Below are 72089 nucleotides of genomic sequence, written 5' to 3'. Positions count from 1 at the left end.
GATTTCCTTTTTTTTTAAAAAATAAATTTATTATTTTAATTGTAGGGTAATTACTTTACATTATTGTAATGATTTTGCCGTACATTAACATATGTCCACCACAGGTGTACACACGTTCCCTTTCCTGAACCCCTTCCCTTCTGCCAACCCGTACCATCCCTCTGGGTCGTCCCAGTGCACCAGCCCCAAGCATCCAGTATCATGCATTGAACCTGGGCTGGAGACCCATTTCATATATGATATTATACATGTTTCAATGCCATTCTCCCAAAACATCCCACCCTCTCACTCTCCCACAGAGTGCAAAAGACTGTTCTATACATCTGTGTCTCTTTTGCTATCTCGCATACAGGGTTATCGAAAACTCACATCAATAAATCTACTTTATTTCTGAAATAAAAGTGATTTATCATCCTTCTATGCACACATTCTTAATATTCAGTACTGTTACCCTAGCATACATGGTCTACTTGCTTCTGTGCAAACAAATTTATGAATTGACTGTGGGTTTCAGTGTGGAGGGGCGGGGGAAGTGCTTATTGTAGGACGAAGCAAGGTGTCTTAGCAGCTGGTGCTTCAAAGACACAAATCCCCAAATACTTTCAGGGGGACTATTTTAATGGCTGAGTGAGGGTGGAACATGGGGTCTGTGATCAATATTGGGACATTCTACTAATGGCCTATTAGTGACGATATTGGGAGTCCACATCATTGACCGTCTAGTTCCAACTATGCACTTACATTTCAGCCTGGTTTGGGCTTTAGCATCTCTAAAATTGTTCACAGGATATTGCTCCGAATGTCAGCGATGGTCCTTGCTGCTGCTGCTGGTAATTCGCTTCAGTCGTGTCCGACTCGGTGCGATCCCAAAGATGGCAGCCCACCAGGCTCCCCCATCCCTGGGATTCTCCAGGCAGAACACTGGAGTGGGTTGCCATTTCCTTCTCCACGCTGGCCCTTGAGGAGGGACTAAAGACCCTTGAGTTTGATTAGTGGCTAAATCATTATTATTGTCTATCACTTGATTGTTTTCCTTAGTTTCTGTCTTTTCTAGCTTCTCTGATTAAAATTCCTTTTGAACATGAGGAGGTCTACAATCTCCTACCTCTCTCTCTCGATTTCCAGGCTTTTCAATCTTAAGAAGGGACTGCTTAGTACAATAAAGGAAAACAAGTCTTGGACTTAGAGCTCGATCTTAAATATGACAGAAAATCTCAGTGCAGGTTCCGTTTCTTTTTCAGGTTTCCCAGCTCTTGGAGTGATTAAGTCAGCAACAACTTTGACTCTTTCCTGTTGAGATGGAGCATGGAGGTGGAAATAATTCTAAAATCTAGGCTTGCTATCAACAGTTTATGATATGAAAACATATCTCTATTTTATATATATTATATATATATATATGTCTATGTTAGTATTTTGTCATTAAACTGGACAAACATTTGAAAATTGGTCTATATTTATGAAAAGGAGAGAGGTGAGTGATATAAAAGAGTCCTCATATGTTACATGCAGCCAAGGAAACAGATTTTGAAGTATTTCAACTTACATAATATTCAACAATCGAGTAGAATTTGAATCATTCTACATTTGGGTTTTATTGTTTTCCCATTTCTATTACACCTAACATGAATTAAAAGCTAATGTTTATTACAATTCTCTTTCCGAAAGCTATGACTTGCACGTAATCTAGATGCACATCAGCAGATGAAAATATAAGGAAGTTGTGCTATATATTCAAATATAATATTACTTAGCTACAGAAAAACACATGTTTGTGTCACTTTTGGTAAGGCAGTTCAACCTGCAGCCTATTATTCAGAGCAAAAAAAAAAGTTAGAAAGAGAAAGGCAAATATTGTTTATTAATGCGTACAAATGGGATTTAGGAAGACAGTAACAATGATTCTGCATGAAGGCCAGTAAAAAAGATCCACATATAAAGAACAGACTCTGAGACTCAATGGGAGAGTTCAAGGATGGGATGATTGGAGAAATTAGCATTGAAACAGGTACATTACCATACATAAAAGAGATGACCAGTGCAAGTTCAATGCATGAAAGATGCATCCAACCCTTGTGCTGTGGACGAACCCAGAAGCGTGGGGTAATAAATGAGGTTTGAGTTGTGTTCAGGATAGGGGGACGCATGTATCCATGCGGCTGATTCATGTTGATGTATATGTCAAAAACTATCACAGTAATACACAATAATTCTATTCCAATTAAATCATTTTTTAAAAGAAATATGAAGAAATACAAAAAGAATGCATTCAGAAATAACAGGGACATGCTCCAGAATACAACCTCAACAGTTGTTTCATATCTCTTCCAGAAAGCGGGCTTAGGAGGGGCAGAACATGTGTGCTGGTATAAAAGCTGAAAGTCGAAGAAGGTAAGCTTGAGATTGCAACTATGCAGTTGCGGCATGACCTCAGTATCATAGTCTAAATAGTGAAAGACGCATGCGGCACAATGCAAGCTTAGTAGATCGGCATGACTACTGTGGAGCTTAGGCTGAGTAGGAGTTCAATGCATGCACTTGAGCATCCTTTCAGGAGTGACGGTACGTATGTTTCAGAGTGAAGATAAAGAGATGCAGCGAAAGTGCTCTAAAATGGTGGACAAATACTTGTAAGAAGGAAGGTTCAGAGTGGAAGCTCAGTATTTGCTATAGACTTAGACTTAAGTTGAAGACAGTAGGGAAGACCACTCGATGATTCAGGTTTGACCTAAATCAGATCCCTTATGATGGTACAGTGGACATGAGAAAATATTTAAGGGATTAGGCATAATATAGTGTTTGAAGAAGTACATTTGGAGGTTCATGACATTGTAGAGGAGGCAGTGATGAAGACCATCCCCAAGAACATGAATGCAAAAAGGCAAAATGGTTGTCTGAGGAGGCCTTACAAATAACTGAGAAAGGAATAGAAACAAAAGGCAAAGGAGAAAAGGGAAGATATACCCATATGAATAGAGTGCACCAAAGAATAGCAAAGAGCGATAAGAAAGCCTTCCTCGGTGATGAGTGCAAAAAATAGAGGAAAGCAACAGAATGGGAAAGAGTAGAGATCTCTTCAAGAAAATTAGAGATACCAAGGGAACATTTCATGCAAAGGTGGATACAGTAAAGGACAGAGATTGTATGGACTGAACAGAAGCAGAAGATATTAAGAAGAGGTAGCAAAAATCTATACCGCAAAGATTGAAGAACTAGGGAGAAAAGATCTCCATGATCCAGATAATCATCATGATCTAATCACTCACCTAGAGCCAAACATCCTGGAATGTGAGGTCAAGCGTGCCGCAAGAGGCATCAATAGAAAGAAAGCTAGCGGAGATAGAGAACTCCACTTGAGTGATTTCAAATCCTAATAGATAGTGAGTGTTTGAAAGTGCTGAACTCAATATGCAAGCAAATCTGGAAAACTCAGCAGTGGCTACAAGACTGGAAAAAATCAGTTGTTCCAGTATATGCATTTTAGAGCTTCTTCTCTGTAGTGGTGAAATGTGTTCCACACAGAGTTAGACAGGACTGAAGCAATCCTGTGCAAATAGTTGCACGATTTGTTTTTTTAACCAGTAGCAGCTTTTTTCCAATGAGAGTTAACTGTGAAAGTGGAGCAGCTGCTTGGCTTTGAGGGACACAGGTGGTGTCAAACGGGCAGGGTGCAGGGACACAGACTGACTACACCACAGGAGTTAGGGCCCTATCAGAGCCTTTTTTTTTCTTTTTTGAGCCCTTGTATCCGGTGATAAGAAGGCGTCTTTGGCCAGTCTTCTCCCTAGTTCCACCTATTCGGCCACTCAGAAGGCTTCCTTGCCTGGGATCCTTCTCTGTCGTTCAATGGGTCAGCACATAGAGCGAATTTCCTGGCTGGGGTCCTCCTGTGTAAATCAGTGCATCCGACACTTAAAGGAGCATCCTGAGTGGGATTCTACTCTAGTATGATGCATCAGGCACTTAATGGATGACCCTGCGTGGTGTCCTGCTCTGCATTTCAGTGTGTTCAGCATTTGAAGGGTCAGCCTCATTATTGTAGTAACTACTGATGCTAGCATGAGGGAGAGAGAGGCTATGGTGATTGCTCCACCCCCGACATGTGACTCGGTGTTATTGCCTCCTTTCATGGCTGCCTAGCTTTTCTCCACAGGCATACCCTACGACAGTGTCCTCCTTCAAAGCCCCTCTCTCGATTTCTCCCCAGGAAACAGCAGCCCTCCCCATGAATTGCCGCAAAGTCCCTAAACTGCAGCTGCCAGCCACGGGGCCTTTCAGGGGACGGATGTCGTTGTACGGGGTATGTACGGCTGCAGCAAGGACCCTCTGCTTCTCATTGCACCCAGCTTTCCACAGATCAGCTGTTTCACTCTCAGCTTTAAATGTCTATTCTACACTTCAGACGATTGACCCAATGTGGGATTGGACCTCAGCTTCAGTTCCTTCCCCCACTCAGGGCAGATCCAGTCCTACTAACACTCCTGATTTTTCCCCCAGTTCTTTCCCCCGACTGAGTTTTGCGTGGTTCTATATATTCTTTGCCACTTGTCAGGTACTCCTGTCTACTTTCCGGTAATGTTCTGATTACTCTTCTGTGTCTGAAGGTGTATGCCTGATATATCCATGGAGAGATGTACTCCACATCCACTTATAGCTCCACCATCTTGTTCTCTCATCTCACGAGAGTTTTAGAGCACAGAATCCACCGTGGTAGTAGGTGTGGCTATAAAATGTGAGTTCAGATATACTCTTGAGGGCAAGCTCAGTGATTTTAGCACAGCTGATCTAAAGCGTGGATTTAGTGTTGGCCAGACATATGCTTCAAATGTTAAGAAAATTATGTATGGTGTGCCAATTCTAGAGCACAAGGTCAGTGTTTGTGTACCCTTTCCTGTAGAATGCAAGTTCACTTGTGGAAAGAGGTATGCTCCGCAATGCAACTGAGCAGTTTTAGACATCTTGTGGTAGAGTACATGCTCAATAGTGGCAGGAACTGTGCTCTAGTGTGCATTCAGCAGTGGCTGCACGCATGTTGCCAGTGCCAATGGGATGGCTTCAGACAGCCTGCTCTACAGTGCAAGCACACTAGTGGCAGAACGTGTGCTGCGGATTGCGAGCTAAGCTGTTTCAGTACTTCCAGGCTAGAGCAGAGACGCAGTAGTGAGGCATGCAGGCTCCAAAGTGTCACACCCGCTCTAGAGCACAGATTTAGTAGTGGTGGGGAGAATCGGCAAAAGCACCATCGCAGGAGATGAAGCACGTGTTCTCGAAAGCCAAGATTCAGGATGTGAAGCATGCCTGCTCTAGATCATGGGTCTGTATTAAGAGGGGTATGCCTAAAGTGTGTTTCACTGTTGAGAGGCATGCTGAAGAGCTAAGTTCAGCAGATGTAGCATGCCTGCTCTACATATGCTTCAGAGTGTTGTCTCAGGAGTTGGTGCCCTTGCTCAAGAGTGCAGACTGCAGAGGGACATGTTCTCTTGAAAGCTGGGTTTTTATTTTTGGTTGCATATCCAGAGATCCAATTCAGAAAATGTGATATACCTGCTCTGCCACACAAGCTCAGTAGCGGGAAGACAAGCCCTCAACAGTGCAAGCGCAAGGGTTGTGGCATATGTGTATGGTGACGCACGATCAATTGACGCAGGACATATGAAGTATACACCAGGTCTGTAGTGGTGGCACGTCATCCACAGATATACAGGTACACTACTCACAGCTTGCACAGTCTAGAGTGCTGGGTGACTAGCAGCAAAATGGCTGGTATAAAATGTCACGGGGGTAATTGTTGCACACACCTTCTCGAGCAATACCTCAAGGAAGTTAAGATAACACTTCAGAATTCAAGGTCACTAGTGGTCACACAGTTGATCTAGAATGACGGTTCACTCGTGGAGACGATATGTGTTTTAGAAAGCAGCCTCCTGGAGTAGGTGCTCCAGAGTGCAGGAAGAAGCGTGGGGAACATATGCAACAGAGGGCAAGCCAAGTCATTGGCAATTTTCAGCTGCAGAGTGTAGGCTCACAGGTTTAAGCACTCAGGCCATCGAGCAAGATTAGTAGTAGTGGAACTCATGCTCTGTAACGCAGGCTCAGCAGTGATAAAGGAGTGTACCAGGGTGCAATATCAGTAGCTGAAGCATGAATATTTGGGGGCCTGGGCTTACAAGTGGCAAGACACAGGCTTCCGAGTCTGAAATTAGTAATGGCCACACATATGCTCTAGACCACATGCTCACTAGCTGTGCCATGCCTGCTTAGTGTAAGGACTCAGAAGTGACAAGTGTGCTGCAGTGCTAGGATTTATACTGCTGGGATGCATGATTCAGTGTGCAGTTGTGTAGTTCAGGCATTCTTACTCTACAGCACAGTCTCCGTAGTGTCAGAACATTGGCTCTTGAAGGCACACGCAGTCACGATGGAAGATATGCTTCTGAGTAAACCTCAGAAGCGCAAAACCCATGATGAAATGTGCTCACTCTGTATTCATGAGATCTGTACCCCCAGCTGCACGTTCAGTTACTTTGGCATGTGTGCAACTAGAGCATGTTCTCAGCAGAGCCCGGATGCCTGCACTTGAGCTCATGCTCAGGAGAGGCGTACCATGTCCTCCAGTGTTTAAAATCACTCTGTCTACAGGAGTTCTGGCTCAGTTGTGTCCAGAAGGAAACTTCAGAGTGCAAGTTCAGTAACTATTTAGGCACACCTGAACTACAGTGCAGGTTGAGTAGTGGCCTGACTTACCTATAAAGCAACAAGCTAATGATTGTGATGTTCATGCTTCAGAGTGAAAGTTCAGCCGGTGATGAACTCTTGTTCTGGAAGGCAATTTCAGTAGTGCAGGGATGCCGAATCCAGAGCGTAATACACCAAAAGTGTATGTGAGTTTACAACAGGCATGTTTTAGGGACAGGCTCAGTAGTGGTAGGCCATATCCTAAAGAACCCGGGTTTAGGAGTGATGGGATGTATGCTCTACTGTGCAGTCTCAGTGACAGCAATGCACTTGTTCTAAAGCTTGTTAATAGTCTCAATGGTTGCAGAAAAGGTGATCTAGATTGGAAACTAAGTAGCTCCTGCGAGCGTTCCCTAGATGGCGGCCTCAGTATCAACAAGCGCGTATTCCAGAGGGCAAGCTCAGTGTTTGTAGCATGTATGGTTTGACATAAGAGAAGGAAATGGCAACTCACCCCAATATTCTTGCCTGGAGAATCCCGTGGACAGAGGGGCGTCGTGGGCTACTGTCCATAGGTTCGCACGGAGTCGGATAAGACTAAAGCGACATTGCATGCATGCATGCATTGGAGAAGGAAGTGGCAACGCACTCCAGTATTCTTGCCCCAAGAATCCCAGGGACAGGGGAGCCTGGTGGGCTGGTAATCTATGTGGTCACACAGAGTCGGACACGACTGAAGTGACTTAGCAGCAGCAGCAGCAGTGGTTTCAAATCAGGGGTCAGTAACTGTGAAAAGTTTCTTGCATTTTCAGTCGTTGCCGCATGCCAGGTCCGGAGTGCAGACGCACGTGGTTGTGATCCTTATGCTCTAGAGTTGTAATGTATGTGCCAGAGTACAAGCTAAGTAGTGCACCTGTCCTAACTCAATTCTTAGTAAAAGCAGAATGCAAACTCGTGATTTCAACCTCAGTAGTTGCTGCATGCATCATCAGAAGTAGTGGTGCATACACTCATTTGATCTCTGGTTCCTCTGACTTGTCCAAAACCAGCTTGAACATCTGGAAGTTTATGGTTCGTGTATTGCTGAAGCTTGGCTTGGATATTTTTGTGCATTACTCTACTAGCGTGTGAGATGAGTGCAATTGTGCAGTAGTTTGAGCATTCTTTGGCATTGCCTTTGTTTGGGATTGGAATGAAAACTGACCTTTCCCAGTCCTGAGCCGCTGCTTAGTTTTTTAAATTTGCTGACATATTGAGTGAAGCACTTCCGCAGCATAATCGTTTAGGATTTCAAATAGCTCAACTGGAATTCTATCACTTCCACTCACTTTGTTCATAGTGATGCTTCTTAAGGCCCACTTGACTTCACATTCCAAGTATCTGGATGTAGGTGAGTGATCACATCGTCATGATTATTTGGGTTGTGAAGAACTTTGATGTACAGTTCTTCTGTGTGTTCTTTGCCACCTCGTCTTAATACCTATTGCTTCTGTTAGGTCCGTACCATTTATGTCCCTAATAGTGCCCATCTTTGCATGAAATGCCCCCTTGGTATCTCCGGTTTTCTTGAAGAAATCTTTAGTCTTCCCCATTCTATTGCTTTGCTTTATTGCTTTGTTTTATTTCTTGGCACTGATCACTGAGGAAGGGTTTCTTCTCTCTCCTTGGAACTCTGTGTTCAGATGGCTATATCTTTCCTCCTCTCCTTTGGCTTCATTTCTCTTCATTTCACAGCTAATTGTAAGGCCTCCTCCGGCAGCCATTTTGCCTTTTTGCGTGTCTTTTTTCTTGGGAATGGTCTTGATCCCTGTCTCCTGTACAATGTCATGAACCTCCGTCCATAGTTCATCAGGCATTCTATCAGATCTAGTCCCTTACATGTATTTCTCACTTACACTGTGTAATCATAAGGGATTTGAGATAGGTCATTCCTGAATGGTTTAGTGGTTTGTTCCTGCTTTCTTCAATTTAAGTCTGAATGTGGCAATACAGATTTCATGATCTGAGCTGCAGTCAGCCTCTGGTCTTGTTTTTTGCTATCTAGGAAGAGTAAGCGTCTTTTCATTTCATGGCTGCAGTCACTATCTTCAGTGATTTTGGAGCCTCCCCCCCCCAAAAAAAAAAAAAAAAACAAAACAGTCTGCCACCATTTCCACTGTTTTCCCATCTATTTGTCATGAACTGATGGGACAGGATGCCATCTCACGTTTCCTTATTTAGAGCTTTAAGCCTACTTCTTCACTTTCCTCTTTCACTTTCATCAAGAGACTCTTCAGTTCCTCTTTAGTTTCTGCCATAAGGGGGTGTCATCTACATATCTGAAGTTTTTGACATTTCTCCTCGCAGTCTTGATTCCCGTTTGCATTTCTTCCAACCACACATTTCTCTGCATAGAAGTTAAATAAGCAGAGTGACAATATATACCCTTGAGGTGCTGGTTTTCCTATTTGGAACCAGTCTGTTATTCAATGTCCAGTTCTAACTGTTGCTTCCTGAACTGTATACAGGCATCTCAAGAGGCAGATCTGGTAGTGTGGTACTACCGTCTCTTTCAGAATTTTCCACAGTTGATTTTGATCCGTACACTCAAAGGCTTTGGCATACTCAATAAGGCAGAACTAGATGTTTTTCTGGAACTTGCTTGCTTTTTTGTGAAGATCCAGCAGATGTTGGGAATTTGATCTTTGGTTCCTCTGTATTTTCTAAAACAAGATTGAATATCTGGAAGTTCATGGTTCACATATTGCTGAAGCCTGGCTTGGAGAATTTTGAGCATTTCTTTGTTAGCATGTGAGATGAGTAAAATTGCATGGTAGTTTGAGCATTCGTTGGCATTGCCTTTTTCGAGACTGGAATGACAACTGTCCATTTCCAACTGAGCCACAGCTGAGATTTGCAAATTTCTTGTCTTATTGAGTACATCACTTTCACAGCATCGTCTTCGAGGATTTGAAATAGCTCATCTGGAATCGAAGCCGTAATAGAGCCTTCTAAGTCCCTAATGGACACTGCATGGACTCTCAGAACAAGTGAGATCAACAGCCATCCTCTTTAACAACAACAACAGAAAGTTCTCTCAACAAGAAAACTTACACAAGCCACTGGTCCCACCACATTCACTTGGAGGAGACCACCCAATTAATAGCAATGATGGCCCTCCGGTGTGCAGAAAATAGACCTCGAAGACAGTCATCGAAACAACATGAAAAGGCAGAGACATATCCAGCAGATGAAGGAATACAATGAAAATCAACAAACCAGTGAAAGAGGAGGAGGTAGGAAGTCTACAGGAAAAACAGTTCAGCACAAAAATAGTCAATGTCTTGGAAACAAATGGATCGACAGATAAATAGACTTCAGGCATGGATTGAGAAGACGAAAGGGGTGTTTTAAATGGACCTGGAAGAAATCATGAGTAGTCAATCAATAATGAGCGATGACATAACTGAGATAGAAATCACTCTGGACAACAGGAACAGTACTCTAACTGAGGCAGAAGAAAGACTAAGTGAGCTGGAAGATCGGATATGGGAAATAAATGAAGCAAAGCAGGAAAAAAAAAAGCAAGAGAGAAATGAAGACAATCACAGAGACCTATGGGACAATGTTAAATGCCCCCATATTTAAATCATAGGTTTCTCAGAGAAAGAAGACAAAAGGAAAGGGCATGAGAAAATATTTGAGGAGGAAATAGTTAAAAACATCCCTGAAATGGGAAAAAAAAAAAAACAAAACAGACACCTAAGATGAAAAATCCCAGTGTGTCCCACAGGGGTAAAATCAAGACACAACATGTCAAAACACACATTAATCAAAATGAAAACAAACAAATAAATATACAGAATGAACAAATATTCAAGGTAACAAAGGAATCACAACAAATAACATAGAAGGGAATCCCCATAAGGATAACAGCTGATCTTACTATAGAAATTCTTCAGCTTAGAAGGGAATGGCAGGATGTACCTAAAGTGCTGAGAGGCAAAAGCCTAAAGCCAAAATTACTCTATCCAACAAGGATAGTATTCTCATTCAAAAGACAAAACAAGAGCTTTACAGACAAACAAAAGCAGTTAGTGTTCAGAACCACCAAACCAGCACTTCAGCAAATGCTGAAGGATCTTTTCTAGATAGGAAACAGAAAAGCTTATAAAAACAAAGCCACAAAATATATAGTACATGGTAAGACGATCATACTTATCAACAACTACCTTAAACAGAAATGGGCTAAATGCTCCAACGAAAAGGCAAAGACTGGGTGAATGCATACAAGAATATACTGTCTGCAAGAAAACCACCTCATACCTAGGGACACATGCAGCCTGAAAGTGATGGCCAGGAAAAAGCTATCTTGTGAAAATGGAGAGCAAAAGTGGGAGGAGCGATATTCATATCAGATAAATGGACTTTACCTAAAGACCACTATAGGAGACAAAGAAAGTTGCATTACAGAACATTCAAGGCATCAATCCAAGAAGAAGCTACATGCACCCAATGTAGGAGCACCTCAATACAAGAGGCAAATGCCAACAACTAGTAGAGCAGAAATAGACACTAACCAATAGTATTGGGTGATTTTAATACTTCACTCATAACATGAACAGATCATCCAGACAGAAAATGAAATAAGGGAAACTCAGGTTTTAGAAGATACATTAGACCAGTTTGAGCTAATTGATATCTAGAGGTCATCCCACCGCCAAAGAACAGATTTCACCTGTTTCTCCTTTTTTTCTCCTTTTTCTCACGTGCAAATGGAACATTATCTTAGGACAGATCACACCCAAGGTTAGATCACATCTAACCTTAATAAACTTCAAGATATTATACTATTTGCAAGCATAATTTCTGATCACAATGCTGTTCGATCAGATATCAACCACAGGAAAACGACGACAACAACAACAACTAGAGGAAACACAAAAAATTTGGAGGCTAAAACCCCCAAAATTCACATTTGAATTCAACAAAATCCAAAACTTTTATGAAAAAACAAACAAACAAGCAAACCTCTGCCAAAGTAGTCATAGGTGGAACATACCTCAACATAATGAAAGCCAAATATGACAAAACCATTGTAAACATTATTGTCAATAATGAAAAGCTGAAAACATTTCCTTAAAAGTCAGCACGAAGACAATGTGCCCACACTCATCAGTACTCGTTCTGGGAATTCTAGCCACAGTTTTCAAAGAAGAAAAAGATATGAACAGAATCCTCATTTGAAAAGAAGAGGTATAACTGTCTATTTGCACATGCTATTACCCTTTACAAAGAAAACCCAAGAGATGCCACCAGAAAATTCCTGGAGTTTATCAATGAATACAGTAAACGTGCAGGGTATAAAACTAATACACAGAAACCCTTATAGTCCTACACATTCACAATGAAAAATCAGAAAGAGAAATGAAGGAACAATCCTGTTCCCCATTGCAATGAAAGGAATAAAACAACTAGAAATAAGTTTGCATAAAGAGACAAAGGACGTCCCCGATGGCTCAATTGGTAAAGAAGCTGCCTGCAATGCAGGAGACTCCTGTTTGGTTCCTGGGTCACGAAGACCCCCTGAAGAAGGGATAGGCTAGCCACTATGGTGTTCTTGGGCTTCCCTTGTGGCCCCAGCTGGTGACAAATCCTCCTGCAATGTGTGAGACCTGCATTTGAGGACTGGGTTGGGAAGATCCTCTGGAGAAGGGAAAGCTACCCATTCCAGTATTCTGGCGTGGAGAATTTCAAATTCCATACACTGTATAGCCCATGGGATTGCTAAGAGTCAGACGTGACTGAGCAACTTTCACTTTCCCAGAAGGATGAAAGAAAGCACTGAGGAAAGAAATCAAAACATATATAGATGGAGACAGATATCATGTTCTTGGATTGGACTAACTGATAGAGTTAAAATCAATATACCAGCCAAAACAATCAATAGATTCAATACAATACCTCTCAAACTACCGACAGTATTTTTCATAAACTAGAACAAATTATTTTACGATTTGCATGGAAACACATAAGACCTCGAAGAGCCAAAGCAGTTTTGAGAAAGAAGAATGGAACGAGAGGAGTCAAATTTTCTAGCTTCAGACTACACTACGAAGATATCAAGAGAGTATGAAACTTGCACAAATATAGAAATATAGACCAATGGAAAACAAATATGAAGTCCAATGATAGATTCCTGCCCCCATTATCTTTGACGATGCAGGCAAAAATGCGCAACAGAAAAAGACATTTTCTTCAAAAAAGTGTTATGGGAAAAGTGGACAGCTCTGTGTAGGAGCTAGAACGCTATCTAACACCATGTTCAAAAATAAACTCAAAATGGATTACAGGTGGAAAAGTAAGACCAGAAAATATACCACCCTCAGAGTACAATATAGGTATAACCACCACAAAATAAGTCACAGCAAGGTCCTCTGTGGGCCATTGCCTAAAGGAAATAAAAATGTTTGAAAAAAGGAACCTAATTAAACTCTATAGCTTTTGTACATTGAAGGAAACTATAATTAAGGTGAATATGTAGCTTCAGAATTGGGAGAAAATAAGAGCAACTCTGAGTGAACTCCGGGAGTTGGCGATGGACAGGGAGGCCTGGGGTGCTGCCATTCACAGCGTCGCAAAGAGACGGACACGACTGAGCGACTGAACTGAACTGAACTGAATAGCAACTGAAAAGCTAACAAAAAAGTTGTCTCCAAAATATGCAAGGTGCTCACGCATCTCAATACTCAGCTACAAATACTACTCAGCAAAACAAACCACCAATCAAAACATAGGTAAAAGCCCTCTGCAAAGAAGATACACAGATTACTAAGAGACACAGAAACGTTGCTCAGCATCACTCATTATAAGAGAAATGCAAATCAAAACCACATTGAGGTATCATTTCACACTGGTCAGATTGGCCATCATTAAAATGTCTACAATATAACTGCTGGAGAGGGTGTGGAGAAAAGGGAACCTTTTTACACTGTGGATGGGAATGCAAACTGGTACAACCATTATGGAGACTCCTTAGAAAGTTGGAAAGAGAAATACCATATGACCCAGCGATCCCGCTCTTAGGCATGAACTTCAAGGAAACGAGAATGGTAAGAAACAGTACTCCAACGTTTATTGAAGCACTGTTTGCAATACCACGGATGTGAAAGTGACCACGAGGTCCATCAGCAGATGAATGGTTAAGGAAGTTTTGCTACATATACATATGAAGTATTACTCAGGTAAAAGAAGTCATGCATTTGAGTCAGTTCTAATGAGTGGGAAGAGCACGAAACCTATTACACAGAATGAAGGAACTAAGAAAGAGAGAGACAAAACTGTATATTAATGCACAGATGTGGAATTTAGAAAGATGGGCTCTACGCAGGCAAGGAGAAGAGACAAGGATCTCAAGAACAGACGTTTGACTAAGTGGGAGAAGGTGAAGCTGGGATGCCTTGAGAAAAGCGCACTTAAATGGGTACGGTACCATATGTAAAAAATAGAAGACCAGTGTGAGGTTTTACAACATGGGTGATATGGGATACCCATGTCACAACTTCTGAACTTGCAATCTAATGCACGCATCAGCCACCAAGGAGCCCTCATTCTAGTGCACGTCGTGCACATTCTGAGCTTGCCGCCTCCAGCTCTCCTTTTACCCCTTCTGACATCACGATCCAGGGTAGGCTGTGGTAACTGCTGAATTTGCACTTTAGGGGAGGCATCACAAACTTACTAAGCCCGCATTCTAGTGCAAGCATGCTGCGTCTTGAACCGGAACTCTGGAGCAGGCATCTTGCCACTGATAATACTGTTCATCATCAGCTAGTGTTTCGCTGTCATGACATGTTCCCATTGCTTCTTCATCTCTGGTCATCACTCTGTGTCGCTTACCACCATCCAGTGTTTCTCTCAGTTCTGTAACCTGTTTCGAGTGCTTGTTCAACTCACTCCGGGACAAACATATCTAGTATTCAGTGCTGTGACAGGTTCAGTGTTTCTTCATCCTCCCCTAGTTAAACACAACAGTAGGTTACCACCCTTAGTGTTTCATTTTGTGACGGGCTTCTATCCACTCCAGGTCTAACACACTCAGTAGATTATCATCATCCAATGTCTTAACTGCGGAACATCCCACAAGTCTTCTTAACGCACCCCATGTCAAACGTACCCAGTAGCTTATCACTATCCCATGTTTCAGTGCAGAGAGATGATTCAAGCGTTTCTTCATTTCCTCCAGGTAAAGCATACTCAGCAGTTTGTCACCAGTGTTTCACCTGAGACGTGATTCTTCTTCATTTATGTAGTTGGCTGTGCTGGGTCTCAGTTGTGTCACGTAAGATAGTCCTTGAGACAAGCCAACTCTAACCATGGCATGAAGTCTCGGGAGTGTGAGAACTTCAGTATTTGCAGCTATGCAGGTTTACTTACTCTGTAGCATATGGGATGTTCCTTTCCCAATCGGGGATTGAACCTTCATCCCCTACACTACAAGGTGGATGCTTAACCGCTGGACCACCAGGAGAGGCCCTGTGACATGCTCTAAGTGCCTGCTTTTACGCCTCATATGAAAGAGACACATTGCTTGATGGGAACATATCAGCATCCAGGGTTGCAAAGATTGGACATGCTTCAGGAACTTCTTCATCCACACTGGTCAAATACAAGCAGGTGTTTATCACAATGTAGTGCCATTCCATGTGCTTCTTCGTTGATTACTGGCTGAACGTGTCCAGTAGATTATCATCGTCTACTGTTTCAGTGCAGTGACACCTCGAGTTATTCTTCATGCACCCTGGGTCAAACACATCCTGTTGTGTATCTCCCTCCAGTGTTGCACTGCTGTGACATGCTTTCAGTGTTTCTCCATCCACCCCAGGTCAAACATACTAAGTCGCTTATTATCCACACTTCAGAGAGGAGGTTCAGCCACATCTTTCTCCACCCCAGGTAAAATAGCCTCACCAGCTTATCCCTTGCTGCTTTTCACTGCTGTCACAAGTTCAAGTGCATCTTTATCAAACACACCAGCAGTTTATCACCATCCAGCACTTCCAAGCTGTGACACAAACTGCTGTATCATCCAGACTGGAAAAATACATCCGGTACTTTACTAAAGTCAGTGTTTCAGTGCTATGACGTGATTCAAGTGCCTATTCATCCACTCTCTGCAAAAACACACTCTGTAGTTTATCACCATGCAGTGCTCAGTGCCTTGACAGAGGACATGCTCCGAATGCTTCTTTGTCCACCTGGTGTCAAATACTCAATAGTTTTCCAACATCTGTATCTCAGTACTGTGAATCACTGCGTATGCTCCTTTGTCAATCCTGGCCCGTCACTCCTTGGAGTTTACCACCCTTCAGTGCTTCAGTGCTGTAATATGCTTCATGTGCTTCATCTTCTCCTGAAAAACATACTCATTAGTGTATCATCATCCAATATTCAGTACAGTGATATGCTTCAAGTGCTTACTAGTCCACATCAGTTGAACATTCCCAGCATTTTATCATTAGCCAAGGTTTCAGGGCCGTAACTTGTGGCATTTAGTAGGTGCTTGTTTGATCCCCAGAGGTGAAACTCAACACCTGTTTTTTCGCCATTTATTCTATCAGTGCTGTGACATACTACAGTGCTTTCTTAACTGCTCTGGGTTAATACACACATCCGTTCTTTCAGTGCTGATTAATGCACAAGTGCTTCCGCAACTATCCTCTTTCAAATACATACAGTAGTTTTGGAACTCATGAAAATAAAACTCTTTCACAGTTTCCATTGTGTCCTGATTTATTTGCTATCAAGAGGTGGGACTGGATGACAGGCTCTGAATTTATTGCATGTAGAGGTGTAAGTCAACGTTTTAAATCTCCACTTTCATCTCAGCAAAGAGCTCTAATCCCTCGTCTGCGTTCTGTCATGGGCATGTCTGAGTTTATTTATGTTTCTCCCAGCAATTTCGATTCCACTTTGCGCTTCATCCAGTCTGACATTTTGCGTGATATACTGTGCATGTAAGTTAAATAAGTGGCGTGACAACAAGACAGCCTTGACCTACTCCGTTACCAATTCTGAACAACTCCATTGTTCCTGTCTGATTCTGTTACTTCGTGACCTGCATACAGGTTTCTCAGGAGCCAGGTAAAGTGGTCTAGTATACCCACCTCTTTAAGAATTTTCCGCAATTTCTGTGACCCCCACAGTCAAATGCTTTAGCATAGTGAATGAAGCAGAAGTAGGTCATTTTCTGGAACTCCCTGCTTTTTCTATGATCCAATGAATGTTGGCAATTTGATCTCTGGTTCCTCTGCCTTTCGTAATCCAATTTGTACATTTGAAAGTTCTCAGTTCACATACTGTTGAAACCTAGATGGAGGCATTTGGAGCATTACCCAGCCAGCATATGAAGTGAGAACGACTGGGCAGCAGTTTGAGCATGCCTTCACAATGCCCTTTTTTGGGATCAGAGTGAATCTGACCTTTCCCTGTCCTGTGGTCATTGATGAGTTTTCCAAATGTCCTGGCACATTGAGTGCAGCATTTTAACAGCATTATCTTTTACAATTTGAAATAGCTGAGCTTCAAGTCTATCATCTTGACTAGCATTGTTTGTGGTATTTCTGCCTAAGATCCACTTGCCTTCACACCCCAGGTTGTCTGCTCTACGTGAGTGATCACACCATTATGGTTATGTGGGTGATTAAGCAGAGAAGGTGATGGCACCCCACTCCAATATTCTTGCCTGGAAAATCCCATGGACAGAGGAGCCTGGTAGTGAGCTGTCCATGGGGTCATGAAGAGCTGGACACGAGAGAAGCGACATAGCAGCAGCAGCAGCAGCAGCAGCAGCGGCAGCAGGTGATTAAGACCTTGCTTTGGTACAGCTCTTCTCGTGTACTCTTGCCAGCACTCCATCACATTTTCTCCTTCTGCTAGGTTCATACCCCTTCTGTCCTGGATTGTGCCCATGTCTCATGAAATATTCCCTTGCAGTCTCTCAGTTTCTGGGCAAGATTTCTCGTCTTTCCTATTCTATTGTTCCCTCTATTTCTTACTGGCATTAAATACACACAATATTATATCCCCATCCAGTGTGTAACTTTAGATATGCTTCAAGGGGTTTTTAATCCACTCCAGAAGAAATTAATGTGACAGCTATCACCATCCATTTTTTCTGTATTGTGACATGTTTTGAGCCTCCTCCATCCCCTCCAGGTAAAACACACCCTGTACATTTTCATCATTCGTTGATGCTGCGCTATTACCGGCCTGAAGGGTCCCTTTGTCTCATTTAGTCAAACACTCCCTGTCGTTTACCACTATCCAGTGTTCCAGTACTGTGGCATGCCTCATGTACTCCTTTATCCTCTCCATATAAAATATGGTAGGTAGCTTATCACAATTCCTGTTTCGGTTCTGTGCTGAGTTTAAAGTCCTTCTTTAGGCCATTCTAGATAAAACGCATTCAGAAGTTTATGATGGTCCCATGTTTTCGTCTGTGCCATGCTTTCAGTTTCTCCTCATTCAACATGTATCAAACAAACCCCGTAGTTTATCATCATCCAGTGTTTCAAGGCTGTTTCCTGCTCAACTGCTTCGTCATTCTCTGCAGAAAATACATAACCAATAATTTATCACAATCCAGTGTGTTAATTCTGGCATATGCTTCAAAAGATCCTTTGTCCACTCAAGGTTGAGCACACTCTTAGTTTATCACCATCCATTGATTCAGGGCTAGTACATACTTTCATTGATTTTTCAACTACCACAGCTCATCATACACAATGATTTACCATGATCCAGTTTCAGGGTTGTGACAGGCTCCTTGTGCTTCTTTCTATATACAAGATCAAACACAGACCATCTGAAGTGTGAACATACAGTGTTTCAGTCATGAAACCCACTTCAAGGGGTTCTTCACTTACTCCACAACAAATACACCATATAGGTTATCGACATTCATTGTTTCAATGTTGTAGCACATACTAATGGCTGCTTCACTAACTCCAAGTCAAACACCTTCAGTGGTTTGCCACTATCTTGGGTTTCAGATCTGTGACATGCTTCAAGAGCTCCTGAAACTACTCACGGTCAAAGGCACTCTGTAGATTTGTTGTTGCTGGCTGTTATGGGTTGTTCAGTCATTCAGTCATCTCCAACTCTCCAAATCCCATGGACTGCAGTATGTCACGCCTTCTTGCCCTTGACCATCTCCCGGAGCTTGTTCAAACTCAAATCCACTGGGTCGGTGATGCCATCCAAGTATCTGGTCCTCCATCGTCCCCTTCTTCTGCTCCAATCTTTGGCGGCATCAGAGTCTTTGCCAACGAGTTGACTCTTCACATCAGATAGCCATAATATTGGAGCTTCTGCCTCAGCATCAGCCCCTCCAGTGAATTTTCAGGATTGATGTCCTTTACAGTTGACTGGATTGATTTCCTTGCAGCCCAAGGGACTCACAAGTGTCTTCTCCAAGACTGTGGTTCAAAAGTATCAATTTCTTAATGTTCAGCCTTCTTTATGGCCTAACTTACATTGTCACATGACTGCTTAAAAAAACACAAATATAGCTCTGACTATATGGACGCTTCTTGGCAAACGGATGCCTCTGCTCTTTAACATGCAGTCTAGGTTTGTCACTGCTTTTCTTCCAAGAAACAAGTGTCATTTAATTTCATAGCTGCAGTCATCACCTGCCATGATTTTGGAGTCCAAGGAAACAGAAGTCTCACTGTTACCATTGTTTTCCCATCTATTTGCCATGAAATAATAGGACACGATGCTAGGATCTTAGTGTTTTGAATGTTGCGTCTTAAGCCAGCTTTTTCACTCTCCTCTTTCACCTGCATCAAGAGGCTCTTTAGTTATTCTTTGCTTGATGCTATATCGGTGGTGTCATCTGCATATCTGAAGTTATTGATATTTCTATTTTTCTCTTAATTTCAGCTTGTGTTTCCTCCAGCCCCGCATTTTCCAAGATGTGATCTGCATATAAATTAAATCAACAGGGTGACACATGTAGTAGTTTGTTTGTTTGTTTGTTTGTTTTCCAATTTCAAACCATCTGTTCTTCTTTACCTGGTTCTCACTGGTTGTTTCTTGACCTGGATACAGGTCTCTCAGGAGGCATGTAGGTAGTCTGGTATTTCCATGTCTTTAAGAATTTTCTGCAGTTTGTTGTGATCCACACAGTGGATTTTTATCATACTCAATAAAGCAGAAATAGGTTTTTTTTTTTCAATAATATTCTTGCTTTTTCCATGATCCAATGGATGTTGCCAATTTGACCTCTGGTTTCTGTCTTTTCTAAATCCAGTTTGAACATTTGCAGCTTCTAGGTTAATGTGCTGTTAAAGTCTTGGCAGGAGAATTGTGAGCATGTCTTTGTTCGATTCACTTCAGCTGCTCAGTTGTGTATGACTGTTTGTGAGCCCATGGACTACAGCAAATCAGGCCTTCCTGTCCATCACCAACTCCCGCAGTTTACTGAAATTCATGTCCTTTGAGTCGGTGATACCAGCTAACTGTCTCATCCTCTGTCGTCTCCTTCTCCTCCTGCTTTCAATCTTGCCAAACATCAGGGTCTTTTCAAATGAGTCAGCTCTTCACATCAGTTGGCCAAAGTATTGGAGTTTCAGCTTTAACCTCAGTCCTTCTAATGAATATTCGTGATTGATCTCCTTTCGGATGGACTGGTTGGATCTCCTTGCAGTTCAAAGGACTCTCAAGAATCTCCTCCAACAACACAGTTCAAAAGCATCACTTCTTTGGTGCTCAGCTTTCTTTATAGTTCCACTGGTACATCCATACACGCCTACTGGAAAAATCATAATCTTAACTAGGTGGAGCTTTGTTGGCACATTAACATCTCTGCTTTTTAATATGCTGTCTCAGTTCAATTCAGTTCAGCCTGTCCGACTCTTTGCGCCCCCATGAATCGCCACAAGCCAAGCCTCCCTGTCCGTCACCAACTCTCTTAGTTCACTCAGACTCATGTCCATCGAGTCAGTGACGTCATCCAGCTATCTCAGTTGTTCATAAATTGTGTTCAAAGGAGTTAGTGCGTAAAATAATGGCCGTTGTGTGATATTTGGAACATCATGTGGTGTTGCCCTTCCTTGGATTTCAAACGAAAAACTGACCTTTTCCAGTCCTGCAGCCACTGCTGAGTTTCCCAAGTTTTCTGGCATACTGAGTGCAGCACTTCAACAATATCATCTTTTAAAATTTGAAATAGCTCAGCTGGTGTTCCATCACCTCCACTATCTTTGTTGGTAGTGATGCTTTCTAAGAGCCACTGGATTTCCCACTCCAAGATGTCTAGCTGTAGGCGAGTGATCACCCCATCATGGTTATCTAGGTCATCGGGAACTTTTTGGATAGTTCTTCTATGTAATCATGCCAGCACTCCTTAATATCTTCCACTTCTTTTAGGTTCACACATTTTCGGCCCTTTATTATACACATATGTGCATGAAATACTCCCTTGATACCACTTATTTTCCTGAAGAGATCTCTAGTCTTTCCCAGGCTCTCATTCCCACTCAGTAGTTTAGCAACATTTATTGTTTCATGGATGTGACATGCTTCCAGTGCTTCTTATTCCACTTGAATTCCTACACTCCCAGTAGTGTATCAGAATCCCTTGTGTCACCCCAGGGACCTGCTTTACCTGCTTCTTCGCAACCCCAGATCAAACACATTCAGTACTTTATCCCCGTAGAGTATTCAGTGCATTAACATGCGACACTTTCCGGTGTTTCCTTGTCACCTGGGACTAATCACCCAGTGGTATAAGTGCCATACTCTATTTTAGTGCCGTTACACAGGTCAAGTGCTTCATTTTCTGAGGCTAAAACACACTCCTCATCCAGTGTCTTAGTGCAGAGACATGCTTGAGGAGCGTCTTCATCCACCCAGTCAAACACTCCCAGGAGTTTTTCACCATCCAGTGTTCAAGTTCTGTGACATGCTTCAAGTGCTCCTTTGTGTACACGGGGTCAAAGACACCCAGTAGTGTGTCGTTATCCAATGTTTCAGTTATGCAACATGCTTCTGGGTTTCTTCATTCCCTCAGGTCATCACACCAAGTGGTTTCTCACTATCCAGTGTTTCAGGGTTACAGCATGCTTCCAGAGCTTCTTTTTCTCCCTGGGTCAAACATTCCAAGTCTCTTGCCCCGTCCACGTTTGAGTTCTGTGAAATGGATCATGTGCTTCCTGTCCACCCTGAATCAAGCACCCTCAACAGTTTGTCACCATCCAGTGTTTCATGTTGGTGACAAGGTTCAGATACTTCCCCATGCACTCTGGGTCATACACACCCTGTTGTTTATCACCTGTTTCAGGTTTTTGACATGCATCAATTGCTTCTTGCCCATCCTGGATCAAACACACCAGGAGTTTAGCATCATCCAATGTTTCCATACTGTAACATATTTCAAGAATTTTGCCACACACCACTGTTCAGAAGTACCCAACAGTTTATCAGCATCCCATGCCTCAGTTCGAGGACTTGCCTCAAGTGCTTCTTCACAACCCCAGACAAAACATACCCAGTGGATTATCACCATCCACTGTTTCAGTCCTGTAGCATGCTTCATGTGCTTCTTCATCCTCTCTAGGTGAAGCACATGCAGTAGCTTATGACCATTGAGTGTTTCCATTTTATGGCAGATTCCAGGACGTTTCCATCCTCACCAGGCCAAACACACTCAAACATTAACACCATCCAATGTTTTACTGTGTGTGACATTCCTCAAGTCTTCCTCATTATCGCAAGTCAAACACATCCATAACATTCACCACCTCCAGTTCCAATGCCAAGATCCACTTCAATGGTGTGTTCATTCTCCCCATTTAAAGGCATTCACTAGGCTATCACCATACAGTGTTGAAGTTCAGTGACATGCCTGCAGTGCTTCTCCGTCCATCCAATGTCAAGCCCAGCTGGTAGTTACTGACCATTTAACGTTTCATTGCATGGCATGCTTCAGTCAAATGTGCCCAAGATTATTTAAAAGAAAAAGGAAAAGAAAGAAAAAAAAATCACTCTTTAAGGGGTGATCAGTTCAGTTGAGTCACTCATTCATGTCCAGCTCTTTGTTATCCCATGAACCGCAGCAAGCCAGACCTCCCTGTCCATCATCAACTCCCATGGGTAACCCAAACCCATGTCCATTGAGTCGGTGATACCATCCATCCATCTCACCTTCTGACGTCCCCTTCTCCTCCTGCCCTCAATCATTTCCAGCAACAAGATGCTTTCAAATGAGCCAGCTCTTCACATCACGGGGCCAAATTATTGGAGTTTCAGCTTCAACATCAGTCCTGTCAATGAACACTAAGGACTGATTTCTTTTAGGATGGACTGGTTGGATCTCCTAGCAGTCCAAGGGACTCTCAAGAGTCTTCTTAAACACCCAGTTCAAAAGCATCAATACTTCAGTGCTCAGCCTTCTTTATATTCCAAAACTTACATCCACACATGACTACTGGGAAAACCGTCGCGTTGACTAGATGGACCTTTCTCGACAAAGTAAAGCCTCTGTTTTTCAATATGAATATAATAATCAATAATAATCAATCATCAGCAATAATCAATAATGATAATTAATCATCTAGGTTGGTCATAAGTTTCCTTCTAAGGACGAAGCGTCTTTTAATTTCATGGCTGCAGTCACCATCTGCAGCGATTTTGGAGCCCAGAAGTATAAAGTCATCTTCTGTTTCCACTGTTTCCCACCTATTTGCCATGATGTGGCGGCATCCGATGCCATGATCTTTGTTTTTTGAATGTTGAGCATTAAGCCAACTTATTCACTCTCTCGTGTCACTTTTATCAAGAGGCTCTTTAGTTCTTCACTTTCTGCCATAAGGCTGGTGTCATCGGCATATTTCAGATGATTGATATTTCTCTGTCAATCTTGTTTCCACCTTGAGATTCCTGCAGCCCAGTGTTTCTCGTTATGTAGTCTGTGTAGAAGTTAAATAAGCAAGGTGGCAATTATACAGCCTCGGGGTACTCCTTTTCCTTTTTGGAGCCAGTCTGTTGTTCTATTTCCAGTTCTAATTGTTGCTTCCTGACCTGCATACAAGTTTATCAAGAGGCAAGTCAGGTTGTCTGGTATTCCCTGAAATCTCTTTCAGAATTTCCCAAAGTTTATTGTGATCCACATAGTCAAAGTCTCAATAAAACCGAAGTAGATCTTCTTTTGGAACTCTCTTGGTTTTTCAATGATGCAGCAGATGTTGGCAATTTGATCTTGGTTGCTCTGCCTTTTGGAAAACCAACTCGAATAGCTGGAAGTTCCTGGTTGCTGTATTGCTGAAGCATGGCTTGGATAATTTTGCCCAGTAATTTAGTAGCATATGAGATGAGTGCAACTGTGTAGTAGTTGGAGAATTCTTTGGCATTGCCTTTCTTTGGGATTGGAGTGAAAACTGCCCCTTTCCAGTCCTGTGGCCAGTGCTGAATTTTCCACATTTGGTGCCATGTTAAGTGCAACCCTTTCATAGCATGGTCCTTTGGGATTTGAACTAGCTCAACTGGAATTCTATCCCCTCCACTAGCTTTCTTTGTAGTGATGCTTCCTAAGACCCACTTGAGTGTACATTCCTGGATGTCTGGTTCTAGGTGAATGATCACATCATTGTGATTATCTGTGTCATGACTATCTTTTATGTGCAGTTCTTCTGTGTATTTTTGCACCTCTTCTTAATATCTTCTGCTTCTGTTGGGCCCATACGACTTCTGTCCTTTATTCAGCCCATCTTTGCAAGAAATGTTTGCTTGGTATCTCTAAGTTTTTGACGAGATCCCTAGTCTTTCGCATTCTATTGTTTCCTCTATTTCTTTAGTGCAGTGGGTGTGGCACAATTCAAAGGCTCTCTTCCCACTCAGGTCAGTCATCGTCAATAAGTGGTACCAACCAGTGTCCAGTGCTGTGACATATGACCAAGTTCAATTCTTCCTTAACGAAGTGACTAAATAAAACATCCCGGAGTTTATCAATACACAGTGTTCCATGGCTGCCCCTGGATTCGAGTACTTCCTCACCCACTCCAGGTTAACATAGTCCTTTATCACCATCCATTGCTTCAGTACACTGACAGTCTTCAAATGCTTCTACATTAATCCTGGTGTAAAATTTCTAGTAGTTATAAACGGCCAGTGGTTTACTTTGCAGCACGACCCAATGGCTTCTTCATGCGCACTCATACACCAACTCCGTAGTTTGTCGCCATCTAGTGTATACATGAAGTGACATGCTTCAAGAGCTTCCTCATCCACCCCAGATCTAGACAGTCAGTCTGTCGTCTCCATACAAGCGTTTCAGTGCTGTGACATGATTTGAAATGTTGTCTGTGCACACTGAGGCATACACAGCCAGCAGTTCACCATGCTCCAGTGTTTCAGGACTTTGATAAGATTAAATATGTTCTTGGTCCCACTAACGTCAATACACTCACCGTTTATAACCATCTTGTTTCACTGCTGTGACATAATGTCAACTGCTTCTTCATCCATTCCTGTGTCAAACGAACTCAGTAGTTTTTTCCCCGTCTAGTGCTAGTGTTCAGTACTATGAAATGATTCTGAAGGTTCTGTGTCCATTCCGGCTCAAACATAGTCCATATTCTCAACCAGTGCTTCAGTGATGTCACATGCTTCAAGTGCTTTCTTCATTCACTCCATATCAAGTACATGCAGTCGTTCATAAGCATGCAATGTTTCAGTTGTGCGACATGCTTCAAATGGTTCTCTAATCCACTTGAGCTGAAACATACCCAGTAGCTTATGACCATTGGTGTTTCAGTGCTGCGACATGTTTCAAGTCCTTCTTCTTCTACGCCATGCTGAACGCATGCAATAGTTTATCACCATCAGTTGTTTCAGTTCTGTTACATTCTTCAAGTCTTGTTTCGTATACTCTGGTTCAAATACACCTAGAAGTTGTTCACCATCAACTGTTGAGTTCTGTGATATGTCTCAATTGTTTCTGTACATACCAGTTCATAAACACGCATACATTTTTCTCCATATTGTGTTTTAGGGCTGTCATACGGTTAAATGAGTCCCCTTCTTACCCCAGGTCAAATACACCCAGTATTCATCAACATCCAGTCTTTCAGCTACGTGATACAGTTCAAGTGCTTCAGCATCCATTCTTGGAAGACACAGCCGATAATTTGTCAAATTCCAGTGCTTCAGTGCTGTGAATTTTTTAAGTGTTTCTGCATCCAAATAGCTCAGGCAAGACTAAGAGATTGTAACTATCACTGGTTCAGTTTTATGACATGGCTTAAGCGCATCTCCATCTACATTAGCTGGAAGGCACTCAATAATTACCACCATCCTGTACCTCATAGGTAAAACATTCTTGGAACGTTTCTTTGTCTACTGTGGGTCAAACACACCGAGGAGTTTTTCACCAGTCAGTGTTTCAGTGCTGTGACAACTTCCACTGCTTCTTTGTGTACTACAGGTCAGCACACCAAGTGTCTTGTAACTACTAGCTTGCACTCTAGAGAACACACCTCTCTTCTACTGAGACTGAGATGTAGAGCATGCATCTCACCACTATTAAGACCCCATTCTAAGCACACATGCCACTTCTGCAGTGGCTAAACTCTGGAGGAAATGTGACAACACTATTGACCCTGAATTCTAGAACACACATCTTACCATTGCTGAATCAGTGTTCTACAGAAGGCTTAGCACAACTACTGAGCTTGCACTCTGAAAGTATCGTCCTACCTCTACTGAGTCAACATTATATGCCATACATGTTCCAACTTCTGAGTTTGCACTATGGAATACACATTATGCCACTACTGAGCAAGCTCTAGTGTACACATGACAACGTACTGATCCCCACATCAAAGGGTAATGCTGATAATTTGTCAAAGTACTGCACTCTTGTGCTCATTTCACATACTAAGCAAGATAAGGCTCAAAATCCTTTGTGCTAGGCTTCAAAGTATTTGAACCAAGAACTTCCAAATATATGCGATGGATTTAGAAAAGGCAGAGGAATGAGGGATTATACTGCCCACGTTCATTGCCTCCTAGAGAAAGTAGGAAGTCAAGAGATACCTGGAATAACAGGCAAGTTGGACCTTGGAGTACATATGAAGTATGGCAAAGGCTAACAGAATTCCCTAAGAGAACTCACCATTCACAGAAAACACCCTCTTCCCACAACACAAGAGATGACTCTTGAGATGGTCAATGCTGAAATCAGATTGATTCTGTCCTGTGTAGCTGAAGATGGAGAAGCTCTATGCAGTCAGAAAAAAAAAAAAACAAACAAACCCACAAGACTGAGCAGTGAGATGGCTCAGATCAGGAATGCCTTAAAGAAAACCTCAGACTTAAGTTGAAGAAAGTATGGAAAACCACTAGACCATTTGGGTTGGCCAAAATCAGTCTCTTATGATTATGCAGTGGATGTGACAAATAGATTTGAGGGATTAGATCTTATAGACAGACTGCTTGGAGACTATGGACCAAGGGTCATGACATTCTGCATGAGACAATGAACAAAACCTACCCAAGAAAAAGAAATGCAAAAAGGCAAAAGGTTTTTCTGAGGAGGCCTTACAAATAACTTAGAAAAGAAGAGAAGCTAAAGGCATAGGAGAAAAAGAAAGATAATCCATTTGAATGCAGTTTTCTTAAGAATAGCATGGAGAGATAAGAAAAGCCTTCCTCAGGGATCAATGCAAAGAAGCAGAGAAACACAATAGGATGGCAAAGAACAGAGAATACCTCAGGAATGATACAGATACCAAGGGAACATTTCATGCAAAGATGGGCACAATAAAGGAGACAAAATATATGGACCTAACAGAAGCAGATATATTAAGAAGTGGTGGCAAGAATACACAGAAGAACTGAACTTAAAAAAAAAAAAAAAAGGAAGAAGAAAAAGAAGATCTTAATGACACACATAACCGTGAAGGTGTCTTTACTCACCCAGAACCAGACATCCTGCAATGTGAAGTCAAGCAGCCGTTAGTACATAACTATGAACAAAGTTACTAGAGGTAATGTGTTTCCAGTTGTGGAATTTCAAGTCCTACCAGATTATGACATTACAATCCTGCACGCAATATGCCAGCGAATTTGAAAAGCTCGGCACTGGCCGCAGAACTTGGAAAGGTTAGTTTAAACTCCAATCCTCAAGAAAAGCTAGGCCAAAGATTGTTTAAACTAACACACAATTGCACACATCTCACATGTAAGCACAGTCATGTTCAAAGTTCTTCAAGCTAGGCTTCAGCAGTACATGAACCGAGAACTTCCAGATGTTAAAGCTGGATTTAGAAAAGTCAGAGAAACCAGAGATCAAATTGTCAGCATCCATTGGATCAGAGAAAAAGCAAAGGAGTTCAAGAAAAACATCGACTTCTGATTTGGACTATGCCAAAGGTTTTGACTGTGTGGATGACAACAAGCTATGGGAAATTCCTGGAAAGATGCAAATACCAGACCTCTTTAGCTGCCTGCTGAGAAATCTGTAGGCATGTCAAGAAGCAACACTTGGACATAGAACAATGCGCTAGCTTCAAATTGGGAAAGGAGCACATCAAGGCTGCATATTGTCATGTGCCTTATTTAACTTATATTCAGCATGTCATGTGAAATGCCAGGCTGGATGAAGCCCAACTAGAATCAAGATTGCTTGGAGAACTATCAATAACCACAGATTTGCAGTTGACACCACATATATGACAGAAAGTGGAGAATAAATAAAGAGCGTATTGATGGAAAGAAAGAAGAGAGTGAAGAACCTTGCTTAAAACTCAATGTTGAAACCATGAAGATCATGGCATCTGGCCCCGTGACTTCACATCAAATAGGGAAATCACGGGGAAAAATGGAAACAGTGATAGACTTTATTTTCTCGGGCTCCAAAATCACTGCAGATGGTGAGGGCAGCTGCGGAATTAAAAGGTGCTAGATCCTATGAAGAAAAGCTGTAACCACCTAAAGAGCATATGCAAAAGCAGAGGCATTACTTTGCAATTAATGGTCTATCAGGTCATACCTATGGAGTTTCCATTACTCATGTATGGATGGGAGAGTTGGACTATACGGGAAGTTGCGCATGGAATCATTGATGATTTTGAACTGTGGTGTTGGAGAAGACTCTTGCGAGTCCCTTGGACTGCAAGGAGATCAAAGCAGTCAATCCTGATGGAAATCAGCCCTGAATATTCATTGGAAGTACTTTTGCTGAAGCTGAAACTCTGGTACTTTCGCCACCCGATGCAAAAAGCTAACTATAGGAAAAGACCCTGATGCTGGGAAAGCTTGAGTGCAGAAGGAGAAGGGCCTAGCAGACGATGAGATGGTTGGATGGTACAACTAATTTGAGGCACATGACTTTGAGCAAACTCTGGGAGTTAGTGATGGACAGTGAGGCGTGGTGTGCTGCATAATAAGGAACGTAACATGCCTTATTATGTTGCAGAGAGTTACTATGCCTGAGCAACAGAACAACAGCAGAATCAACCATTTCAGTAAGAAGTGAAGACACAACTTACAGGAAGATGCTCAGAGAAAAATAGAGAAACAATATCAATCCACTTCTCATGCAGCCATTTTTCCTCTTATTGAAACAAGGTTTTTCCATATTGAAATATGGCTTTCCTGAAGTATGTGAATTCTAACTTGTTTTTTCACCTCAGAGAGGTGTGTTGATGAAGTCACGATGCACAGAGAACATGGCAGTTCTCACAGATTCCCTTAATAAAATCATGATGTACTTAAGGAGCTGGGGCTATTTTTTCCATGGGAATAAATATTTTGATGAGGAACTCTTTAATTCTTTAGAAAATGTTAATTACCATAATCAAATTTGTTTGGAATATTTGTAGTCTTTCCTTTGGTATCAGAAGATACTGCAGCCCTGACAATAAGGCAGGGTTTTCCAACCAAAAGCCTGAAACAGAGCAGCTCACCACACTCTAAAAGCACATTAGAAAAGTGGTAATTTGCTATTCAAATCAGTGAGCATTATACCCAAGTGAAAGAATGGCTAAAAGAGCTTGAAGAACATCACTAGAGTCTGCTAAAGGAAATCAATATGGGATTAATGGTATGAAAGGTTAGAGTAGATGAAACTTGAATTATAGTAATGGAAAATATAGTAAAAGTTTCCTAGCATGTGGGCAGAATGAGAAGTCTCCTCAGAAACTGACACAAACAAAACAAATCTACACATTCTTTCAGAAAATCCAAATGGCTTCAGAATGAAATATAAAGGTGCAGGAGAGATAGCTAAGAGCTTAAGTGGATATATGGATACTCGAATTATTTGACCAACATGATGTTTCATAGGCTTTTCGGCATTCACACCACAAATGTGAACTCTGATGGCTGGGATACCCTTACCTCTCATCCTGCTGAACTATTGCCTAGAATATTTTTATTCTGTGATAGATTTCTTCTAATCAGTATCATTCTATCACGTTTTGAAAAATTAGTATTTTTGCACTTTCAACATGCAAATTATATTTGCTTGTTGCTAAATATATGTAACTAACTTCTCTGCTAAACTCACTGGGTTTTTTTTGTTTGTTTGTTTGTTTTTTGCCCCTTAAGGTCTTATTTATGAATTTATTTTTCCATTTTATTTATTTTTTTCTTTAATTTTTAGTTTTACTTTATTTTTCTTTACAACACTGTATTGGTTTTCCCATACATTGACATGAATATTTGTTATTGTTAAAACTGCATTTATTTTGGCAGGGCCAGGTAGTCATGGATGTTCAAGGGCTTTCTGTAGCTGAGGCAAGTGGTATGGTGCACTTCACTATGCTGCATAACCTTCCCATTGTGATGTTTCTTTTGCTGGAGAACACTGGCTCTAGTTTCGGCACATGAGCTCCTGAGTTGTGGCCCATGAGCTTAGTTACACTTCAGCATGTGGGATCTTCCCAGACAAGAATCACTGGGAGGCTGACTATTAATCGATGGATCACTAGGATAGTTCAACACAGACTATATAGGCTGGAAGGTTGATACCATACATATGAAAGCCAAGAAGTACTTAAGTAGATACTGTTTTTCTTTGGGGTATTCTCCTGGTGGCTCATTGGTAAAGAGTCCACTTCCCAATGTAGATGACCCAGGGTTGAGAAATCCCTGAGTTGGGAAGATAGATCTTCTGGAAGAGAGAATGAAAACCAGACTCAGTATTCTTGCCTGGGAAATCCCACGGGCAGAGGAGCCTGGTGGTCTATGGTCCATGGAGATGAAGAGACGGAAATGACTTAGCAGCTAATCATGACCACCACCACCGTGTTGTTTTGGCAGATAAAGTAGGTAGTTTGTTTAAATGTCCTTGGCCTGCAATGTCTGAAAATTAGTCAGTGCTTTTGATTATTAAAAGTATGCATGAGTAAAAGGCATTTTTATTTTATTGTGTGTAAAAATCCCTTTCAATGTTGACTGTAAATTGTTATAACGTATTGCCAGAGAATTTAGCCAGTCATTATATACATTAATTTGGTTCTCTTTTGAAGCCATGTCTCACAACAGCAAGTGATTTCGATTATGTTCTTGCTTTGGTATCCGTCTTGAATTGGGTTTTATTTATTTATTTATTTGAAAGCAGCATTTCAGTAGGTTTCAATAATTTATTTAATCATTTCATAGTTTCTACGAGAACAACTAGCTTCTAAAAAGGGAAATGACACTCCATTTCTCTTCTGATCTTATAGGGAAAAGAGAGTAATAAAGTTCATTGCTTTATGGTGGTTTTTTTTTTTTTTTCAGGGTTAACATGCTCTTTCTAAGGAACACTTCCAAATTTTAAGGTTTTCAAGGATTTCTTAAAAATATATTTTGGTTTCTGGTCTGCTCATTCTCACAGTCGTGTCTGGTTCTTTGTGAGTGTCTGGAATATAGCCCGTCAAGCTCCTCTGTCCATGGGGGTTCTTCAGGCAAGAATACTGGAGTGGGTTGTTAGGCCAGTCTTCCAGTGGCTCTCTCATAGCAGATGGATTGTTTGCTATCTAAACCACCAGGGAAACCTAAAGAACCCTGGAGGGAGTGGCCTGTTGCTTCTCCAGAGCATCCTCCCAAACCAGAAATCAAACTGGGGTTTCCTGCATTGCATCAGATTCTTAGGCAGCTTACCTCCCAGGGAAGCCCTGGTTTCTGCTAAAAAGTGCCAATTGTCATTCCTTAGTATGTGGACTCACTGATCATATGTCATGATTAAATAGGAGACAACTTTCAGTACGAAGTTTGAAGAAAATTATGCCATAATGATAAAAATACCCAATAAATTATATATACTAAAATTAGGAGAAAAATGAAAATAAACTCAAGGACCATAGCCTGGGAAATGGTCTTCCATACAGTTTAAAGAGGAGTGTTCTGAAGCTGTAGGGGCAGAGCCAGGACACAGAGAAAATTCTTTAAAGTTGAAAGTACATGAATGAAACATATCTCGTGGGAAAAGGATCCTGTTAACCACAAAATACAGGTCTGACAAGAGTGATGTTAGTGTTTTCCTAGGCGAGAATCTGGAATCATTACACTTCTTAATTATCTTCACTAACTAGGAACATATAACTCCAAAGCACAGAAATGCACAATCTCATTTTCATATCCTGACTTCCCCAGAGGGTACACTGATGAAAGACAACTGCAACAGATTTTTACTTTCCCATTCCAGTGAATACCCAGTGACTCTCCTCCATGGTTAAAGCAGATGTACAATATGTGTTTCCCAGGTCAAAAATAGGCTGTCTAGCATAAAGTTCAAGCAAAACTATATCTAGCCAGAATGTTCACTAATACTTAGTAGGTGAAAAGGCCTTCCCTCAGTATGAAAATCAATTCTGAACATTTTATTTCTGAAGAGAAACTCTTTTCTGTTTCTTTGTTTACAGTCACTTTATTTATTTATATTGTACTTTACAATAGTGCATTGGTTTTGTCAGACACCAACATGAACCCTCCACGGGTGTAGACGTGTTCCCAAGCCTAAACCCCCTCCCTCCGCCCTCCCCTTACCATCCCTCTGGGTCAACCCCGTGCAACAGTCCCAAGCATCCTCTCCTACACTGAAGCTAGACTGGCGATTCTTTTCTTATATGACATTATACATGTTTCAATGCCATTCTCGCAAATCATCCCACCCTCTCCCTTTCCCACAGAGTCCAAACGACTGTTCTATTCATCTGTGTCTCTTTTGCTGTCTCGCATACAGGGTTATCGTTACCATCTTTCTAAATTCCCTATGTTTACAGTCACTTTAACTGTATTCCATCACTCCAACATTGGATACACAGACTGGGGCCTCTACCTCTGCCACCAACAGTCCCTAGCTTCAGTTCCGTTCAGTTCAGTTCCGTTCAGTCACTCAGTTGTGTCTGACTCTTTGTGACCCCATGAAATGCAGCACGCCAGGCCTCCCTGTCCGTCACCAACTCCCGAAGTTCACTCAGACTCACGTCCATCGAGTCAGCGATGCCATCCAGCCATCTCATCCTCTGTCGTCTCCTTCTCCTCCTGCCCCCCATCCCTCCCAGCATCAGAGTTCTTTTCCAATGAGTCAACTCTTCACATGAGGTGGCCAAACTACTGGAGTTTCCGCTTTAGCATCATTCCTTCCAAAGAAGTCCCAGGGTTGATCTCCTTCAGAATGGACTGGTTGAATCTCCTCGCAGTCCAAGGCACTCTCAAGAGTCTTCTCCAGCACCATAGTTCAAAAGCATCAATTCTTCGGTGCTCAGCTTTCTTCACAGTCCAACTCACATCCATACATGACCGCAGGAAACACCATAGCCTTGATTAGACGGACCTTAGTCGGTAAAGTAATGTTTCTGCTTTTGAACGTGCTATCTAGGTTAGTCATAACTTTTCTTTCAAGGAGTAAGTGTCTTTTAATTTCATGGCTGCAGTCACCATCTGCAGGGATTTTGGAGCCCCAAAAGTAAACTCTGACACTGTTTCCACTGTTTCCCCATCTATTTCCCATGAAGTGATGGGACCAGAAGCCATGATCTTCATTTTCTGAAAGGTGAGCTTTAAGCCAACTTTTTCACTCTCCTCTTTCACTTGCATCAAGAGGCTTTTTAGTTCCTCTTCACTTTCTGCCATAAGGGTGGTGTCATCTGCGTATCGGAGGTTCTTGAAATTTCTCCCGGTAATCTTGATTCCAGCTTGTGTTTCGTCCAGTCTAGCATTTCTCATGATGTACTATGCATAGACATTAAATAAGCAGGGTGACATTATACAGCCTGATGTACTCCTTTTCCTATTTGGAACCAGTCTGTTTTTCCATGTCCAGTTCTAAATGTTGCTTTCTCAACTGCACATAGATTTCTCAAGAGGCAGGTCAGGCATGGTCACCAATAACAATGAAAACGCAAGTTGTTTCAGAGTTCTCTCATCATGCATTAAAACAGCTGAATATGTATGTTTAATGATGAAATTTGTACCAGTATTATTTACCATATTTTTATAGATGTTTTAAACATATGACAATACTCGACTAAAGTGAAAGTGGAGCCGTTCAGTCGTGTCTGACCCTTTGGGACCCCATGGACTGTAGCCTTACAGGCTCCTCCATCTATAGGATTCTCAGGCAGGAATACTGGAATGGGTTGCCATTTCCTTCTTCAGGGGATCTTCCTAACCCAGGATTAGAACCCAGGGCTCCATTTCAAGCAGACATTTTACCCTCTGAGCCACCATGGAAGCCCAATACTCTACTGATGTTGTAATGCATTCTAAAGCACATGAGAAAGATGAAATCAAAAAAGATTAGAAAAATGTTGAAACATCACTAAATGTTTTTACAATGCTTCTGTTCCAGTTTTGCTAGCATTTATCGGAGGCTATAATAATATAACTACATTTTTATTTTTTGTATTTATGATGTTTTTGTCATCATCTTTTATGTATTTGGAGTTATGAATGATGTCAATGTTAAAATGAACATCTTAAAGACATCAGTTAAATCTAGGCTTAAAAACAAGCAAAAAAAAAAAGCACCAGTTTTATTTGAAAAAGTACCAGTTGCAAATCTGAAAGTATAAAATGGTTATATACAAAGAAAGAATCTAGTAATGAAATGTGTATTGGGTAGATGTCTATTTCGTGATGACTTTGTAGTTTATAGGTCGTTTGTAAAGCTGACAACATATTTCGTAGAAGTGCTGTCATCTCTCTAACGTTTTGTTTAGTTTTACCGAAGATTCCTGTGGCTAAATTAATACTGTGGAGATACAACTGACACTTACTTTCTTTGGTAAGAATGTAAAATGCACCAGTTGCATAGTATGTTATTTGAGACCTGAAGGTTGTCAGCACTGAGCTGGGGTTGAAGGCAAGGAATCTAACCAAAGGGAATACTTAAATACCAAGCCCCACAGAGGTAAGCCTGTCCTTAGAAGGAAAAGAGAATAGCTTTCTGGAGCTGTGACTAAGCACGTTTAAGGTAATTACTGATCATTATGATCCCGTTGCCATTTCCTTTATTGTTTTGGGTTTGGGTTTAAACACTCTTTTTGTGTTTCCTGTGTGCAGAATATCCTTTAGCATTTGTTGGAGAGCTGGTTTAGCGGTGCTGAGTTCTCTCAGCTTTTGCTTGTCTGTAAAGCTTTTGATTTCTCCTTCGTGTTTGAATGAGATCCTTGCTGGGTACAGTAATCTGGGCTGTAGGTTATTCTCTTTCTTCACTTTAAGTATATCTTGCCATTCCTTCCTGGCCTGAAGAGTTTCTTTGGAAAGATCAGCTGTTACCGTTATGGGAATCCGCTCATGTGTTATTTCCTGTTTTTCCCATGCTGCTTTTAATATTTGTTCTCGTGTTTGCTCTTTGTTAATTTGATTAATATGTGTCTTGGGGTGTTTTGCCTGGGGTTTATCCTGTTTGGGACTCTCTGGTTTTCTTGGGACTGGGTGATTATTTCCATGCCCACTGTAGGGAGGTTTTCAACTATTGTCGCCTGGAGGATTTTCTCATGGTCTTTCTTTTGGTCTTCTTCTTCTGGGACTCCTATAATTCGAATGTTGGAGCGTTTCATATTGTCCTGGAGGTCTCTGAGATTGTCCTCATTTCTTTTAACTCATTTTTCTTGTTTCCTCTCTGATTCATTTATTTCTACCATTCTATTTCACTAATCCTATCTTCTGCCTCTGTTATTCTACTATTTGTTGCCTCCAGAGTGTTTCTGATCTCATTTATTGAGTCATTCATTATCTATTGACTCGTTTTTATTCTTCTAGGTCCTTGTTAAACCTTTCTTGCATCTTCTCAATCCTTGTCTCCAGGCTATTTATCTGTGATTCCATTTTGATTTCAAGATTTTGGATCACTTTCAGTATCAATATCTGGAATCCTTTCTCAGGTAGATTCCCTATCTCTTCCTCTTTTGTTTGATTTGGTGGGCATTTCTCCTGTTTTTTACCTGCTGAGTATCCCTCTGTCTCTTCATCTTGGTTCTATTGCTGCGTTTGGGTTGGCCTTTCTATATTCTGGGAATTTGTGGCGTTCTCTTCATTATGGAGTTTCTCCACTGTGGGTGGGGTTGAATCAGTGGCTTGTCAAGATTTCTTGGTTCGGGAGGCTTGTGTTGGAGTTCTGGTGGGTGAGGCTGGATTTCTTCTCTCTGGAGTGCAATGGAGTGACCAGTAATGTGTTATGAGACGCCAATGGTTTTGGAGTAACTTTGAGCTGCCTGTATATTGAAGCTCAGGGCTGTGTTCCTGTGTCGCTGGAGAATTTGCATGGTGTTTCTGACTCTGGAACTTGTTGGCCCTTGGGTGGTGCTTGGTTTCAGTGTAGGTATGGAGGCATTTGATGAGCTGCTATCAATTAATGTTCCTGGAGTCAGGACTTGACTGATGTTCTCAGGGTTTGGAATTAAGCCTCCTGCTTCTGGTTTTCAGTTTTATTTTTACAGTAGCCTCAAGACTTCTCCACCTATACAGCACCAATGATAAGATATCTAGGTTAAAGATGAAAGGTTTACTCACAGTGAGGGGCAACCGGAGAGGTTCACTGAGTTACATGGAGGAGAGAAGAGGGAGGGGTACTTAGAGGTGACTGGAATGAGATGAGGTGGGATCAAAAGAGGAGAGAGAGAGAAAAAAAAAAAAAAGAGGAGAGAGCAAGCTAGCCAGCAATCACATCCTTATGTGTGCTCCACCGTCTGGAACACTCAGAGGTATTCACCGGAAGAGTTATACCGGAAGAGGAGAGGGAGGAAGTCGACAGAGGTGGCCAGGAGAATAAAAGAGAGAAATGAAAAGCAGAGAGACAGATCCAGCCAGTGACCAGTTCCTGAAGTGTTCTCCACCGTCTGGAACACGGAGATTCACAGAATTGGGTAGAGAAGAGAAGGGGGAGGGAAGAGACAGAGGCCACCTGGTGGAGAAAAAGGAGAGTCCAAAGGAGGAGAGAGTGGTCAAGCCAGTAATCTCGCTCTCAGGTAAAATTGGGTAGTGAAGTTTGGGTTTTTAAATGTACAAAATTGACAACAAATACCAAAAAGCAAAGATTAAAAATCTAGAATAGAGGTTGGATGTTAAAAAATGCAATATTAAGGAAAAGAAGAAGAAGAAAAAAAAGCCACAAGAACTATTAAAACAACAACAACAACCACACAAAGACTATTTACAGTGTTTGCTTTAAAAAATAGGTTTCTTTTTAAGTAAGAGTAGGTTATAAGAATAAAAATTAAAGGATAAATAGAGGACTTAAATATTTCTAAAAGTTAAAAAAAGAAGAAGAAAAAGAAAAGAAGAAAAAACTACCACACAACAACATCAGCGAAAAAGAAAAAAAGAAAAAGAAATGGTCATAAAAATAGTAAAGATATTTCTGGCCCTTTCTCTGGTGTTGTGGGCAGTGTGGGGTTATTTCCAAGGCGGTTCCCTCCATTAAATTTCTTCTGTTTGCTGGTCTCTTCAGTGTCTGATTTCCATCCTCTTAAGGGGGGGGGGGCATGGTGGACACTTTTTATTTTTATTTTTTTTGGCTCCCTTGTTCAGTTGCGCTGTGGGGAGGGAGGGATGCTGCAAACAAATAACACCTGCGTGTGCTTTCAGCGTCTCAGACCCACTGGGCCTGCCCCTGCTCACGATGCACACCGCTCATGCTCTACGTTGCTCCAGGGTCTGAGGCCGGCCCTAGGCTGCACGCACCTCCCAGGTCTAAGCCGAACTCAGGTTCGGTGCTCAGGTAAGCCCTCAGAGGCACAGATTCGGTTGGGACTGCCTTTTGTGTCCTTCTGACGTCCGAGTAGCTCAGGTGGGTGGTGAGCGCGGTCACGGTGACTTATCGCCTTTCCCGTGTCCGCTGCTAGTTTTCTGGATGTACCACTGGTGCCCCTTGTGAGGTGGATGGTGACTGTCCAGAACCCCCAGAAGCCTTAGCAAAGAAGCCTGCTTGCAGTTTTGTAGGTAAAGTCTCTCCCGGGCTGTGATCACCCCCTTCCAGCCCATACGGTTCTGGCTGCCAGTCACCGGCGGGGAATGGTCTGTAACTGGCTATTTCTGTTCCATCCTTTGTTCTGTGTGTGGTTCTGGTGGTGTTTTATGTTCGGGCTTTTCACATGGTAGCTATCCCACAGTCTGGTTTGCTAGTGCAGGTTCATTCGTTGTGGTTATGTGCGGGGCGTTCCTGCCTGATTCTTAAAAAGCACTGCAGCCCACGCCTCCTGCGCCTCCCTGCCCTGCCCCCACTTGCTAGTGTCGGATGCAGGCATCTGTGCTGCTTTTCTGCTGGGGGAGTTACTGTTGGGCTTGTAATCTGTTGGTTTTAATTATATATTTATGTTTCCTTCCTGCTACGTTGCCCTCTCTGCTTCCAAAGCTCGCCACAGACTCGGCAGGGAGAATGTTTCTTGGTGTTTGGAAACCCCTCTTCTTAAGATTCCCTTCCAGGAACGGGATTCCCTTCCCGGGATGGAGCTCCCTTCCTACCTCCTTTGTCTGTTTTCTCATCGATAGCTTTTTCCTGGCCATCACTTTCAGGCTGTATGTGTCCCTAGGTATGAGATGGTTTTCTTACAGACAGTATATTCTTGTATGCATTCACCCAGTCTTTGCCTTTTCATTGGAGCATTTAGCCCATTTCTGTTTAAGGTAGTTGTTGATAAGTATGATCTTCTTACCATTTACTATATATTTTGTGGCTTTGTTTTTATAAGCTTTTCTGTTTCCTATCTAGAGAAGATCCTTCAGCATTTGCTGAAGTGCTGGTTTGGTGGTTCTGAACACTAACTGCTTTTGTTTGTCTGTAAAGCTCTTGTTTTGTCTTTTGAATGAGAATACTATCCTTGTTGGATAGAGTAATTTTGGCTTTAGGCTTTTGCCTCTCAGCACTTTAGGTACATCCTGCCATTCCCTTCTAAGCTGAAGAGTTTCTATTGTAAGATCAGCTGTTATCCTTATGGGGATTCCCTTCTATGTTACTTGTTGTGATTCCTTTGTTACCTTGAATATTTGTTCATTCTGTATATTTATTTGTTTGTTTGTTTGTTTGTTTGTTTTTTTGATTAATGTGTCTTTTGACATGTTGTGTCTTGGTTTTACCCCTATGGGACACACTGGGATTTTTCATTTTAGTTGTCTGTTCTTTTTCCCATTTCAGGGAAGTTTTTAACTAATTCCTCCTGAAATATTTTCTCATGCCCTTTCCTTTTGTCTTCTTTCTCTGAGAAACCTATGATTTAAATATGGGGGCATTTAACATTGTCCCATAGGTCTCTGTGATTGTCTTCATTTCTCTCTTTCTTTTTTTTTTTTCCTGCTCTGCTTCATTTATTTCCCATATCCGAACTTCCAGCTCACTTAGTCTTTCTTCTGCCTCAGTTACAGTACTGTTCCTGTTGTCCAGAGTGATTTCTATCTCAGTTATGTCATCGCTCATTATTGATTGACTACTCATGATTTCTTCCAGGTCCATTTAAAACACCCCTTTCATCTTCTCAATCCATGCCTGAAGTCTATTTATCTGTCGATCCATTTGTTTCCAAGACATTGACTATTTTTGTGCTGAACTGTTTTTCCTGTAGACTTCCTACCTCCTCCTCTTTCACTGGTTTGTTGATTTTCATTGTATTCCTTCATCTGCTGGATATGTCTCTGCCTTTTCATGTTGTTTCGATGAGTGTCTTCGAGGTCTATTTTCTGCACACCGGAGGGCCATCATTGCTATTAATTGGGTGGTCTCCTCCAAGTGAATGTGGTGGGACCAGTGGCTTGTGTAAGTTTTCTTGTTGAGAGAACTTTTTGTTGTTGTTGTTAAAGAGGATGGCTGTTGATCTCACTTGTTCTGAGAGTCCATGCAGTGTCCATTAGGGACTTAGAAGGCTCTATTACGGCTTCGATTCCAGATGAGCTACTTCAAATCCTCGAAGACGATGCTGTGAAAGTGATGTACTCAATAAGACAAGAAATTTGAAAATCTCAGCTGTGGCTCAGTTGGAAATGGTCAGTTGTCATTCCAGTCTCGAAAAAGGCAATGCCAACGAATGCTCAAACTACCATGCAATTTTACTCATCTCACATGCTAACAAAGAAATGCTCAAAATTCTCCAAGCCAGGCTTCAGCAATATGTGAACCATGAACTTCCAGATATTCAACCTTGTTTTAGAAAATACAGAGGAACCAAAGATCAAATTCCCAACATCTGCTGGATCTTCACAAAAAAGCAAGCAAGTTCCAGAAAAACATCTAGTTCTGCTTTATTGAGTATGCCAAAGCCTTTGAGTGTACGGATCAAAATAAACTGTGGAAAATTCTGAAAGAGACGGTAGTACCACACCACCAGATCTGCCTCTTGAGAAGCCTGTATACAGTTCAGGAAGCAACAGTTAGAACTGGACATTGAATAACAGACTGGTTCCAAATAGGAAAACCAGCACCTCAAGGGTATATATTGTCACTCTGCTTATTTAACTTCTATGCAGAGAAATGTGTGGTTGGAAGAAATGCAAATGGGAATCAAGACTGCGAGGAGAAATGTCAAAAACTTCAGATATGTAGATGACACCCCCCTTATGGCAGAAACTAAAGAGGAACTGAAGAGTCTCTTGATGAAAGTGAAAGAGGAAAGTGAAGAAATAGGCTTAAAGCTCTAAATAAGGAAACCTGAGATGGCATCCTGTCCCATCAGTTCATGACAAATAGATGGGAAAACAGTGGAAATGGTGGCAGACTGTTTTGTTTTTTTTTTTTTGGGGGGGGGGAGGCTCCAAAATCACTGAAGATAGGGACTGCAGCCATGAAATGAAAAGACGCTTACTCTTCCTAGACAGCATAAAACAAGACCAGAGGCTGACTGCAGCTCAGATCATGAAATCTGTATTGCCAAATTCAGACTTAAAATGAAGAAAGCAGGAACAAACCACTAAACCATTCAGGAATGACCTATCTCAAATCCCTTATGATTACACAGTGTAAGTGAGAAATACATGTAAGGGACTAGATCTGATAGAATGCCTGATGAACTATGGACGGAGGTTCATGACATTGTACAGGAGACAGGGATCAAGACCATTCCCAAGAAAAAAGACTCGCAAAAAGGCAAAATGGCTGCCGGAGGAGGCCTTACAATTAGCTGTGAAATGAAGAGAAATGAAGCCAAAGGAGAGGAGGAAAGATATAGCCATCTGAACACAGAGTTCCAAGGAGAGAGAAGAAAGCCTTCCTCGGTGATCAGTGCCAAGAAATAAAGCAAAGCAATAAAGCAAAGCAATGCAATGGGGAAGACTAAAGATTTCTTCAAGAAAACCGGAGATACCAAGGGGGCATTTCATGCAAAGATGGGCACTATTAGGGACATAAATGGTACGGACCTAACAGAAGCAATAGGTATTAAGACGAGGTGGCAAAGAACACACAGAAGAACTGTACATCAAAGATCTTCACAACCCAAATAATCATGACGATGTGATCACTCACCTACATCCCAGATACTTGGAATGTGAAGTCAAGTGGGCCTTAAGAAGCATCACTATGAACAAAGTGAGTGGAAGTGATAGAATTCCAGTTGAGCTATTTGAAATCCTAAACGATTATGCTGCGGAAGTGCTTCACTCAATATGTCAGCAAATTTAAAAAACTAAGCAGCGGCTCAGGACTGGGAAAGGTCAGTCTTCATTCCAATCCCAAACAAAGGCAATGCCAAAGAATGCTCAAACTACTGCACAATTGCACTCATCTCACACGCTAGTAGAGTAATGCACAAAAATATCCAAGCCAAGCTTCAGCAATACACGAACCATAAACTTCCAGATGTTCAAGCTGGTTTTGGACAAGTCAGAGGAACCAGAGATCAAATGAGTGTATGCACCACTACTTCTGATGATGCATGCAGCAACTACTGAGGTTGAAATCACGAGTTTGCATTCTGCTTTTACTAAGAATTGAATTAGGACAGGTGCACTACTTAGCTTGCACTCTGGCACATACATTACAACTCTAGAGCATAAGTATCACAACCACGTGCGTCTGCACTCCGGACCTGGCATGCGGCAACGACTGAAAATGCAAGAAACTTTTCACAGTTACTGACCCCTGATTTGAAACCACTGCTGCTGCTGCTGCTAAGTCACTTCAGTCGTGTCCGACTCTGTGTGACCACATAGATTACCAGCCCACCAGGCTCCCCTGTCCCTGGGATTCTTGGGGCAAGAATACTGGAGTGCGTTGCCACTTCCTTCTCCAATGCATGCACGCATGCTATGTCGCTTTAGTCTTATCCGACTCCGTGCGAACCTATGGACAGTAGCCCACGACGCCCCTCTGTCCACGGGATTCTCCAGGCAAGAATATTGGGGTGAGTTGCCATTTCCTTCCCTTATGTCAAACCATACATGCTACAAACACTGAGCTTGCCCTCTGGAATACGCGCTTGTTGATACTGAGGCCGCTATCTAGAGAACGCTCGCAGGAACTACTTAGTTTCCAATCTGGATCACCCTTTCTGCCACCATTGAGACTATTAACAAGCTTTAGAACAAGTGCATTGCTGTCACTGAGACTGCACAGTAGAGCATACATCCCATCACTCCTAAACCCGGGTTCTTTAGGATATGGCCTACCACTACTGAGCCTGTCCCTAAAACATGCCTGTTGTAAACTCACATACACTTTTGGTGTATTACGCTCTGGATTCGGCATCCCTGCACTACTGAAATTGCCTTCCAGAACAAGAGTTCATCACCGGCTGAACTTTCACTCTGAAGCATGAACATCACAATCATTAGCTTGTTGCTTTATAGGTAAGTCAGGCCACTACTCAACCTGCACTGTAGTTCAGGTGTGCCTAAATAGTTACTGAACTTGCACTCTGAAGTTTCCTTCTGGACACAACTGAGCCAGAACTCCTGTAGACAAGAGTGATTTTAAACACTGGAGGACATGGTACGCCTCTCCTGAGCATGAGCTCAAGTGCAGGCATCCGGGCTCTGCTGAGAACATGCTCTAGTTGCACACATGCCAAAGTAACTGAACGTGCAGCTGGGGGTACAGATCTCATGAATACAGAGTGAGCACATTTCATCATGGGTTTTGCGCTTCTGAGGTTTACTCAGAAGCATATCTTCCATCGTGACTGCGTGTGCCTTCAAGAGCCAAAGTTCTGACACTACGGAGACTGTGCTGTAGAGTAAGAATGCCTGAACTACACTACTGCACACTGAATCATGCATCCCAGCAGTATAAATCCTAGCACTGCAGCACACTTGTCACTTCTGAGTCCTTACACTAAGCAGGCATGGCACAGCTAGTGAGCATGTGGTCTAGAGCATATGTGTGGCCATTACTAATTTCAGACTCGGAAGCCTGTGTCTTGCCACTTGTAAGCCCAGGCCCCCAAATATTCATGCTTCAGCTACTGATATTGCACCCTGGTACACTCCTTTATCACTGCTGAGACTGCATTACAGAGCATGAGTTCCACTACTACTAATCTTGCTCGATGGCCTGAGTGCTTAAACCTGTGAGCCTACACTCTGCAGCTGAAAATTGCCAATGACTTGGCTTGCCCTCTGTTGCATATGTTCCCCACGCTTCTTCCTGCACTCTGGAGCACCTATTCCAGGAGGTTGCTTTCTAAAACACATATCGTCTCCACGAGTGAACTGTCATTCTAGATCAACTGTGTGACCACTAGTGACCTTGAATTCTGAAGTGTTATCTTAACTTCCTTGAGGTATTGCTCGAGAAGGTGTGTGCAACAATTACCCCCGTGACATTTTATACCAGCCATTTTGCTGCTAGTCACCCAGCACTCTAGACTGTGCAAGCTGTGAGTAGTGTACCTGTATATCTGTGGATGACGTGCCACCACTACAGACTTGGTGTATACTTCATACGTCCTGCCTCAATTGATCGTGCGTCACCATACACATATGCCACAACCCTTGCGCTTGCACTGTTGAGGGCTTGTCTTCCCTCTACTGAGCTTGTGTGGCAGAGCAGGTATATCACATTTTCTGAATTGGATCTCTGGATATGCAACCAAAAATAAAAACCCAGCTTTCAAGAAAACATGTCCCTCTGCAGTCTGCACTCTTGAGCAAGGGCACTGCAACTCCTGAGACAACACTCTGAAGCACATGTAGAGCAGGCATGCTGCATCTGCTGAACTTAGCTCTTCAGCATGCCTCTCAACAGTGAAACACACTTTAAGCATACCCCTCTTAATACAGACCCATGATCTAGAGCAGGCATGCTTCACATCCTGAATCTTGGCTTGCGAGAACACGTGCTTCATCTCCTGAGATGGTGCTTTTGCCGATTCTCCCCACCACTACTAAATCTGTGCTCTAGAGCGGGTGTGACACTTTGGAGCCTGCATGCCTCACTTCTGCGTCCCTGCTCTAGCCTGGAAGTACTGAAACAGCTTAGCTCGCAATCCAGAGCACACATTCTGCCACTAGTGTGCTTGCACTTTAGAGCAGGCTGTCTGAAGCCATCCCATTGGCACTGGCAACATGCGTGCAGCCACTGCTGAATGCACACTAGAGCACAGTTCCTGCCACTATTGAGCATGTACTCTACCACAAGATGTCTAAAACTGCTCAGTTGCATTGCGGAGCATACCTCTTTCCACAAGTGAACTTGCATTCTACAGGAAATGGTACACAAACACTGACCTTGTGCTCTAGAATTGGCACACCATACATAATTTTCTTAACATTTGAAGCATATGTCTGGCCAACACTAAATCCACGCTTTAGATCAGCTGTGCTAAAATCACTGAGCTTGCCCTCAAGAGTATATCTGAACTCACATTTTATAGCCACACCTACTACCACGGTGGATTCTGTGCTCTAAAACTCTCGTGAGATGAGAGAACAAGATGGTGGAGCTATAAGTGGATGTGGAGTACATCTCTCCATGGATACATCAGGCATACACCTTCAGACACAGAAGAGTAATCAGAACATTACCGGAAAGTAGACAGGAGTACCTGACAAGTGGCAAAGAATATATAGAACCACGCAAAACTCAGTCGGGGGAAAGAACTGGGGGAAAAATCAGGAGTGTTAGTAGGACTGGATCTGCCCTGAGTGGGGGAAGGAACTGAAGCTGTGGTCCAATCCTACATTGGGTCAATCGTCTGAAGTGTAGAATAGACATTTAAAGCTGAGAGTGAAACAGCTGATCTGTGGAAAGCTGGGTGCAATGAGAAGCAGAGGGTCCTTGCTGCAGCCGTACATACCCCGTACAACGACATCTGTCCCCTGAAAGGCCCCGTGGCTGGCAGCTGCAGTTTAGGGACTTTGCGGCAATTCATGGGGAGGGCTGCTGTTTCCTGGGGAGAGATGGAGAGAGGGGGTTTGAAGGAGGACACTGTCGTAGGGTATGCCTGTGGAGGAAAGCTAGGCAGCCATGAAAGGAGGCAATAACACCGAGTCACATGTCGGGGGTGGAGCAATCACCATAGCCTCTCTCTCCCTCATGCTAGCATCAGTAGTTACTACAATAATGAGGCTGACCCTTCAAATGCTGAACACACTGAAATGCAGAGCAGGACACCACGCAGGGTCATCCATTAAGTGCCTGATGCATCATACTAGAGTAGAATCCCACTCAGGATGCTCCTTTAAGTGTCGGATGCACTGATTTACACAGGAGGACCCCAGCCAGGAAATTCGCTCTATGTGCTGACCCATTGAACGACAGAGAAGGATCCCAGGCAAGGAAGCCTTCTGAGTGGCCGAATAGGTGGAACTAGGGAGAAGACTGGCCAAAGACGCCTTCTTATCACCGGATACAAGGGCTCAAAAAAGAAAAAAAAAAAAAGGCTCTGATAGGGCCCTAACTCCTGTGGTGTAGTCAGTCTGTGTCCCTGCACCCTGCCCGTTTGACACCACCTGTGTCCCTCAAAGCCAAGCAGCTGCTCCACTTTCACAGTTAACTCTCATTGGAAAAAAGCTGCTACTGGTTAAAAAAACAAATCGTGCAACTATTTGCACAGGATTGCTTCAGTCCTGTCTAACTCTGTGTGGAACACATTTCACCACTACAGAGAAGAAGCTCTAAAATGCATATACTGGAACAAATGATTTTTTCCAGTCTTGTAGCCACTGCTGAGTTTTCCAGATTTGCTTGCATATTGAGTTCAGCACTTTCATAGCACTCACTATTAGGATTTGAAATCACTCAAGTGGAGTTCTCTATCTCCACTAGCTGTGTTTCTTTTGATGCCTCTTGTGGCACGCTTGACCTCACATTCCAGGATGTTTGGCTCTAGGTGAGTGATTAGATCATGATGATTATCTGGATCATGGAGATCTTTTCTGCCTAGTTCTTCAATCTTTGCAGTATCGATTTTTGCTACCTCTTCTTAATATCTTCTGCTTCTGTTCAGTCCATACAATCTCTGTCCTTTACTGTATCCACCTTTGCATGAAATGTTCCCTTGGTATCTCTAATTTTCTTGAAGAGATCTCTACTCTTTCCCATTCTGCTGCTTTCCTCTATTTTTTGCACTCATCACCGAGGAAGGCTTTCTTATCGCTCTTTGCTATTCTTTGGTGCACTCTATTCATATGGGTATATCTTCCCTTTTCTCCTTTGCCTTTTGTTTCTATTCCTTTCTCAGTTATTTGTAAGGCCTCCTCAGACAACCATTTTGCCTTTTTGCATTCATGTTCTTGGGGATGGTCTTCATCACTGCCTCCTCTACAATGTCATGAACCTCCAAATGTACTTCTTCAAACACTATATTATGCCTAATCCCTTAAATATTTTCTCATGTCCACTGTACCATCATAAGTGATCTGATTTAGGTCAAACCTGAATCATCGAGTGGTCTTCCCTACTGTCTTCAACTTAAGTCCAAGTCTATAGCAAATACTGAGCTTCCACTCTGAACCTTCCTTCTTACAAGTATTTGTCCACCATTTTAGAGCACTTTTGCTGCATCTCTTTATCTTCACTCTGAAACATACGTACCGTCACTCCTGAAAGGATGCTCAAGTGCATGCATTGAACTCCTACTCAGCCTAAGCTCCACAGTAGTCATGCCGATCTACTAAGCTTGCATTGGGCCGCATGCGTCTTTCACTATTTAGACTATGATACTGAGGTCATGCTGCAACTGCATAGTTGCAATCTCAGGCATACCTTCTTCGACTTTCAGCTTTTATACCAGCACACATGTTCTGCCCCTCCTAAGCCCGCTTTCTGGAAGAGATATGAAACAACTGTTGAGGTTGTATTCTGGAGCATGTCCCTGTTATTTCTGAATGCATTCTTTTTGTATTTCTTCATATTTCTTTTAAAAAATGATTTAATTGGAATAGAATTATTGTGTATTACTGTGATAGTTTTTGACATATACATCAGCATGGATACATGCGTCCCCCTATCCTGAACACAACTCAAACCTCATTTATTACCCCACGCTTCTGGGTTCGTCCACAGCACAAGGGTTGGATGCATCTTTCATGCATTGAACTTGCACTGGTCATCTCTTTTATGTATGGTAATGTACCTGTTTCAATGCTAATTTCTCCAATCATCCCATCCTTGAACTCTCCCATTGAGTCTCAGAGTCTGTTCTTTATATGTGGATCTTTTTTACTGGCCTTCATGCAGAATCATTGTTACTGTCTTCCTAAATCCCATTTGTACGCATTAATAAACAATATTTGCCTTTCTCTTTCTAACTTTTTTTTTTGCTCTGAATAATAGGCTGCAGGTTGAACTGCCTTACCAAAAGTGACACAAACATGTGTTTTTCTGTAGCTAAGTAATATTATATTTGAATATATAGCACAACTTCCTTATATTTTCATCTGCTGATGTGCATCTAGATTACGTGCAAGTCATAGCTTTCGGAAAGAGAATTGTAATAAACATTAGCTTTTAATTCATGTTAGGTGTAATAGAAATGGGAAAACAATAAAACCCAAATGTAGAATGATTCAAATTCTACTCGATTGTTGAATATTATGTAAGTTGAAATACTTCAAAATCTGTTTCCTTGGCTGCATGTAACATATGAGGACTATTTTATATCACTCACCTCTCTCCTTTTCATAAATATAGACCAATTTTCAAATGTTTGTCCAGTTTAATGACAAAATACTAACATAGACATATATATATATAATATATATAAAATAGAGATATGTTTTCATATCATAAACTGTTGATAGCAAGCCTAGATTTTAGAATTATTTCCACCTCCATGCTCCATCTCAACAGGAAAGAGTCAAAGTTGTTGCTGACTTAATCACTCCAAGAGCTGGGAAACCTGAAAAAGAAACGGAACCTGCACTGAGATTTTCTGTCATATTTAAGATCGAGCTCTAAGTCCAAGACTTGTTTTCCTTTATTGTACTAAGCAGTCCCTTCTTAAGATTGAAAAGCATGGAAATCGAGAGAGAGAGGTAGGAGATTGTAGACCTCCTCATGTTCAAAAGGAATTTTAATCAGAGAAGCTAGAAAAGACAGAAACTAAGGAAAACAATCAAGTGATAGACAATAATAATGATTTAGCCACTAATCAAACTCAAGGGTCTTTAGTCCCTCCTCAAGGGCCAGCGTGGAGAAGGAAATGGCAACCCACTCCAGTGTTCTGCCTGGAGAATCCCAGGGATGGGGGAGCCTGGTGGGCTGCCATCTTTGGGATCGCACCGAGTCGGACACGACTGAAGCGAATTACCAGCAGCAGCAGCAAGGACCATCGCTGACATTCGGAGCAATATCCTGTGAACAATTTTAGAGATGCTAAAGCCCAAACCAGGCTGAAATGTAAGTGCATAGTTGGAACTAGACGGTCAATGATGTGGACTCCCAATATCGTCACTAATAGGCCATTAGTAGAATGTCCCAATATTGATCACAGACCCCATGTTCCACCCTCACTCAGCCATTAAAATAGTCCCCCTGAAAGTATTTGGGGATTTGTGTCTTTGAAGCACCAGCTGCTAAGACACCTTGCTTCGTCCTACAATAAGCACTTCCCCCGCCCCTCCACACTGAAACCCACAGTCAATTCATAAATTTGTTTGCACAGAAGCAAGTAGACCATGTATGCTAGGGTAACAGTACTGAATATTAAGAATGTGTGCATAGAAGGATGATAAATCACTTTTATTTCAGAAATAAAGTAGATTTATTGATGTGAGTTTTCGATAACCCTGTATGCGAGATAGCAAAAGAGACACAGATGTATAGAACAGTCTTTTGCACTCTGTGGGAGAGTGAGAGGGTGGGATGTTTTGGGAGAATGGCATTGAAACATGTATAATATCATATATGAAATGGGTCTCCAGCCCAGGTTCAATGCATGATACTGGATGCTTGGGGCTGGTGCACTGGGACGACCCAGAGGGATGGTACGGGTTGGCAGAAGGGAAGGGGTTCAGGAAAGGGAACGTGTGTACACCTGTGGTGGACATATGTTAATGTACGGCAAAATCATTACAATAATGTAAAGTAATTACCCTACAATTAAAATAATAAATTTATTTTTTAAAAAAAAAGGAAATCTTCTAAAAAAGCTCCACACCTGCATTGAAACCAAGCACGACCAAGAGCCAATAAGTTCCACAGGAAGACATACCATGCCAATTCTCCAGCAACACAGGAACAGAACCTGGAGCTTCAATACACAGGTTGCCCAAACAGCAAACCCATAGACATCTCAAACCTCACTACTGGACACTTCATTGCCCTCCAGAGAGAAGAGATGCAGCTCCACCCACCGGAACACTGACACAAGCTTCCCTAACCAGGAAACCTGACAAGCCCCTCGTTCAACCCCAGCCACAGGGAGGAACCTCCACAATAAAGAGGAACCACAAACTGCCAGAAAGAGAAAGACCATCCCAAACACAGGAACCCCCCCCGACCCCCCCCCCAAAAAAAAAGGCCATATTGACTAATGAGATTTTTGCATGCTTCATGGTTTTGGTTACTATTTCTGCCAGCAGTCTGTATTTTAAGTTGATGCTGAAGTAAACACTTGGTTGAACATTACCCTTCAGTTGCTAGGAGACCAGTGACTTTGTCATGTCACAACTAACCTTCGATTGCTAGGAGACCAGTGATTTTGTGATGTCACAGCTGTTTGACTGGGGGGATCTCTGTGATTGTCCAGAGAGTTTCTCTCTGTAGGCCAGCCAAACATCATTTGAAGTTGCATTGTGTAAAAGCAGACAAATGAGAATATTATCTGAAGAAAGATTTCCCTGAGATGGCACATATTTCTTCAGAAATTCAAGATGGACCTCCTAAAGGTGAGTCCACTGGTTCAGAAACCTCCATTCGATCTTACTGGTATGATTATACAACTGGGGACTCAGTTTTGAGATCTATGATTGAAGAATATGCTTTTCAGGCTTTGGCTGAGGATCTGCTGATCAAAAGGCCACACTACACATATTCTGTCTCTGAAACAGATGATGTGAATGATTTTCTTTCACTCACATTTCCACAAAAACTTTGGAATATAGTGGAAAGTGATCAGTTTGAGTCTATTTGGTGGGATGAGACAGGCACATGTAGAGTGATCAATGAAGAACTCTTCAGGAAAGAAGTCTTGGAAAGAAAGGAGCCTTTCAGGAAATTTCAAACCAAGAGCATGAAGAGGTTAATTCGACAGCTTAATCTTTATGGAGTTAACAAAAACCGACAAACTGTTCAAAGATCGGCTGCACTACCAGTCTTTCTGGAAGAAGAAAACAACATCTCTCTTTTGAGAAAGGTATTCCAAAATTTTCACTTTTTGGCAATGGGTCAGATTCAATCATGTGACCTAGAAAGCATGTTCATATATGTGGCTAAAACGGAGTTTAAACTTGAGATAACAAATTATTGAAAAAGTTGTATCTTTTTGAAGTTGAGAACAGCTGGAGGTTAGAATATTGGATGTTCAACAAACCTTCCTAGTGACTTGAAACCAGATACAAGTTCTGAAGCTACTTAAAGTGGTATTTACTGTATATATACAACATATTTGTAGTTGAGCATATACCTTCTAACATGTTACCTGTTAAAACTACCAACAGAGGTATTTTCTTTGATGTTATTTCATTGCTTCCATTAAAGGAAACTTATAGTGATATGAAGGAATGAAATTAGTAAAGAATGAAAAATGAATATAATGGAGAAGTGGAGAAAAGGGAACCCTCCTACACTGTTGGTGGGAATGCAAACTAGTACAGCCACTATGGAGAACAGTGTGGAGATTCCTTAAGAAATTGCCAATAGAACTACCTTATGACCCAGCAATCCCACTGCTGGGCATCCACACTGAGGAAACCAGAATTGAAATAGACACATGTACCCCAATGTTCATCGCAGCTCTGTTTATAATAGCCAGGACATGGAAACAACCTAGATGTCCATCAGCAGATGAATGGATAAGAAAGCTGTGGTACATATACACAATGGAGTATTACTCAGCCGTTAAAAAGAATTCATTTGAATCAGTTCTGATGAGATGGATGAAACTGGAGCCAATTATACAGAGTGAAGTAAGCCAGAAAGAAAAACACCAATACAGTATACTAACACATATATATGGCCAATTATACAGAGTGAAGTAAGCCAGAAAGTAAAACACCAATACAGTATACTAACACATATATATGGAATTTAGGAAGATGGCAATGACGACCCTGTATGCAAGACAGGAAAAAAGACACAGATGTGTATAACGGACTTTTGGACTCAGAGGGAGAGGGAGAGGGTGGGATGATTTGGGAGAATGGGAATTCTAACATGTATACTATCATATAAGAATTGAATCACCAGTCCATGTCTGACGTAGGGTGCAGCATGCTTGGGGCTGGTGCATGGGGATGACCCAGAGAGATGTTGAGGGGAGGGAGGTGGGAGGGGGGGTCATGTTTGGGAACGCATGTAAGAATTAAAGTTATTAACATTTAAAAAAAAAACACTGGGGGGTGGGGGAAATAACATGAGTTGAGGAAAATAAAGAAAAGGTATTAAAAAAAAAAAAAAGAAAAGAAATATTGTAACAAAACCAAAACTTTATTCTCCCATATGACTACCAGGAGACTTCCAGCAGAACAGAGCATTTAAAAAACACTCTGTAAAGGGCCAATAAAGAAATATGTTAGGCTTTGCGAATATGACCATTGGCAATTAATTAAGTTTTCAGGCATAGAGGATAACCAAAGAAGCTGGCAAGTCCCTCTTCCACCTTTAAGGACTCCGAAAACTGAATTACACACAATTTTCACGTCAGAAAAGAAAAGTCTTTTCGGTTTTCCTCAGCCATTAAAAGTGTAAAGCTCTAAAATTAAAAAGAAGAAGAAGAAGAAAAAGTAAAGCTCATTCTCAGCTCACAATAGACAGTGCAAAAACAGGGGCAGGCTGCCCTGCCTTGATTGAAATGGAATTCCAAGAGGAGGGGCGCCAAGATCCACCGTACGGTCAAGTCCTTAAGCAAAGAACTGGCTTAAGGGAGGTCACCCCTGAGGGCTGTGAGTGCCGGACACCATCACTGGACTCCCCTGGTAGACTCGGAGGCCGTTCTCAGCCCTGAGCCCTGGCGACTGTGCCATCTGTTTTTTCTTTCTTCGCGTTTGGTGAGCTGAGCAATCTTGACCCAAGATCCTTGACATTCAGATTCAGCCTGACCACGCCTACAGCGGCTGCTTTTATGGGGGGAGGGGCTGTGGGGCGGGCTCATCGCGCGCGCATGCGCCCAACTCGGCCTCGCGGCCAATCCGATGGCAGGTGCCGACACCTGGCAGCCAATCATCGGAGACAGCCCGCACGCCTGTACGGGGAGCTGAGGCGGCGCCCCAGACCTGAGGAGGCCTCGTCCCCGCAGGCTCGACTCCTCGGGGTTAATCTTGGAACTGCCTAGGGCAGGTGAGCTGCCAGCAGTTCTGTCTCCTCCCTCAATGGGGACCGGTAAGGACTGGAGCGTGGTTCAGCCAAAGCAGTGCCTGACGGCTAAAGGGAGGGTTTCTCGGGTCCCCACTCGCACGAGGCCTTGCTCAGCGGGGCGGCTGGTGAGGGCGGTGAGAGCTTGCGGCAGGATCCACAGGCTTCAGGCTCCTTTCGCCCTCTCCCCTCTCTAGTCTGGGCGGGCTCTGCTCTCCAGCAGCTTTCCTGCCCAGTGGCGGGACAAGCCAGCTCGCGGAAAGGGCCTCTTAGGCCCCTGGCCCCTGGCACCACCCCCAGCTCTCCTGTGGAAACTAATGTATTTAAACACAGATGCACAAATCTACACGGCCCAACCCGGTTCTGTACCCAGGCACAGTCAGGCAGGAGCAGCAAAAAAACAAAAACAAAAACCAAAAAACATCTATCTAGCAGCCTCTTCATTGCCCTGGTGCTTTAGTTGTTTTCCTGTTTCCTCTGCCTCTCCTCAGACTCCAGGGCTGCCCCGTCCCTGGGGGCCCCGAGATTCAGGCCTTTGGTTCGGGAAGTTGGCAGATGAGGTATTTGTTTGTTTGTTACTGAGAGAAGGGAGGTGGGAGGAAGAAGCTCAGGGCAAAGGAGTTCAATCACTTGGTCTGGTTGAGTGTGAGACGCCTGGTCAGCATCCGCAGGGTAGGACCAGGTAGGGCCTGGGGGATAGAATGTTCCCAGAACAGGGGCCTCACCCAGGCCGTTTCCTCTGCTTGTCCCCAGGATGTGACCGTGTGCTGCCTGGGAGGTCTCAAGCGCTCAGGAGTTCAGTGGGCCCCTGAGGTAAGGTGACAGACATCTTTACAACAGGGACAAAGGTGTGGCTTTCTTACTTTGCGTTTTTCTCCTTTCATTCGTCGGCTGACACGTTGCTGTTGAGAGAGAGTATTCCTGATTGGGGATTACGTGACCCTGATTGCGGGTGCTGACTTCAGGGCCATCATGGTTTCAGGTTTGCAGCTTTCTGAGTGGCAAGCTTAGAAACAGGCAGGGTGACTTGCTTTCGCCTGCCTTCTTGAAAGAAAAAAAGTAAGAGCACCATGGGTCTTAAGCTGTGTAGAGCTGACTCCTACCACTTGGTGAGGCTAAAATGGGGCAATGCACATATCCTAAGGTTTTAGCTGGCAAAGCAAAGCAATGCAGGTGTGGGGGTTCCCTGGTGGCCTGGTGATTAGGATTCTGGGCTTTCACTACAGTGGTCTGGATTCAATCTCTGGTCAGGGAACTGGGGCCCCACAAGCCAAACAGCATGGCCAAATGAATGAATGAATCCAGTGGTACATTCAGAGAAAATATCCTGTGATTTAACATGTTCACGTGAGATTGCTTGCTCATTTCTGTACCCTTAAGGGCTTTTCTTCATTAAGTAAGTCAGCTCCACTGGATGGGGGTGAGGCACCATCTGAGTTCATTTCATGCGAGTAAACAAGATCATAGGAAGCTCTATGCCCAGCCACTTGTGCCTACAGCTGTGTTGTATACTTATCTTGCTGGTACAGCTTTGACTTCACAGCATGTTTTGTTTTGGTCACAATATGTGGCTTCATAGGACATTAGTTCCCCAGCCAGGCATCGAATACAGGATCCTGGCAGTGAGAGGGCTGAGTCCTAAACAAACCACTGGGCTGCTAGGCAACTCCTGTGTTTCGGTGCTTTGGATTGGGTGAGTGTGTGTGTGTGTGTGTGTGTGTGTGTTGATTTTTGCTATATTTATAGGAGAACTGTTCGGTGTGTAAGTATGATGTGAATGGTATTAGAACTTGAAATGTTTGTGTTGTACATATGATCTCAAAATGGAATAGTTTGAAAGAACTTACCACTTGGTATTTCTTGGCCTAGGATCTCTCCTGAGGTAGTAGTCAAGCTTTGTCTGGCTTGGCAACCTCTGAAGACTTAGCTTGTTGAATCTAAGCTCTCTCACTTGTCTGTACTCTTGAAGCCTCAGTTCCTCCTTCTGTGGGCCTCTCCTAGGGGCTTCTCTTGTGGAGGCTGCTGTCTTTTCTCAGAATGAGTGATTCAGGAAAGCGCTTGCACCCATGATAAAGTGCAGAGTCTTTTTTGAGATATTACACATCTTCACTTGTGTATTTGCTTAGTCTCACAGGTCTACCCTGTGATAGATTGAGAGAGAACTACACAGGGGTGGGAATATTAGGAGATTGAATTCACTTGAAGGCTGGTTACCATACCCATTAATCCACTATGCCAGCCTTTTTTTTTATATGATCTCAGCTCTGTCAATGTGAGCAAATTATTTGGCTTGTGTACCCTTCTTGTGTGCTGCTCCAGCTGCTAAGCCACTTCAGTCGTGTCCGACTCTGCAGTCTCATGGACAGCCACACACAAGGCTCTCCCTTATCTGGGATTCTCCAGGCAAGAACGCTGGAGTGGGTTGCCATTTCCTTCTCCAGTGCATGAGAGTGAAGTCGCTTAGTCAAGTCCGAACCTTCGAAACCCCATGGACTGCTGCCTACCAGGCTCCTCCGTCTGTGGGATATTCCAGGCAAGAGTACTGGTTTGGGTTTCCATTGCCTTCTCCAGCTTGTGTGCTCTCTGGCCTGATGTACTCAATTTTGATCTACTCAGTTCTAGACCTACTCATTTCTTGATGTTCTAGCAAGTCTCCTCTTTGCCCTGGATTAAGGTTTCTGTTTCTCTGGATGGTTCCCATCAGCAAACTGACTGACTATAATGTGACCTGTCGTTAAAACTCCATCTTTTGGTAACACATCCTGCTTCTGCTGCTGTTATTTCATATTTGCTTGTTACAGACCTCTGCAGAGTTGTCCCTAGACTTTGTTATCTCGAGTTCTCTCATTTTCCTATAAAGCCACTCTTGTCAAGGCCACAGGTGAATTTCAAATATTCAAATGTCTGTCTGCAAGGTAGGAGACCTGGCATCAATTCCTGGGTGGGGAAGATCGCCTTGAGAAGGAAATGGTAATCCACTCCAGCACTCTTGCCTGGAAAATCCCATGAATGGAGGAGCCTGGTAGACTACAGTCCATGGGGTTGCAAAGAGTCGGAAATGTCTATTCAAATTCTTTTCCTGGTTATTAAATGCTTTTCTGTTTTTAATTGTTGTAGAAAACATCTAACTTAAATTTTTACCATTTTAACCATTTTTGCATGCTAAGTATTTTGCACACTTTCATCAGTCTTTTGGAGAAAGAAATGGCAACCCACTGCAAATCTGATGGAGAAGGGAACGTGGTGAACTTTAGTCCCGGGGGATGCAAAGTTGGGCACAACTGAGTGACTAAGACATATACACACACATAGTCACAGTGTTGATTTGTTGTTGTTGTCATTGTTTTAGCTGTGTTGTGCAGCTTGAATGACAGTTCCCTGGTTGAGGATCATACCCAGGCGCCTGATAGGACACTGTGGAGTCCTAACCTCTGAACTACGAGGGAATTCCCTATCACATTGTTATGAAGCAGATCTCTACACCTTTACAGCTTGCAAAATCGAACCTCTCAACCCATCACTTGTCCCATTAAACGGCAAGTCTTCTTTTCTTGCCCGTTGACCTAGACCATGGACTCCATCATTCTTTTTTGTTTCCTTTCTATTGCTTGACTGTGTTAGCTATTTCATACAAGTAGAAACTTACAGTATTTGTCTTTTTGTACGACTGGCTTATTGCATTTGGCTTGATGTCTGAAATGATCATGCATGTTGTAGCATGTGACAGAATTTTCTCTATATGGCTAAATAATATTTCATTGTGTGTATATATCACATTTGATGGACATTTCGATGCTTCCACCTCTTAGTTGTTGTGCTTCGTGCTGCTGTGAGCACGGCTCTGCAGATATCCCAAGACCCCATGTTAAATTCTTTTGATTTTATATCCTGAGGTGGAATTGCTGAATCATGTGTCAGCCCTAGTTCTTTAATTTTTCGAGGAGCCTTTAAACTGTTTTCTGTAGCAGTTGCACCATTTTAAAATCTATCCGTAACACACAAGGATCCAGTTTCTGTACGTGCTTGCCAACAGTTGCCCTTTCCTTTCCTTCATATGTAAACACACACATATGCACACACAATTTCTTTCATACCCTTTTCCATGATTGTTTATCTCAAATTATGAATATAGTTCCTTGTGCTATACAGTACGCTCTTGTTTGTCTATTGTATGTATTATGCTTTGCATCTGCTAATCACCAGCTCCCAATCTGTGCCTGCCGTACCTTTCCCTCTTGGGAATCACATAGTCTGCTCTCTATGTCTGTGAGTCTGTTTCTCTTTCATAGATCAGTTTATTTGTGGCATATTTTAGAGTCCATATAAGTGATACCATACGATATTTGTCTTTCTCTCTCTTTTTTTTAATTTTTATTTTTACTATGTTTTATTTTACAACACTGTGTTGGTTTTGCCATACATTGACATGAATCCGCCACAGGTGTACATGAGTTCCCAATCCTCACCCCCCTCCCACCGCCCACCCCATATCATCTCTCTGGATCATCCCTGTGCACCAGCGCCAAGCATCCTGTATCCTGCATCGAACATAGACTGGCGACTATCTTACATGATAGTGTACATATTTCAGTGCCATTCTCCCGTATTATCCCACCCTCTCCCGCTCCCTCAGAGTCCAAAAATCTGTTCTATACATCTGTGTCTCTTCTGCTGTCTCTCATACAGGGTTATCATTACCATCGTTCTAAATTCCATATATATGTGTTAGTATACTGTGTTGGTGTTTTTTTTCTGGCTCACTTCACTGTGTATAATCGGCTCCAGTTTCATCCATCTCATTAGAATTGATTCCTATAAAGTCTGCAAGCAATAATGCTGGAGAGGGTGTGGAGAAAAGGGAACCCTCTTACACTGTTGGTGGGAATGCAGTCTAGTACAGCCACTATGGAGAACACTGTTTATAATAGCCAGGACATGGAACAACCTAGATGTCCATCAACAGATAAATGGATCAGAAAGCTGTGGTACATATACACAGTGGAGTATTACTCAGCCATTCAAAAGAATATATTGTCTTTCTCTTTCTGACTTCCTAAGTATTCTTTTGAATGCTAGTGTAGATTCAAGTATTTACTTAATAACATTTGTTGCTACTGTATAAAATGTGGTTGACTTTTAAAATATTTGTCTTCTATTCTGCAAGCTTTATATTAATTCTAATACTTGTGTTTCTTCAACATTTTCTATACTAAATTATCTTATCTCTAATATACTTTGACTTCTTCCTTTCCATTCTGAAGGCTGTTTTTTGTTTTTTATTTTTTTGTGTTTTTTCGTTTTTTTTTTTTTTTTTTTAAACTACAGCAACAATTCTCTTTTGTTACCTGATTGCTCTGGTTATAGAACTGCCAGTATAATGTTGAGCCAAAGTGTGTAATAGACTTCCTTGTGTTGTTCCCAGTCTTAGAGGGAAAGCTTTCAGTTTTTCATTCTTAAGTATGATGTTAGCTGTGGGTCATTTTACAGGTGCCCTTTGATTGAGAAAATTCTCTTCTGTTCTTAATTATTAAGTGTTCTTTTAACCCCGGTTATGAAAAGGTGCTAGATTCAGGGAAATGCCTTTTCTTCAGGCAGATGTGTTATTTGTTTTATTGTTTTAAAATGGCATAATGTTGATTGACTTTCCTATAATGAACCAACTTTGCATACCTCCCTAAATCGCATGTGATCATAGTGTACAGTCTTTTTTATATGCTGTTGGATTTTGTTTGCCAGTATTTTGTTGAGGACTCTTTCACCTGTATCCATAAGGGATATCAGGTGTGTGTGTGTTTGTGTGTGTGTGTGTGTGTGTGTGTGTGTGTGTGATGTCTCTGTCTGATATTGGTATGAGAGAAAGACTGGCATCATTTTGCCTGCTATGTGGGGAAGAGACGTGTGGCATAAACATGAAGCATTGTTGGATTGAAGTTTAGCCAGGATTAGAGGGAGAAATTTAGGATATATCTGTGTGGAATTGGGGTGAGATTATCAGAGAGCTCATTCTCAGTTTCCTAGGCCTGAATTAAGTGCTTGACATTGAATTATGCTGTTTGTTAACTAGGTATAGATAGATTATACTTTGAATTTGCTACCTATTTTGTTTGTTAACATTTATGAAATTAGAATTTATGGATCAGTTGTAATGTGCATTTAAGATCCATTTTCTTCCATTTTTACTACAAAACAAGATGCCATTGAATAGCTGATGCCTTTTAAAAAAGCTGTTAACCTTAAGTCTAAGAAATAAGCATGTTTGTCTTTAAGATACAAAAACACATTTAAAAGTTACAAATTTGCCCAAGAAGAGGCAACTGGTGTGTGGTTAAGTTAGAATTCCAACTTAATCTCCTATGACTCCAAAGTCCATGCTTCGAAATGCTGTAGAACAATGCTTTTGTAAAAATACTCTCCTTTACATGTGATTTCACGTAATGATCAGTGTGGCGTTTTGTTTTTTTTCCCCCTCTTTATTTTTTTAAGTAGAAGAGGTTAAAGTGAACATGCGACAAAGCTATGATTCTAGAGCCATGTAGACTTGTAGTCGTAGGTTTTTTAGCTGTCATTGAGTCTGGTTGACACTCAGTGTCTTTGTAAGATAAGGGTGTGTATAAGTACTCTAGAGTTTTGGAGATAATCAAATAGCCCATTTTTCTGTACTTAGCTAATCTGTAGTATGTTTACACTTAGGTGGCAGTTTGTATAAAGGAAGCACTGGGACTTGAGGCCGCACCCTCTAAGAATAAAAAAGTATTAAAAATATGGAACTCCCACGTATGTTATGTGAAGAAGAACAAGAGCCAGAAGTACAGAAAAGGGAGGGAGAGACCAAACAAGTAGATGATGATGATGATGATGAAGTGATCTTGGTTGGAGTGGAACATGGAAATGAAGATGCTGACGTGATCTTTGTTGGGATGAGCTCAGCTTCAAAACCAGTCGTTTCAAACATACTGAACAGAGATACCCCAGGTTCTTATTCAAGGAGAAAAAGGTGTGGTCACTTCAGGAGAGGTAACACTCACAGATTACAGCCTGTTAGTCATGTGACTCCTACATCAGAAGCAAAGACTGTCTTGCCAGTGTCTGACTCTGACTCAAGATCAACAGGTAGTCCTATTATTATTGAACCTCTGTCTCAAGCTGATTATAAAAATCTTTCACCACAAATAGTGCCTGATGGCTTTTCGAAGGAGTTATGTTCTTCTTTGATTACCTTCACAAGTTCATTGCAGCATCCAGTAGAAACAGCAGTTTCTGCAGGAGATATGAATAAAAGTCCTCATGTAACAAAGCGAGTTTCCCCTTGTGAAACAAATCGCAGAAATCCCAGAAGGCCTAAATTCAGTGATGGCATTGTAGGGGAACATTCTTTAGGTTTCTCCCCGTCAGGTTTTTTTCATATAGAGACCACTCAGCAAAGCACACCAGACCGTGTCCATACCTCACTAAGCCATGTTCAGAATGGAGAACCTTGTCCAACACCTTTTCCAAAGGACAGTGTTCATTGCAGGCCTGTAAGACCTTTAGGGGAAAATGGACGGACAAAAACTGATTTTCCAAGTTTGGTAAGTCCAAACAAAATTGGTGATCCCACAGAAGGAAATCTGATTGTGTTACTTCGTGACTTCTACTATGGCGAGAATGGAGGAGTTGGGCAGCCAGAACCGAAGACCCACACGGCATTTAAATGCCTCAGCTGCTTGAAAGTTCTAAAAAATGTCAAGTTTATGAATCACGTGAAGCACCATTTGGAACTTGAGAGGCAGAGAGGTGACAGCTGGAAAACCCACACCACCTGCCAGCACTGCCTCCGCCAGTTTCCTACTCCCTTCCAGCTGCAGTGTCACATTGAAAGTGTCCACACGGCCCAGGAGCCCTCCGCAGTCTGTCACATCTGTGAGATGTCCTTTGAGACAGATCAGGTTCTCTTAGAGCACATGAAAGACAATCATAAGCCTGGTGAAATGCCCTATGTATGCCAGGTTTGCAGTTACAGATCATCATTTTTTGCAGATGTGGATGCACATTTCAGAGCATACCATGGTAACACCAAGAATTTACTTTGCCCGTTTTGTCTCAAAATTTTTCAAACTGCAACAGCATACAGACGTCATCATCGAGGGCACTGGGAAAAGAGTTTTCACCAGTGTTCCAAATGTCGGCTACAGTTTTTAACTTCCAAAGAGGAGAGGGAGCGTAAGACCCAGTGTCATCAAATGTTTAAGAAGCCTAAGCAGCTAGAAGGATTGTCTCCTGAAACAAAAATTGTTATTCAGGTATCACTGGGACCCCTTCAGCCAGGATTGATGGAAGTTGCATCCATTACTGTGAACACATCTGATTTTGAATCATCACCCCCCAAATCTAAAAGGAGGAGGTCAAAAAAAGAAAAATAATAGTTAATTCTGCCTTCAGTAAGTCTGAAGCAAGTATTTCAGTCAAAGTTAAAAATCCCATTAAAAACAAAAAGATCAACTTATAGCATTATTCAATAATATCAAATATAGGGAAACTGATGGGTAATTTATGTGATTTTGTTTTAAATAGAGGAAGTACAGTTTTGTTTGATCTGCATATTGAGATGCTATTTAAAAATCTATGATCTGTTTTTCGTGTAATTGTCTTAACATGTAAAAAGGATGTGTGCATGTGTGTGTGAGAGAGAGAGAATGAGAGAAGTGGAGAAAGGAAAAGTAAGAACCTATTTTGGTATTTGATGTTACTTGTAAGTTCGAAAGCTCTCCTATACATATAATCTGTAGAGTGTTTTAGCAACGTAATTTTGAAGTGTTTTCATGCCTTGCAGATCTCAGTATCAGCTATATAGCCAGATTTGAATGTCACTTTCTGAAGTGCCTCTTGGGCTGATCTAAGATAACCTGGCTCTGAAAGCGTGCAGTGGAGGTTGATGGAGAAGCTACGATGTGAATTTGGACCAGACACGGGATTTAATCAGTGAAGAGCTGTGGCTTCCTGTCCCAGCTGAGGAAGAGGCATACATTCACTGCAGGCACAGAGCCAAGGGAGAAGGAACACTGTCTCACAGTGCTTTCACCTAGCCCAGGGACATCTCAAGGAAGCCAGCCGTTAAAATGCCTGTGTTTGGTGAGAGACCCTGGCAAGCATGAAGCAGGCCCTGTGTAGCACTGACTGCAGTTGGAGAAGCAGAGATAGTTAATGAGACCTGGTGCCTGTGGACCTCCTGTTGAGTGATCAAAAGGGGAATTTGATTCATTCTGTCCCCTTTCCCATTTGGCTGGCCTGTAGTCACAGTGAGGTCGGCATATCTGTGTCAGACACAGTAGCAAAGCAAGTTAAAATTCCCAAAGGAAAAAGAGCCTTGACGTCCACTTTGATTTGCGCTGGACCCATAGTTGTAGCTGAAAAGGATCAAACAGAGGAAATCTGTTCAGCTTTTGAATTGGGCTAAATTGAGTTCTCTTACCCTTAAGCTACAGTGGAGTTGTCCAAGAATCGTAAATATAGTGGATAAAAATAGTCCAGGGTGATTAAAGCCTTTTTGGAACTCTTGCTTCCTTTTTCCAGTTACATGTGTCTTACCCGAGTTGACCATGTGAAGATTTCGGTTCTGTATCTTATCTTGCCTTGCACACAAATGTAGTACAGTTAACAGCTAATTCTTTGCGTGTGTAATTTCCCATTGTATCAAACTAATTGAGTTTCCCTCTTTCTTGACACAGTCTGATGTGCAAGAATTGTCTCATGTATTTCAGTAATTATCAGGTCATAGAGTTATCCTTCCTCTAATCTATCCAACCATCTAATCTGTGATTATACTTGTGGAAACCTTCTTTCTTGCGGTCTCCAAGGGCTCTTTCACAGACCTGTGGGGTACCCTCTAAGTATCGGTTCCTGAACATCAGCACACTTGGCTGCCTCTGTAGGTTCTTGGAGTTGAGTCTCCTCCTGGAGGTGAATGTCACCCCTTCTCCACTTCTGGCACGGATACCTAGCAATCTCTGTGCACCATTCCAGGAAGCTGGGATCCTGTCTGTAGACCTATGCCAGGAGCAACTCTCCGTTTCCTCTTCCTTTCTCCTCCTCTTTGTCTCTCGCCACTCTCCCCAGGCCTCAGTTTCTTTAAGTCCTCTAAGCTTTCACAAAATTCTGGAAAGAGATCATCACCAAGCGGTTAGCATCCTTCTCAGAACTGAAGAGGAAGGACTACAGATGATGAAGCTGTAGTGAATCTGTTGTCTCCATTTTAGGTAATTTCGTGAGTGTAAATTCAAATTCAAATAAATTGTGTTTATTTACTCAGAGCCTGATTGATTTATTTGCACTTTGAATTCTTTACTAGGCCTTTCTGGTTAGTTTATTTGGGCCAAAGCACTTTGCTAAGTGTCAGCTGAAACCACTTTTAGTTGTGTAAAGAGTGTGTGTGTGTTCTGGTCTCAGGTGAAAACTCTCTGTATAAATAAATATGCAGACTATTGCATTTGTATCTCCTTTCCTCGATTTCTATAGTAAAAAATATGACATGTTTTAGTTACGTGCTTTTATTGTTGCTTAGTATTATCAACACTGTTGCTGTTAGTTGCTGTGAAGTATGCTCCTAAGGACTACAAGTTGTATTTATTGCCAAATTAAAAGGTTCCCGCAATATGGTCCCTGACTGCTTCCTCTCTTCCATTCTCTGTCTTCTACTCTACTTTTTTCCCCACTAATGTACTCTTTTTGACAACACTGGCCTTGGTTTTCCCCCATCAAATTCCATTTCTTCCCGATCCCAAGACTGCAAGTGCTGTTCTTCTGGAAATGCTCTTCCCGCAGGCCTGCATGGCTTGCTACCTCCCTTGTTTGAGCTTCACCAATGCTGTTCAAATAACACAATCAAATCTCCAACCCCCTCCCTTTCCTCCTCCTCCTTAAAGGCACTTGAAGTCTCTATCCTCTTCTTCCCTCTCCAGCCTAAATTTCCTAACTTTTCACAAAAAAAGAAAAAGAAGGAAAAAAGAAGAGATAATAACATCAGGGCTTTGCTTCTTAGAATTAACATGCGTCAGTTTCTGTGCCTGCAAATCAAAGATAGTTAATAGTGAGTTGAGTTCTTTCAGGAGCTTCCTCTGTTTTTCTTTTGATACCTCTATATTTTGTTCACACAATGACACTTTGTTTTCTTTACAAATATATTGAAGATGTGTCAAGATTACTATTTTGTTACTGCCCTTTGTGAATTCCCTTGTCTGCCTTGCTTGTTCTTTCAGGGAAAATTTATTATTTTATTAATGTCATCTTAAAAGACTGGAAACTTCCCAAATCAGCAAGTTTTGTCCCCTGTTTTAATAATCTTTATCTTAAACATTAAAAAAAAAAAAATTCCCTTCATGTTTTACTACAGGCAGCAAGAAAAAACCAGGAGGCACTTTTGGCTGTTTGGATGGAAATCCTCTTAGATAACTCAATTAAGTACAGTTTGTTCTCCCAGCTCATTAGGTGCATTTTCTACTTTTCATAATACTGCAGATGTAGTCGACTTTCGTCTTCACAATCCCCAGACTCTTTCCTCCTGCCTCTCCTTTCTGCCAAGCATCCTAGGTGCACGACTGTGATTCTACTTAGAACGTGTTTTCTTAGTGAGCAAATGGGGAGCGATTCCCTGGCTTCAGTGCTTCTGCTGGCCAGAGACTCTGTACCGTTCCCTAAGAACTTCATGGTTTCACTATCCAACTTCTATCACCTGGCTAGGTCAGTTGCAGTAGTTCATACTCACAAGTGAACTAGCAGGGATTACTACACGCACATGTGCAGAAACATACATGTGTACACAGTAACATCTCTGAGGGGAAACCTGTCCATATGCAGAAGTAAAGCTTTCTTTTCCAGGAACTTGAATTTTGGTAGACACTCAAATTTCTGCACGCACATGTGCACAAACATGCACGTGTACTCAGTAACATCCCTGGGAGGAAACTTGTCCATATGCAGAAGTACAAGCTTTCTTTTCCAGGGACATTAGTTGTGGTAAGCACTCAAATTTCTATGTGCACTGTGCACAAATATATGCATGCACACAGTAAGATCGCTGAGAGGAAACTTGTCCATATTCCGAAGTACAAGTTTTCTTTTCCAGGAACATGAATGTTGGTAAGCATCCACATTTCTGTCCTTGTTTTTTCACTTGCTCATCGATTATGTCATGTTACACTTCTAACTCTGTGCCTTATCCTCAAAGGTTCCAAAACCTTGGCATTTGCTATTGATAGGGACTGGCCTGCAGAGCAGCAGGCAGCATTGGAAGTTCTTGCCATGAACAGCTGTATAACATGTGCCTGCCTTCTGCATTCTCCCATCGCCTTGGACAGCTTCACAGTACCAGTCACGTTGGCCTGATCCATTGACTGTGCATTCCTTCAGGGGACCCGAAAACAAGGACCTCTGAGCTCAGCTGACTTGAAGAACTGCTTTCTCGGTGTGCACCTGTCTAGGTCATTCCGTGTCAATGTTGTGCCCCTCTTGGTAGCCTACCACCCGTTACAGCCCCCAGCATTCTGAATGAGGCCCCCTGTTCTTCCTATCTGTGGAGCGTTCTGTGTGCACCATCTACCTGTGCCCCGATGTGCTCTCTCCATGTGGCAGGAAAAGGCCAGAAACGCCTGAGCCTCCAAAAGCCCCCGGAGACTGTGACAGGCCTGGTTCTGATCCAAGGTTGTGAAGAAGGTACACATGGATGCAGGGTCTCTTCCGATACCAAGAATGGAACCGGAGGCCATCAAAGTAAGGTGGCATCCCTACACGTCTTCCTTTCTGTTTAACACTACCCATGCACATGGGAGTCCCCCAACAGATGATGCCCTGGGGAACCTGCAGGTTCTGGGCCCAGAGCTAATGCCTCCGTTGGACAGAAAGCAGCGTTACTATCTCAAATGGACCAAGAGGGCTTGAACCACCCATGCCTCAGTGATTTGCTAAATGCCAAGGCTCTCTTTCAGTTGCTCTCATTAGGCCCAGGTAGGACTCCCTACAGTCACGCATCCCTGCTTCCCTACACAGCACCCGTGCCAAGGAAGCCAGTGCGCGGTTGGGCCCAGGGATATCCAAGACGGTCACCTGGAAGGCAGCATCCCTGTGTCACCTGGGTGCAGATCCCCTACAACGCAATCAGAGATTCTGCTCCAGCAAGACTACCAGAATCCTCCTTCAGGTACAGACGTGCACCTTTGACACTCAGGCCCCCAAGCCAGGGGCAAGACCCCAAAGAAAAGGAGGAATTCATATCAGAACTTTCAGCACAGACCATGGGGTATCTTTGGCAGGACCGCTACTGCCTAGAGTCTGGACCCTGAAGACCAGCAGGCCCTGAACTGCCCCAGGGGCTTCTCTGTCTGCACTCCCCTGAGGTCCCTTAGGACATGCAGTTTACCCACCGCCCTTGTCTTTTCTCTGTTCCCTCCCTCACAGGCATATCCCGGATAGGGTCACACAGGGAAACCCACTTGCACATTTCTCGGCTTTGGGCACTGCCAGCGAGGCAGGCTGGAAGTGCCTGGAGGCATGCCTTGCTTACAGACCATGTCTCTCCTAGGATGCCTGTGGTTGGCAGATACAGCATACTTTAGTGCATCTCATGTTTTGTGTCATATCGTGCCAGTGTGTGCCACACTCAGGGAGGGCGTGTGCTGGCTGCTGGGCTGATCTGGGCAGCACTGGCCCAGGACCTTCCCAGTTCTCCTTTTCACATGTGTGTGGAACAATCTCCAGTGCAGCAGGCAATCTATGACTCTTTCTCCTTCAGCTCTCTGCCCATCTCGGCAGGACCTTAGCCTCACCACCCCAGATCTTGCCATAGCCACGTCCCTCATTTCCAGAGGCCAGCCCATGGCCCCACACACGGAGGGCTCCACAGGCAGTGGTTTCAAAGCCCCACCCCACGTGATTTGCTCTGTGTGAATCCTTAGACCATGAAACCCTCTTCCTGATCCAAGCACACACAACAACACGGTAGAACTGATGAGCGTGTTTTGTATCTGGTCTAATTGCAGATATCTGGAGCCACAGTCTGGAGTTATCACTCGCCATCCTTTCCTTGTTCCCATCCTGGGCAGGGTCAATGCAGAGATGAGGCGACAGACCACCTTCAGCCTGGTCGCCTCATGACTCCTCTTCTGGTTGCTCAGCACCTCCTCTCCTGCCACCTTCATCTCTGCCTCTGCCCTGGGCCGGACACACACACACACACACACACACACACACACACACACACACACACACACACACACAATCACAGCCAGCATAAATAAGCACACGTGTGTATACACACACATGCTCAGCACGGGGACACAAATGCAAACAACGAGCATAGGTGTTTCAGGAGGTGAAGACGACCGAGGCCAGCAATGTCGGGGATGGTGACAGTAGGCACCATGTCCTGCCCTTGGGGCTCCCTGTTCACCTTCTCCACGAACTCTTCCGTATGTTCCCAAGGCAGCCTGAAGCCGCTTCCAGCGCAGCATGTTTGGTGGTTGTGAGACACTGAGTGGTGAATGTGGAAATTCACAGAAGATCCCAAAGTCAGCACACAGGTGCACTGGGACCCCGGAGAGGACAGCTTTTCAATGATAGGCCTTCCCTGGGTAAGGGGCGGGAGTGAAGTGCCCAGGCAATCTCAAACTCAGTGAGCAGCAGGAGGCCAGGGGATGAAAGGACCCACAAAGGATGATTCTGACAAAGATACTTAATACACACTGCCTCTAGTAGTATCACCTGGACTCTGGTGCTGCCACCTCAGCTGATTTGATGGAGACTTGCTTCACTCACGGACACACCAAGTCCCCAAATAAACAGTCTCATGAGGTCACCTGCTACAAGCACGACCCAAACTCAGGCTCCACAGCCAGTTTGCATGAGTCTGAGCATCCCCATTTGGGAAAGGACAGTGTCCCTGTAGTATCACATGAGTGTCCCTTCAGGGCCCACCTTCAGACCCCATCCCCACACGTTTCTGTCAGTTACTCTCATGGAAGAACCTTCCTGCCCAGGGTACTACTTCAGGCGATCATCCCACACATCTTGGCCGACAATCCGCTGGCAATACGAGCAAGGTGAGCCAGCAGCCAAGAATCCCAAAGTGAATTGCTAACTGTGTTCAGGCCCAAAGCAACCACACCTCAGCAATCCTGTTCGACTCTGAGCAGTTGTGACCTGACAACCAGCTGAGAAAGTTAAGGCTCCTGGTGTCCACGCTGCGGCTGGATGCTCCCCGTTCAAAGTCCCAGAACCAGTGGACAGGAGTGGAACAACGTGCCCTATGCCCTACAGAGAGACGGGAGATGGGTGTGGATCCCACAGGTCGACACTCCACAACCTTGCACACCAACACTCATCACCCCAGGAACCACGTTTCACAAGTGATGTCAAGGTAATTCTACTTAGTGGTCACTGTGTTCAAGAAGTAGGGGGGTCCTGAAAGGAAAATATCAACTTGCAGTGGGACGATGGATGGCTCCGCAACAGCACCTGTCAGGATAGGGAGCAGGGAAAAGGTTCCTGCGCCGCCTCCTCTTCCTGAGCAGCAGACTTCAAAGAGCAGCAGAAAGGATACAGCTACGGCCCAGAAGCAAGGGATGCCCCAGGTGATGGCGATCCTCCAAGCCAAGTCAGGCTTCCTCCTCTGATGGTTCCTGCACATGAACTGGAAGTAGGCCCTGCAGTTCTTCTTATGCTCAGAGCTCAGTTCCACCAGCAGGGCAGCCAGTGCCTGCAGCGCATCTTGCCCTGGAAGCTCAGTAGTGCTCATGCTCATGGTAAGGTCAGAGAAAGTATGCCTGGCACTTGGGAAGGATGGAAAGGCCCTTGTATCAGGGTGTTCAAAGGGCTGTGGGGTCACCCACTGTGGCTTCTGTGTCTGGGATTGCAACCTGTTCTGTGTCTCAGATCTTCTGCACTCTCACTGGTCACCCCCAGACACTTTATTCCTGCCTCTCCTTTCTGCCAGGCATCCTTGCTGTACCACTGTGATTCCACTCAGAACTTGCTCACTCAGTGAGATAACGGGGATCAGAAAGTATGTCTACATATGTTCTGTGGGTTTGTGTATGTGTGTGTGTCTGCACGCGCGCTTGTGTGTGTGACTCCCATATCTCAGTTATTTTTGGAATCATTCACCTTTACAACAATAACTGTCAGCTAAGGTGGCTCTCATGTACTGTCTCTGGTCATTTCTGACTCAGAGGCTAATCCTCCTCAGATGCAGGCCTGAAGGAGACACACAGAGTCATGGCTGCGACACTTACAGGTGTGGCCCTGCCCGGACTCTACTCAGCTGTGCCTGTGGAGCCTGCCAATTGCCCAGTACCACACTTCCTTCAGGGTCCACCATTCTGCCCCCTCGCCTCCACCCCTCCTCCTGCTCCTGCCTCTGCACCTCCCCCTCCTCCTGAGCACTGGACCACAACGAGTAGCAGAAAGGATACCACGTTGGCCCAGAAGCCAGGGATGCCCTGGATGTTGGCACTCTTCTGAGCCAAGTCACGCTTCCTCCTCTCATGACTCTTGCACATGAACCAAACGTAGGCCCTGCAGGTTTTCTCAGGCTTAGAGCTAAGTTCCACTTACAAGGTCGCCAGTGCCTGCATCACATCTAGTGCCGGGAGCTCACTCGGGCCTCCAGGCCTTTCCTGGCACTGCTCCTCCAATGTCTTCTCCTCCAGCTCCAGGGAGGACCCCTGTTTCTGTCATTCATCTGGCACAACCTCCACATCCTCAGTGATGTCCTCTGCAAGCAGCTGGAAACCCCGTCTGATCCCTGCCACGACTCCGTCCACCTGGGCCTCGCTGTCCTCTCCTGCCTCCACTCTGAAGAGGGTGGCATCTTCGCCTGGTGTGGCCACTGGTGGCTGCAACGTCCCAGCCATGCACAGCATCACCAGGACAGGCTGTTGCTGGCCAGATGCTAGGGAAGTAGGGAAAAACCCCACCATTTGCCACGTTGATCTCCATTGTTCACGGACACCAAATGGGAAAGGGGACGGAATGAATCAAATTCCCCTTTTGATCACTCAACAGGAGGTCCTAGTCACCAGGTCTCATTCATGTTCCTCAAAAAGAAAGCTTGTACTTCAGCATATAGACAAGTTTCCTCTCAGCGATGTTACTGTGTACACGCATATTTTTGTGCACATGTGCACGTAGAAATTTTAGTGCTTACCAAAATTCAAGGTCCTGGAAAGAAAGCTTGTACTTCTGCATATGGACAGGTTTCCTCTCAGCGATGTTACTGTGTACACGCATATACTTGTGCACATGTGCACGTAGAAATTTGAGTGCTTACCAAAATTCAGTGTCCTGGGAAGGAAAGCTTGTACTTCTGCATATGGACAGGTTTTGTCTCAGCGATGTAACTGTATTCACCCATCTATTTGTGCACATGTGTGTGTAGAAATTTGAGTGCTTACCAAAATTAATGTTCCTGGAAAAGAAAGCTTGTACTTCTGCATATGGCAAGTTTCCTCTCAGGGATGTTACTGAGTACACGTGCATGTTTGTGCACATGTGCATGCAGAAATTTGAGTGCTTATTAAAATTCAAGTTCCTGGAAAAGAAAGCTTGTACTTCTGCATATGGACAGGTTACCCCTCAGCGATCTTACTGTGTACACGCATATATTTGTGCACATGTGCACATAGAAATTTGAGTGCTTACCAAAATTAATGTTCCTGAAAAGAAAGCTTGTACTTCTGCATATGGACAAGTTTCCTCTCAGGGATGTTACTGAGTACACGTGCATGCTTGTGCACATGTGCGTGCAGAAATTTGAGTGCTTACCAAAATTTATGTTCCTGGAAAAGCATGCTTGTACTTCTGCATATGGACAGGTTTCCTCTCAGCGATGTAACTGTATTCACCAATATATTTGTGCACATGTGTGTGTAGAAATTTGAGCGCTTACCAAAATTCACATTCCTGGAAAAGAAAGCTGTACTTCTGCATATGGACAGGTTTCCCCTCAGCGATGTTACTGTGTACACATGTATGTTTCTGCACATGTGCGTGTAGAAATCCCTGCCAGTTCACTTGTGAGTATGAACTACTGCAACTGACCTAGCCAGGTGATAGAAGTTGGACAGCGAAACCATGAAGTTCTTAGGGAACGGTACAGAGTCTCTGGCCAGCAGAAGCACTGAAGCCAGGGAATCGCTCCCCGTTTGCTCACTGAGCAAACACATTCTAAGTGGAATCACAGTCGTGCACCTAGGATGCTTGGCAGAAAGGAGAGGCAGGAGGAGAGAGCCTGGGGAGTGTGAAGACGAAAGTCCACTACATCTGCAGTTTATGAAAAGTAGAAAATGTACCTAATGAGCTGGGAGGACAAACTGTACTTAATTAATTGAGTTATCTAAGAGGATTTCCATCCAAACAGCCAAAAGTACTTCCTGGTTTTTTCTTGCTGCCTGTAGTAAAACATGAAGGGATTTTTTTTTCTTTAATGTTTAATATAAAGATTATTAAAACAGGGGACAAAACTTGCTGATTTGGGAATTTTCCAGTCTTTTAAGATGACAGAAGTTGTTAAAATTAATGACTCTCAAGCAAGATCATATCCAGGGCATTGAGATTAGGTGGTCTAAATACAACATTTTACACCACCGATAGGCCAGTTCTTCTTATTATTTTTTATAAACAAAGGTGTTCTAAAGACGAGTGTGACTGTAAAATTCTTTGTTAAGCCTCAGAATTTAGTCAGGCCAATAGCCTCCAAAGAGTTTAGGGGTGTCACTCAGAGATCCTTTCAGTCACACAATAAGACTTCTACCAAAGTTCAGGGTGTTATCCCTCAGCTATCTCAGCAGAAAACCAAGACAGAGTAAGCCTTATTATGAAGACATGTGTGACTGTCGCTTTGGAGTGGGGTGCTTTGCCTTGAACACCAGTAAGAGTATCAGGAGACACACCAAGGTTTTAAGATAACATATTTAAGTTCAGCTCGGACTGAAAGGACCAGCAATAGTACAAAATAGGAGCTCTGGACTTCTACCTTCTACAAGCAGGAAGCAGGCTAGGGACACTGTTTCATGTAACCATATACTAGCCACCTTTC

General features: G+C 43.0%; 1 pseudogene; it reads right to left on the bottom strand.

Annotated features, from left to right (window-relative positions):
* Nucleotides 1-12955: 12955 nt before the first annotated feature.
* LOC132658954 (testis-specific Y-encoded protein 1-like) lies at nt 12956-69879 on the bottom strand (annotated as a pseudogene).
* Between the last annotated feature and the right edge of the window lie 2210 nt (nt 69880-72089).

This window comes from Ovis aries, chromosome Y, assembly GCF_016772045.2.
Source record: "Ovis aries strain OAR_USU_Benz2616 breed Rambouillet chromosome Y, ARS-UI_Ramb_v3.0, whole genome shotgun sequence".
Taxonomy (NCBI): Eukaryota; Metazoa; Chordata; class Mammalia; order Artiodactyla; family Bovidae; genus Ovis; species Ovis aries.
Note: the sequence above shows the minus strand (reverse complement) of the source record. Positions and strands in the feature narration are given on the sequence as shown.